At 41.0% G+C, this 72,089-nt stretch overlaps 1 protein-coding gene across 4 annotated transcripts; it reads right to left on the reverse strand.

Moving 5' to 3' along the window:
• Window positions 1-2,691: 2,691 nt before the first annotated feature.
• Window positions 2,692-48,127, reverse strand: LRIG3 (leucine rich repeats and immunoglobulin like domains 3). Of its 4 annotated transcripts, XM_070270305.1 has the most exons (20): window positions 47,928-48,127; window positions 47,596-47,756; window positions 41,747-41,818; window positions 41,469-41,543; window positions 21,630-21,761; window positions 20,951-21,094; window positions 19,785-19,928; window positions 19,322-19,465; window positions 18,776-18,919; window positions 17,753-17,833; window positions 16,825-16,896; window positions 14,257-14,328; window positions 13,591-13,754; window positions 11,324-11,644; window positions 9,892-10,173; window positions 8,224-8,676; window positions 7,288-7,446; window positions 5,507-5,650; window positions 5,138-5,413; window positions 2,692-3,953 (listed from the first exon to the last, which is right to left on the reverse strand). In XM_070270305.1, exons 3-20 carry the CDS (start codon window positions 41,773-41,775, stop codon window positions 3,709-3,711), a joined length of 3,081 nt encoding a protein of 1,026 aa, XP_070126406.1. In that variant the 5' UTR covers window positions 41,776-41,818; window positions 47,596-47,756; window positions 47,928-48,127; the 3' UTR covers window positions 2,692-3,708. The 4 variants fall into 4 exon arrangements, with proteins under 4 accessions (XP_070126406.1, XP_070126405.1, XP_023499672.2 ...); XM_070270304.1 differs by having other exon boundaries at window positions 11,363-11,644; window positions 47,596-47,953; XM_023643904.2 differs by having other exon boundaries at window positions 47,596-47,951.
• Between the last annotated feature and the right edge of the window lie 23,962 nt (window positions 48,128-72,089).

A 72,089-nucleotide genomic window follows, 5' to 3' on the forward strand; every position in this document is an offset into this window, starting at 1 on the left:
GAGTGCCAGCTGCAGGGGCCCTACTAAGCTATGGCATTGAACACATCCTGTTAAGTATCCCCTTATGAATCTTCTGCCTGTCCCTCTGATAATCAGGACCAGGATCATTGTATTCATTTTCACATCACCTATGCAAAATACACAACTAAGTATTTAAAAAATGTTTGACAACCGACAGGGTGTTGTTACTAAATTTCTACTCTGAGCTGTAGGATAGTCAACATAAAGCCATATGCAGAAACATAAAACAACTATCAAAACGAGGACAAGATTCTCATAGAGATATTAGGTGTTACGTTCAAACTTGATTTAAGAAAAAAAAGTTAAAATTGTTAAAAGCCAAAACCAACCATGGAACCCAGCAAAGATGTATGAAAGAGAAAATAATTGTAGAAGAAATCTGAGAATGAATTCTAACAGTTGTGAATTGCTTCGCCTTATTCTTTAAAATGTATTCTCAAAAATTCTATAATTAAAAAAAAGCAATTCTAATAAGCTGCATGTAACATGGGTTATATTTTCTTGTGTTCATGAATATCAATCATCATATGGGAGGATACAGAATTCAGAATATAGAATTCAGATCCCTGACATTAAACAGAATAGGAGTGGAAAATGAACTTGCAATTCTGCAATAGTAAGACTGTATTTGATAAGCTGTCTATATTTCAATCTATAACTTTGATTTTCTTGTATGTTTTATCTTGATAACATACCTCAAGTAACATGAAACATCTTTATTAAAAGACACTCCACCCTTATCAGATTTCTTTAAAAAAAACCCACAAATGTACAAAAATATTGAGATAATTCAGTAAATACAATATGTGGGCAAACCCTCTTTTCTATTAAAAGAAAATACCAACTAAAGTACCTCTGTGCCATTTTAGGTCAAATCTGAAACCTCTTAAGATTGTTTCAGTCTCTTATTATCCATTAGTTTAAGAAATGCCTCATGGAAAAGATAAATTCTGGTAACTGGATATTTCTGGAATATTGAAATTATTCAATTCATGGAGAAACTGTACACCTCTTTGAAGACTAATGGTTTTTTTGGCAGGACATCGTATTATTCAATGTGTTAATTGAACAGCATCTTAAAAAATAGTGAGTTCTAAATTATCCTATTACACAAGTCCAATTACTGCAGATTCCAAGAGTGGGAGGGAAAGAGAAGGCATTTTGCAATGACATTTGCTTCTCATTCTCTCTGAAAAACACCAGTGCCACACATCTACTGTAATGCTGGTTATAAATTACTTCCTATCACACCAAATCTAAATGACTAAAACCCCTCAAATGTGTACAAGTATCAAATCACTTCTTTTTTCTATCAATCTTTAAAAAACAGTGCCATTGCCTTTATTCTGAGAAATGACTCTTGCTTTCTTTCTACAGGGACACTGTGAAAATAAATCATAAATGTTCCACAGATATTTAACTTTTATAAAATGTTACCATAATTAAGGACTACTTCTTTCTCGATATCTTAAAAAACAGATTATATATACACAGTAACTATCTTATCATTAGTGTCAATAGTGGAATTAAGAAAAAAGATACAAAAGTTGCATGAACATCTATTAAGATACGTTGTACATGAATTGGTCTTGCATCAGAAAGCAAAGGAAGATTAAATTGAAATTTTTAAGCATTTCTCCTCATAAATAAGCCAAGCGATTTGACATTTATCCACATTTTTTTCTAGGCTATTTTAGGATATCTTAATACTTACTAGATTTATTTTGCTAATTCAATATGGAGTCACAAAGTCTATATACTCTTTTCATGCAAACGTCAAAGAGCAACTGAGCTCTTTCTCTAGACAGCTGAGATCATAAGCAACCCACAAGCTTCAGCATGTAAGCAGGGAAAAGGGGGAAAATCACGTTGACGTACAGTGAGTCTAAGTTTTGAATTTCAGGCATAAATGATTTAAACCTTTGTACTTAAATCTGGAAAAATTAAATCCTTCACAAGAAGTTCATAACCATTGAATGGGCCTCTATCGAGGCTTGCATCACATCTGGCAATCATGAAGACAAATTAACAATAAGATTTTGAAAATCTGGCGCTTTGATAAAGCCAAAGCATATGAAATCATTTCTTGGCACTTCGTCACTGGTGGTCCAAGGACGGATCAACTTCCTGTCTCGGACTCTGCTGTCTCAACTGGAGGAAAATCTTACTGCAATCTGGGTTCCAGGCTCCTGGCTCACAAAAAACAAAGCTGTAAACTCAAGAAGTGGAACCTTCCCCCAGCATATTGAATCCTCTGAGAAGGGTCTGATTCTCTAAGAGCTGCTTTGAATTTAGTTCAAAGACCTGATCATGGCATAAATTCCCACCTTCACCAGGTTAGGAGATTTTAAAGTTTAATGTGCTGTCTTAACTCCTTTTATGCCAATTTATCTCGGGCAAGAGAGTTTTTCTTTAAAGTACACATGTGAACAGGATTTACTAAAGAAAAAAGTCCAGTTTCATCATCTGAATTATTAAGCTTAAGTTTGCTTCATTTTATTACTTCACACTGTCACTTAGTTTTGAAAATATGATGATATTCATTTTTGTGTATGTATGTCAGCCATGTAATGGCATTTTCACCTAAATACTATTTAAAGCAAATATTTTAAATAGTTTTGTGTTTGAGTAACAGATTTGATACTCAGTTTTAAAGAAGTAGAACTATGATGACCAAATTGGAAAAATATTTTAATTCTTAATGAATGTTTCAGAACAGTTTAGAAGCTTCTTTTCTGAAAGAACTGCTCATCGGCAGAAAATCAAGGACAGTCTATCAGCATCCCATTACACCTGAAGAACGGAGGAAAATTCACCTCTGCTGCAGCCATTCTAACTACAGAAATGGGCAATAAAACACTTTTGTTATAATTAAAGGGGTGGTGAAAGGGAAACGATTTGGAAAAAGCACAATGCATGAGACCACGAGGTGTTATTGTAATTAAGGGAACATGGCTTGAGCAGTGACGTAAGCAATGGAGTTGTACCATATTACACCAGACGACAACAACAAATCTTTTTTTGTTCGTAGAGTTAGAAATAAATTAACGTATCTTAAATCTCTGTAGCTCCTTCTCGATTACTATGTGCTTTCAGACACTATCTGATTTGAATCTGCATTACGACAACCCTGGGAGGTAGGCGGAATGCTCCTGTTTTTACATATATTTTAATGCACTGAGTATAATTTTGATCAATTGAGACGTGATAATATGAAATGAACCTAGAATGTGTTGAAAACAATAAAAATTGTTATTGTATAGATGGGGCTTGGGGTCAAAATGACATATTTTATTAAATGTAATGTGCAAAATAAAATGAAGTGATCTCTATTCAAAAAAGGTACAAGACAGGTATTATTTAAAATGCTTTAGTACTCGTTTTCAATAAAAAGAAATCTGGCATTATAAAAATACATAAAATAGTCATGAATTTATACTATTAATTTACATAAGATTTTTTTTTGCATAAAACAAAGTTATAAAATAGTTTAAAAAGGTATTCTTATATGAAAGTTACTCCCAGTATAAAATTTTTTATAACTTTTTGTAATTTTGGTCCATCTGTATAAATAAGACATTTCCTCCTTTTAAAATTCATAACTCCATTTAAAAACATAGGATTCTCTCTTTTAAATATAAGTCCACTTGAGGTAGCATGTTAGAACTCTCTTTGGTCCCATTCAGTCTATGTGTCTAAGTCGTAAGACTGAAAATTTGGAGTCCTGTGGTGTTCTAAGGTCTGTTTATAGGTACACGTGTGATTTTCTTGCTGAAAATCTGTCCTTTCTTTCCCATCTTTCTCTGACTCAGAGTCCAAGTCCAGGGAAGAACGAGCTTTCAAGTGAAAGGCTCTCGGCTGACAATCCGATAGGTGACCAACACTTGAAAAGGCATCCAGGTGAGGTCTCCCCAGAGGCTTTCCAAATGTTCCTGAAAGAAAGAAACCCCTTGAGCAGACGGGTCCTTTTGCTGGCATGTAAACCAATCAAACACATTTCAAACGAAGGAGCATCTTACCCCATGAACATGAATCAGCATTTTCTACAAGTGCACACTACGGTACTCAGGTATATGTATAACTGTGTTATGGAGAGAGTACTCACAGAAAGGAGCTGAAGATATTTGCACCCCTCTTATTTGTTACCTACTGAATACAAGCTCCATTCTTTATCACTTCTCATGACCTAAAATAATATTAATCATTGAGCAACGACGTCCCCCAATATAAGCTCTCCCAAATCCTGGCTTTAGTATTTGAGATCCCTCAGTGCTCCATGAAGGGCGTTTGGATAGTAACGTATGAGTAACTTGTGCTGGAATACAGAAAGTTTCCGCCCAAATATCCTTATGTCTTGCCCTTTCTTTAGTAGCAAAATATTCAATTGACTCAAATTCTTGCCTCAGTTATATAAAAGGTATTTCCACTTTTCAAGAAGGAATAACAGTAATTATACTACGACAAAACATAAAATTTCTTAAAAGCTGAGTAAAATATTTTAAAATTCTATTTTTTTATAAAAGCAAGACCAGTTGTGGTTCATTTTCTCATATCTTAAAGGATCTCCACCCCACTGTCCTCACGCGCTAGACTAAAAAACCCATGAAGGAATCTTAGTGCCAGCGAGTGTCTTCCACTGACGGTGTCCTTTCCAAACGAGGTTCAGCCTGGCTAATGAGCAGCGCTGGCCAGGTAGGACACCGTCCAGCCTCTGACGGCAGGTTCAGTTATGAGCCACCAGACATCCTAAACCACAATTACACAGTGCACACAACTCCAGCCCAAAGCCTGTTCTAGCCCCAAACCACTTTTTCCACACAGCTCGCAGACTGAGCTTCTAAGTCACCCCGAAACTCTCCTGGGTGATGCCACACACAGGGGTACCCAGAAAGCTCCCGAGGCTTATATGGATTAAATCCATAAGCCAGTAGAATCCCCCATGTCTGACTCTGCTTTTAGAAACATGTGTACAAACTAAGAGGATGTCATGACAGCATCATTCAAAACTAATGAACAAAAAACATTTTTTACCAGTTTGGTATTCCAAGCTCTCATCGCTCTCCCACAAGCAACTCAGAATACGAGTCCTGAGTATCTAATAATTTCCTAAACTTACCCAGGAAAGAATTACTCGAAGTAAGTGATGCTGGCTCTGGACCTGGACTGAAATCTACAGAGGACTTGTTCAGACGCACGTTTCTCACTCCGGGTCCTTCACCTTGAGAGCAGGTGGAGCTGACGAACTTCCTCACGTGGAAAGGCCATCCTGCGTCACCGACACCCTGCTCGCAGGACTCTTCTGACGGATGAGGACATGGGTAGCACTCCTTTTTCTTTATGTAACTGGGCTCATAGTGGTCCATTAAAGCTGTTCTCAGGTCAGCACCACAACCTTTTACATTTGGGGACAGCATCAGAAAGAGAGAGAGTTAGAGCTTCTAGGAGTCTGTCCAGGAAACAGAACTCAGAGAAGAGAGCCACATACCTGTAGGATAGGCTTCAAAAGGACCTGAGCCGTGTCCGCTCCCCTTCAAATACACAGGGCCCGAGGATCCCAGAAAGGGACACAGGAACGGGTCCGTGGCAACCTCCACATCAGCTTCACTGCTGTTGTCAACATGGCATGTCCCTTTAAAACAGACACCTCAGTCACTGAGCCCATTTTATTCAAGTACCATTCCATGTTCTCTCCACTTTTGGTATTTTCCATATTTACAGATGAAAATTTTGGATAGAATAACACATAAAAGAAAAAACTGCAGAAATTTATATTAGGGTTTTAAAAAAAATTGTTGAGGCCTATAGATTAGTAATTGAAGAAATTCGAGACCTCTAATAGACTTGAATAACCATTGTACTGGATGTGTGAACCCGGCTGCCGGCCCAAACTGGTTTCCAAGAGAAAATGATCTGTGTGCAAATACTACAGACAAAGCAGCCATGGTTTAAACCACATGATGCCATCAGCACTGCTCCCTTCCTCCACAATGTCACAGATGACCAGGACCAGGGATTGGCACTTAACCAAAAACCTCCTAATGCTCAGCTCATAGAGAAGCTCAGCCAAAAGAAAAACGTCCTATTGTGAGTATCCGAGCTGAACAACCGAGAAATGATAGGCCAGTTAGCAGTGGACACAGCAGGTGAAAGACAAGAGATACTGTAAGGGTTAGAGATGCCATGAGGAGCCATGTGCCTCGCAAGCAGAAATTGGGCAGTCGAGGGGGTGGGGGGGGGTCTCCGAGGGAAAGAAAGGTCCCAAATGAGACTTAGAGTGCTGCAGTCTCTAGAGCTGCTCCAAATGCTGACCATCTCCAGCCCAGCATCCGGGCGACACGGCGCTATTATACTCCTGCTCTGTCCCTTTAGACTTTTGTAAAGGTCTTTTCAGTAAACCCTGCTACATCTGAACGAGCCTGGTTCTCTGCTCTTTGCAACCTAATGAATCTAACCGGAAGACCCACTTTTATGCTCAGATCTTCCCTTCTATCTCCACACCCCCCATCACTGCCTTACTAAGCACTTTGTAATCATTTGTTGAAATTTTTTGTCTCACCACTGATGAAACTGTGAAACAGAAAACAAATATTCTTCCCGCCCAACTGTGGAGTCTGCCACACAGCAGACACTCAAGACATGCTTGTGGGAAAAGATGGCAACATGTTTGAAAATAACGTCAATAGCTTCCACCTGTTGAGCCCGCAATGCGTGCCAAACACCAGGTAGTTCTCCATTATCATTTTATTTTTTACAACACCTAATAGGGAAGGACTGCAATTGCCCGAGGATGTGCAGGGAGTGAGTGTCAGAAGTGGTCTTGAACCAGGCCTGTGCTCCTGAATTGTGTCGCCTCTATTATTACTATTCTTAAAACCATACAGTTCTGAAAGCAAGAGTCAGAATTAGATTTCTCTAATAGAATGGTTTTAAATTACTTGACTTCTAAGACTATGCATGAAACCAGTTAATGTCCTTTAAGTAGAGATTGTTCAGGGACAAAGAACATTCACAGGGTAATGGAAATACTACATTGCATGGAGGAATTAAATTTTACTTAACCTACTTGTCTTCTTTTAGTGTCAGAAACAAAGATTTTTCTAGTATTTAAGAGACGTGCAAAAAACTATTTAATTTCAGCTTGGCTACTGATCTTGGGCCAGGTCCTATATATCAGTGTATCAATTTCTTGTGAAAACTAATATTATATTTGAGCCTCCCCTCGGATTATTTCAAAACAATACACCCATCTTCATTTTAAACACTTACCATTACTGTCATGTTGTGGCAAGAAAAATCCGCCTCCTGAAGAAGTGACGAACTGGTGGTGGCTTCCACTTTCGGAGGAGACGTACCCATCCTGTCTGTCAGCTAATGTCCCCTGCGATGATAAATAACTGGGGATATCTGCCGGCAAGTTGGTCTCATCTATAATCAAACAACAGCATTCTGTTAACAAGAAGGATCGTCAACGCCCCACAGCTTCCCTGATGAACGGTATATACTGTTTTGGTTTCCATATAAATCAAATAAATCCATTCCTGCAAAGCCAACTTGATGGGGCAGGATGCAGGTAAGGTGAACCAGGGCTCTGCTGCTCTGGGAAGCATGAGCTGGTTTTCTATTTTATTGCCTGTGAGATGCTCCTCCCGAATTTCAAAAATAACAAATGTTTAAAAAGATAAAGGCTTAGGAATTTTCCTGGCATAGTATATAAGCTCTTGACTTAAGCTTGATTTCGGCCCTGTGCCGACTTAGCATCATTCATCGATATAGGTGTTTGCACATATTAGTCAAGCCATAGCCCCTCTCCCACTAATACTAGCATCCTCTCTACATGCCTGCACACATCTATGCACACACAACAAAACAAAAACTATGGCAGAGGGTGCATCTCATGCCTGAGGGATGGCTCCTGGCTCTCCATCACCATCCTGTGAAGGAGTGTTTTACTCTGATTTGGACTATATCTTACAGCCAACAGGATACTCTCATGAGGTTTTAACAAAAAGTATTAACTTTTAAACGTTAGCTTTATTCTGGGCTGGGCTGTTATTTTTAGCTAACCATATTTCTGCAGCTTGAAACAAATGAGTCACGCTTCTGACATGGCCTCAGACTGTGAGACACACATTCTAGAAGAAAATTACCACGAGACCACAAACACACGACTAGCGCACTCGTGCCAAGCTTCTGTTGACACACCTGTGTTGGTAATGCTGCAATCCTCGTTCCTCCGCCTAGTGTGGTAGATGATGACCACCCACACAAGCGAGGTGCCCACCACACAGCAAACCACCGCTATGATCACCACGCCCACAGTGGCCCATCCGTCATCATCTAACGCCGAGGCGGTCATCGGAGGGGAGTCGCAGGTGGGGGTGGGGATCACACTGAGGCGCACGCTGCCTCTCTCGGTGCCGAGCGTATTAGACATTTCACACGTGTATTTCCCAGCATCACTGACATCAGAGTCCACAATGATCAGCAGCTGATTGCCTGCTGCAAAAAAGTGCCTTTCAGTGACCACCAAAGGGCTGTCATCCTTGGTCCAGTTCAGTCTGGGAGGAGGGCTACCCCCCGCGATGCACTGCAGGACAGCCGTTTCTCCCTTGGTTACGGTGCGGTCTAGGAGGGGCCGCAAAAACGAAGGTGTTTCTGAAACGACAAGTTACATTTTGTCTTTTTTTGAGAAGATTAGCCCTGAGCTAACATCTGCTGCCAATCCTCCTCTTTTTGCTGAGGAAGACTGGCCCTGAACTAACATCCATGCCCATCTTGCTCTACTTGATATGTGGGATGCCCGACACAGCATGGCTTACCAAGCAGTGCCATGTCCACAGCTGGGATTCGAACCAGTGAACCCCAGGCCGCCGAAGTGGAACGTGCGAACTTAACTGCTGTGCCAGCAGGCCGGCCCACGACAAATTACATTTTTAATCTCCTAAATGAAATTAGGTTTTGCATATCACCAAATCTAGCCCCTGACCTTATTCAAACTGGAACTTAAAATTGTATTCTCCCACAATTTATGCACAGGCTTCTTTAAGAGCCTAAACAGGTACTCAACATTTGGGATTTCATTTCATTACCTGGCTGTCATTTACTTATAGTGCCCCTTAAGGATAATATTTACTATTTTTTATCTCAGTCTCCCTCACTCTTGACAAGGCTGGGGGTATGGAGGAAGGATGGCAAAGCAAAACATTTCAATTTTTAGAAATAGAAAATGCACAAAAATAATTTCAAGCACAAAGGTGGGTTGATGGATGAAAAAAAATCAGAACGTCTAAATTTTCAAGGGGAAACTTTCTAGTGTTAGATGACCAGGCCTATATTAAAACCCTGAAAATAATTCACTTTTATTATTTGGTATTCATAGGTTACTCTGATTAACTCTTTCAAAGATACATGTCTGATTAACACGTTCATGTTTTTTAAAAGCATCTGTTTAGGTAAAAGATAAAAGACGAACTCTGATTTTCAGAGTGGCATGGTAGACAAAAAAAGAGAGCAGCTCCCTCCTGCTTTGTTCATATGCTTATTTTCTTCCATATTCTTTATAGTGTCAGGACTATGGGGTAGAGACTGCACAAGGGGAAACACAGAGGACAGTGATTCCCGCAAAGGGAACCCTCAGAGCATCACCTCCCCTCTCTGCCGATGGGGCAGAGCAGAGTCATCTGACTGGACACAGGAAGATGTAATGCCCTCCCGACTCAAAGCTTCTGAGAAGCCATTTGTTTTCTCCAGGAAACGGCAGTGTCCTACGAATCATCTCTCCCCATCACAGGGTGTGAAACTTAGGGTTCTCGGGTGAGCTAGGATCTTTAAGACAGATTTAGATCACCGAATCTGAAATTATCCACGTACCCAGGACAGTCAGGGTTGCATTTGCAGAAATGCTTCCCGCGCTATTTTGAGCTGTGCAGCTATACACCCCGATGTCCTCTATCTTCACATCCACGATGAAGAACACGTCATCCTCAGGCATAACGTGCATGCGTCTCTCGCGAGCCGCAGGGAAGTCTGTGCCCCCGTCCTTCTGCCAGGCTATCTGTGGGGCTGGGTGTCCCAGGGCAGCGCACTCCAAGCGTGCCATGGCCCCCGCACGGATGGTAAGGTCCATGGGGGTCTTGGTGAACGAAGGCAGCACTGAAATCCGAAAACAATGTGGGTGTCAGCTATGGAGTTTCGGAGGTTCATTTTCATTCCTCTTTTTGATACTTACAAATGTCGCCGACACAGGTAAGGCAGGGGTCATTTCCGATCCCAAGACAAGGAATCTCACGTTGAGATGGAGAGATCAAGTGACTCCCTCAAGGTTACCCAGGTCCAGAAACGATGGAGTCGGGATGAAACCCAGGTCACCGGATCTGCAGACTGATGGGCTCTCTGCTATTTTCCAGCCACTTTTTAGCTTCCTCGATAATTATCTCTTAGACCCTGGGCAAATCAATTCATCTCTTTGCACCTTGACCATTCACTCCATCTTTTCTGTTTTAAAGTCCCTCCTGGCTCTATCATTCTGTGACTTTAGATATGGGTGCTGTCCTACAATTTTAAATTCAAAATTGTTCTCAGTGTCAGGCCTCAGCATCATTTGCTGAATGAATGCACCAACGAATCACATACAAAATCCTCCACCATGGAAGACACAAATGATTAAGCGATAAAGCGGCAAGGATCCTACTGTGTGGCCTACCTGCCACACAAAGCAAACGATGACATACTTTTATTAACAGTAGCTAACACTTAATGCATTTACTGAGCACTTACTATATGCCAGGCGAATGCCTGAATTCTGCTAAGTCCTTTACACAATTTATTTTACTTAATTATTATCGTACTTTTATACGGTAGGTGCTACTATTCCTAATCCTAACTGAATGTTGTGGAAATGGAGGCACAGAGAGGTTAAGTAACTTGCTGAGAGTCACAGAGCCTTGAGTGGAGTGGCAGAATTCAAACCCAGATGTCTGCATGGAGGCGGTGTGCTTTTGACACCATACTTCATGGCTTCCCACATCAGACCAGTACAGTGTGAACTCCCAGAGCTGAAAATATCTGGTTCATCTCTGGTTACGCACCACACTATCGATGGTGTCTTCAACACAGTAACTGCTTGCTTAGACACAAACAACCAAGAATCTTCATTTTGTGGAGTGTGAGGTAGGGAAAGGAAAGGTTAGGTAGAGAATGATGAGAGCAGAGGACGGGGTGAGGAGGAAGAGGAAGAGAGGAAACCAGCCTTCTGTTTCCTAAAGGTGTCTTTAAATGCAAAAGGAGAAGTCAGACCACGTACTATTTACTGTAAGCTTGGCTTTGACAGAGTAGGACGAACCGAAGTGATTGGAGATGACACACTGGTATTTCCCTTCACTGGTGAATTCCACGTTGCGTAGCCGCAGAATGGTGGTGTACTCCATCACCTCGCCGCCTTGGGCCCGGAGGTGTGCGTAGTTCTCCATTTCAGCATCATGCAGGAGCTCATTGTCTTTTTTCCAAGCAAACGTCATCGGGGAGTCACTGCTGCTGGCAGCCGAGCAGATAAAACTCAAGTTGGAACCTTTTATTGCCGACTGTGTTTCTGGCTGAACCGTGATCTGGGGTTTAGGAAAATCATCTGTTCAAAATGGAGAGGAGGAAAGAAAACGACTTGAAGTCTTGAAAGTCCAAATGCTGCCCAGATTTGAACACCAAGAAACTCCAAACAAACAGCGGCTCAGGGTTTACCCTTGGGTATGTTTCACAGATGGGCCCACGGTCCCAACATTGAGATGATGGCCCCAGAGAGTGTTTATAAAGTAATCCATTCATTTCAAATAGACTGAGACCTACTTATCAATCGTTACCTGAGAGGGGACTATTGTTTTGGAATATAGTTTATTCCAGACCCCTTGTGCTTTTTTTTATATAAATACATGAGAAACCAGAAATTTCCACAAATAAGGAGCAGCAAAATTAAGAAAGAAACATCAGTAATGATAATCAATTATCATTAGGACAGCAATGAACACCCCCATTTCCCAAAAGCAGAAGCCATATTAAAGAGCAGTAATTTTTAGGTAGAGCAAAAAAAATAACCCTGTAGTGAAAGAAAAACCATCTCCGAAACTCACAGTGAGCCCCTGGCTTCAGCCCGGAATTCAGAGCGGACAATCAATCAGGCCGCTGGGCTGCACTGTCAGAGCTGCAGTGTAATTAGAGCTTAGCAACTCTTTCATTCCAAACAGTTATTTTTGGTTCTCTGTTACTTTTTGGAAAAGTTACCTTTTTGAACTTCAGTTTCTCAGAGATGATCTAAAACCAGAAGGAAACATCGCAGATCTACAGCAGTGTACCACTTGGGTGCTCTGAAAAAGTGACGTGTGTGTGAACGGGCGTGGCGGATGCTCTGATAACTGCGACGCCAAGCCTGCATGTTACCAGCAACACAGCTGCTGCTTCTGTACGATTATTCTAAAATTCTCACCTGGTAAATCGACGTTCAGATTCACAACGGAGGGACTGAAAAGTCTATAGGTACTATACAAATGTCTCAAAGTTATAGAGTTCATATTTTGGGACCAGAAAACTAAAAGAAGGACCCTGGGAAAGACACAGCTCAGGCCCTTATAGATGGATGCCAAAAGCTTATTTAGATCCAAAAGCTACACCAGATGTTTTGTTTCCAGAAACCGTTGGCACTGTTTAATACTGCAATCTAAAAAAATATATTTTTCTTGTACTTACCAATTGTAGGCAAAACAGACAAACAAATTTTTTAAAGGCCAATGTAAAATTAGGTTCTGTAATATTTTAACACATATGCTTAAATTCAAGCATATTTTGATTTCACGTCCTAGATGCACATTTGTTTGTACAGCCGTCTCCACGGCAGTGACCAGGAAGCAGCAGGGTATGTACGAGACAGGAGGCTGCACCGGGAGGTGAGCGCTGGGGTTCAGTCCATGTCTGTTCACCAGCTGGGTGCAGGCTGGGTGAGCAGGTCTGAAATGCTGAGAGGCTTGGATGCTAAGATGATGGACCTTATATATATTTATAATAAACTCAAACTCTTTATTACTTGTAATGCTTTACCCACCCATAGTAAAATTTTTAGCAGCCTATAAATCACCGGCTAGTAATTGTCTCTTTCTACTCCACATAAACAGCATGTGCACAGGGCTTTGTGAGGTCTCTTCACTGAGCTCACACGAGTCTCTCAACAACCTTCGGAGCTGGGAAGAGTGGAGAGCAGAGCTCCCATTTCACAGGAGCAGAGGCGGAGATTTCAGGGATTTAAGTAGAAGGGCTGGACTGTCCTTCAATCCTCCCAAGACCCAAAATCATTCTCTTTCCAGCAAACCACCCTGATGCCAGAACAAAGACGAAAAACTCTTAGAAAACTCTCTTTCTCATCTGTAAAATTAAAACAGTCAGCCAACTACAGATCCATTTTCATCTACCTCTGCAGAAATAAAAGCTTTATTAAGAGAATATAAATTTATTCAAAACCATTATTTGTACAAATGGGAGAAAAAAAAAAAAGAGGCCTTAATAAAAGGCAAAGGCAATAGTTATACTTACCACACACAAAGCCATCTGGGCTAACGGCAAAAATACTCCTTCCCTTCAGCAGCTGAGGATGGGCACAACTGGCACTCACAAAGCTCTGAAAGTTGTTTTCCGCCACCCACTGTGGGAGCCATTTTAGTTGGCAGTCGCACAAAAGGCTTGATGTATTTAAATGCCTGGGGAGAGTAATTACATTCAATTTGTTTTGTATGAAATGCAGATTTCTACAAGTAAACTAAAGTCAAGTAAATATTAACAAAGCAATGAATGTGGAAACCAAATACATACATCCCATGTAATAAATACGCTAGAGTCCATCTTAAAATGCAAGAAATGCAACTCGCACGGCTTGTTGCTGTGGTTCTTACCGACCTACTGAGCTGGAAGTGCTGACATAGCAAAAATACCTGTCTACTGAAAACGCGTCGCTAGGATTAGGCACCGCGCTATACTAGGTCCCACAAATTCAAATTGCAAATTCATAACAGAAAGAAAAAGGAACTCCTCTTTTCAGCAAAGAGAGCAAATAACCAACTCCTTTTGCTTTCTGGCATAAAGATTAAGTAATGTTAAGAATATGTTAGACCCTTGTCGTAGATAATCTAGGATGACACACCCCATGATGGTTTCCCCCTCCATGCTTTATTTCAAACTCTTGGAAGGAAAAAAAGAGCTTACAATTGTTGAAGTTTCTTCATTTGTGAAAATGCATTGCCTTGTAATGACATGATTGCATTGTCACTCAGGTCTCTGAAAAACAACCAAATCAAATACATTAGAGCAAATTATGGTCATTGCGTGCCTTCAGGCAAAGCCTGGGCCCACACTGCCAAACCCATTCACCAAATACTCCATGTGCTGAAACACACAAATGGTGTGACTCTGCAAGAACCCATAAGGAAGCCTGGATTGACTGAAGAACAAGGATATCTGTACCCGAGGCTGGCTCTGCTACAGTGAGATGGATTCCCTTCTCATCACCATGGACAGGTTATTTGATGCATAAGGGCCTAAGGTGTTCTGCTGTATTATTTTATTGTATTTCTCATTATTCAAAATAGTAACCATTACTAACTTCTAAATATGCAAATAAAATTCCTCGTAATTATGCTTTTAAAAAACCATCATGTATAAATACCTTTTATGATATGCACTATGCTAAGTGATTCATATTTACATACATATTATTAAATTTAGTCCTCACAGCAACCCAAAAGAAGATGGTATTACTACCTTGCTTGACATGAAAGGAGCAACTAAGATTTGAACTCAATTACTTTCAATTTCAAAACTCATGGGGCCAGCCCAATGGCGTGGCGGTTAAGTTAGCACATTCCACTTTGGTGGCCGGCCTGGGGTTCGCCAGTTCGGATCCCGGGTGCAGACATGGCACCACTTGTCAAGCCATGCTGTGGCAGGCGTCCCACATATAAAGTAGAGGAAGATGGGCATGGATGTTAGCTCAGGGCCAGTCTTCCTCAGCAAAAAGAGGAGGATGGGCAGCAGATATTAGCTCAAGGCTAATCTTCCTCAAAAAAAAAAAAAAGAAAACCAAAAAACATGCCCTCAGTCACTACTCTATTCTGCCACACACAGGAGAGGCAGTAAGGTGTTCAGACAAGATGTACTTGTTAAAACAAACAAACACTTCAGGCAGGACATTTATAAAATGAGAGAATACTCTGGGCCAATTTTATTTTTAACTAGGAGTTACAAGCAGTGTGAATGAAAGGACTCTCCACATGATTCCTGCTCTGCTCTTCCTTACCGGGGTCAGAGCACAGAAAGGGATTTTGAGTGAGACAAGTAGCAGAAGACAGAATGAGGTACCAAACGTGGGCAGGGAAAGAGGCTGCCAGAGTCGAGAAGGTTTAGAAAATTGAAGCAGAGGTTAATTCTCCACTGATACACTAATTCCACTTTCCCAGAAATGGAATGGGTCAGATGACAAACCCTTTTGGCTCGTTTCCCTTTGAAAATAATTTGTTTCAGAAAGTCCAGCAATACAGGTCCGCCCTGCCAGTTGCCGCTTTGCAGAGTCATCTCCCCAGCACCTGAACGGCGCACTGTCCGTATGTCTACAATCCCAGCCTCCCTCACACTGACAGGCACGGCAGAACACGACACAAGGGAGCCACAGCTCAGGAGACAACAGCTCAGGCCAGGGTACAAACCAAATACGTATTTTACATGAGACCTTCTTTCATCCAAGTTAATGGATATTAAAATCTCTGGCTGCAAGCGTGCCTTAATACAGAGGGCCTATGTTTTACATCACTCTGCACCTTCACTGTACAAGTGTAACACACATGCCCAGGGTTCTGAGCAGCTGGCTGGCTCGGTGCTCATGCAGGACTGACTCCTACCGAGGGCGGCTAGCTTGCTCTGCTAGGGGCTGAAAATATTTGAGCCCCTAAATGTCATTTCAAAAATGTGTGCCAGAGTTACCGAGGGGAGCAGGTAGGGCCTGTGAGACCTGAGCTCGCGTGAAGCAGGGACACTGTGAAAGCAGAGGCAGCCCTGGCTTCAGGCTGATCCGGCCAGTTGCTAACCAATGGGTTATCAGCAAAGAGAACAAGAAGAAGAACAAAGGGGTGAGGTTGGTTGCCTGTTTTATAAACAACAGCAACAAAGAACGAACAACAGTTCTCCAGGTAGTGTTAGTACCCTCCTAATGTCACAGTCAAGGACTGTGGGAATTGCCTTTTTTTGATCTTTAAAATCTAAGTCTCCTTAAGTGTCCAATGGAATCAACGAACCCTCAGAACGACCACTTCTTAACTTAAAATAAAGGTAATAATAGCTGTTGAATAGTTTTCTCATGAGGATTAAATGAGACAATACATATAAATACCTGGCATAATGCCTGACATGTGGTAGATGCACAGTAACTGACAGGGTTCTTTCTCAATATATCACTACTTGAGAAAAATAACTAAGGAAAACCCAATAATGCAAGGTAGCGATGTCCTTAAATGCAAAGGAAAATATGTAGCTGCATCCTTCCATACAGATGTGGATAGATGGATGGATGGATAGATGGATGGATAGGTAGGTAGATGGATAGATGGATGGATGGGTAGGTAGGTAGGTAGGGAGCTAAGTAGGTAGAGGACAGGTAGACGTGTAAATATAATTTATGGTACTGAGAGGATACCAATAAAACTACATTCTAGTTTATCTTTTATCACACGAGTCGATAACAATCTCTAATAACGTTTAGGGTGACTAAATTCAGCTACTCACAGATGTTCCAATGCATCCAAACCAGTGAAGGCTTTTTTGGTAATAGATCGAATCCGGTTTCCCTGGAGGATTCTAGAAAAAAAAGAAAATTACATTGGAACAGTTAAAAAGCCATCCTGAGGTGGAATTCTCATGAAAAGCACTGCTTTTTAAATCCTTTGTGAATCATTTTATTTCCTTCAATTAAACGATACATCCTGTAAAAACATACCCATGCCGTCCATTTCAGTCATACAGTGCAGCATGGTTTTCAAAGCATTCAACAGAGAACACAGCAAAAATAGGTATTCGATAAATTCCTCTGATGGCTAAACTAAGGCACTGATCTTCAGTCTTTTTAGGGGGAGGAAGAAACTTTATTCCAAGAAAGCTGTCTCAGAACTCTAAGAAACAGGCAGATCATGGTGGAGACTCTCTCCTTGCCCTCCCTCCCCTCCACAGGAGTTTAGGGCCATGTGTAAGTCAATTGGAAGACCAGAATCCAGTCATCTACGAGGCCATTTTATGGCTAATATAAGCATATTTTTACCTTATATTGCTTGAACCCTACTGCAGTATTATCAGCGGACACTGGATCACCTCATTTAATAATTCCTCTGAGCAGAAGGCAACATCGAAAGTTTCAGAATGTTGAACTTAGTAGGTACACTAACTTTACAAAATGATAATCCCAACAGTCTAAGCACTCAGAACAATTTAAAATTCTCTCGCTATTAAAATAAGCTTAACCTAACCAAAGTGTTGCAGAAAACCACTGTACCCCAGGGAGAAAAGCCATCCTCCTAGACAACAGCTCTCATTTGGGGAAATGACAAAGGGTAGCACCCAGATTAAGCACCTATTTCTAAACTCTTCAAGACATCAACTTGTGGGACTGACTCCAATGACAAAACAAAACGTTTAGGTCAGGGAGTGAGGCCATACTCACAGCCGCCTCAGTTTGTCGAGCCCAGAGAAAGCACCGTTCATGTCTTCAATAGTCCAGGAGATTTCATTGTTCTTCAGGTCCCTAATTAAGAAGAGGAATGTTACTGAAACTAGTACCAGGTACCGAACACAAGACACAAGCCTTCTCTTTAGAGATACGCTCAGAAGTCTAAGATCACCACCCAGGTGGCATATAATTTGTAATAAATTCCTCCTAATTCCCCACATCGTCTCCACCCCTTTCAAAAGAATAGAAAACTCTTTCTCTCTCCAACATACCTCTTACACCCTTGCCCTCCTCCCCCCATAACATTTCAAGGTTTTACCCCAAATCAGGACAGTTGACTCTGGCCCTATTAATTCCTCTATCAACATGACTAAATTCTGAAAGACTTGAATAGTCTGAAAAGTACGTTAAACTTTAAAACCACTGCTCCAACCACACAAGCAGGAGTTGGCCAAAGCATACAGCATGTCCTTCAATTATGTAATGCTTCAAATAGGGAACGGAGCAAAAGTTTCTGACAGTGCAGAAATCAAGGGCCCACTGCACAATATTAAAACGAACATTGGAGAGATTTCTCCAAGGTCAATTAATCCAATTCCCTCTTCTTTCTCAGGACAGAGATCAAGTCTGGATATAACCAGTACGATCAACGGCCATCTTCCTCTGCTGCCCTTTGTATATCATTTCACTTGGGGTAATTTTTAATCTGCATTTTAGAAAGAAAAATTAGTGGATTTGAAACTGCTTCCCTCTTGAGCAGTTACCAACTTCCTGGAGATCCTGAGAAGGCCAACTGTAATCACCCAAACAATCTGATCACTGTCCTTTGTAATCCCTTTAAGAAACACATATGGATGAAATGGACGGATTTTAATCAAACTGATCTGGGAAAGATTAAGACACTACTTCTGAGGCTGCACACATTTCCTTCACAACAAAGGAAATCTGCTGGGAGAAAAGTGGGCACATTTAGGAACCAATTAGGTTCATGGATGGGGAGAAAAATGTGTAACTTACAAAGTCTTTAAACTGGAAAGGCCCCGGAAGGCACAATCAGCGATGTAGCTCACTTTGTTGTTTCCGATGTGCAGTGTATTTAGTAAGCTCAGGCCCAGGAAGCTAGAATCATCCAACCTCGACAAGTGATTGAAAGTTAGGTCCCTGTAAAGAAAAAAGGAACAAAAAACAAATAACAGCTTTTATTTTACAGTGCAACATACTAGTTTGTTTTCCAAAAAACAGATAATATATGTAAACCACAATAATCCTTATTTTAAGACTGCCTTCTTAATAACACACAGGTAAACATTACTAATCCTGGTAATTAAATAAAAAACATTCTCTTTCTTTGAAAATAACCGTCATTGCTTTAGCCCATGTGCCACAGACCTGAAACAGCAGAGCTGGCTTCAACTTATCACAATAAAAATATGACTGGGTTGCATGTGAAAAGAGCTGTCACCTTGGAAACTTTGTTATGAAAATTTCACAGATCAGTGGCAAGAAGCTCATGCTCTGGCATGATCGCAGCTCTCAAACCTGAAGAGAAGAAAGGCAACTCACAGCTCACTGAGTTTCTGGCAGAACTCCCAGGCATCGGGGCTGATCCTGCTGATGGCATTTTGGCTGAGATGAAGCTCCTGCAGCATCAGCAGGCCGTAAAGCCAGCCCTTGGTAACCTCCGTCAGGTTGTTATGGTCCAGCTGCCTACATTTACCATAAGAAATAAAAGCAGGATCAAAAGTTCACTATCCCTTCTCTTCAAAGGGGACACCTGATTACAACCTACTCCATGTTCCCATTGTGACTGCTTAGCTTTTGTTACAGAAAGACATCAGCAAAAAAATACCAGGTGCTTATAAATTCTCAGTCACATTAAATAATGAAATAAAACTAAATATTAAATTATAAATAAGATGGTAAATGATGCGATTTTAACATAGAATTTCAAATAAAAGCTATTGAATGTTCACTGAGCCATCTACGATCATACGACCTGAGCAGGAACTGGGAGAACCCAACTTACAAGATTTCCATGTTGCTCAGCCCCCAAAAAGCACCATCCATCAGCTTTGTCACTCCATTTCTTTGCATTTTCAGAGACTTCAGAGCACCAAGCCCTTGGAACGTGAGTCCATCTATATTTTTAATCTTGTTTCGGTTCAGCTCCCTGCATTGAAAATTACAGTTAAACGGTCAGCTTATATGACAAATTCTGGAGGTGGTAATAAAATGTGACATTACTATAATATAGTTAAACCAGCCAGTGTTAAATTACACAGAATGTTTTGAATTTCTAAACTTTTTTACTGAGAAGCATTTCGATTTATTAGCAGTGTAAATTTCCTTCTGCAAAGTGTGACGTATTTTTGGAATAATAAAATATTGAAACCACACTTTAATTTCTAAACTGGTGTCCATCAGTATAGAAGCAAATGAATTAATATTTGTTTTTAAATTATCCAGCATGAGAATAGTGAAAGTCCTGTTAAAACATGAGGTCTATTTAAGAGTAGGGCTGTCAAGTTTATCCTGTTCCAGCTGCTTACAAAAGGTGGTTCCTCCTTTTCACAATCTTATGTTTAATACTTTCTCTTTAAGGCAGTCGTTCTCAACCTTGGTTGCACACTGGAATCACCTGGGGCATTTTAAAAATTACTGAAGCCTGGCTCTTACCCCCAGAAGGTCTAATATAATTGCTCTAGGGTGTGGCCTGGGCACTGGGATTTTTGAAAGCTCCCCAAGTGTCTGTAATGTGCAGCTGAGGTTGAAAACCACCATACTGCAGGAGCCTGTTCACAGATCATTCTACCATTATTAACGAGACAGTTCTTTACAGCCACTTAAGCTATCAGAGCCTCCTGGAGTTGTCAGTATTATTCTCATAAACCACAGCTGTTGAGAGTCCCCATAATTTCTTCAGTGCCACAATGACGCCTTTGTACGGAGACCGTTCAATGATTACACTGTTGACTCTTTCAGTAACAATCCAACGTGCCTCGTCAGGCAGGAGCCTGCACTAGGTGACTTTCAAAGCTCGTTCTGATTCGGAGATTCCACAACTCCAGCTCTCAAAGGGAAGCCGGCCACGTCCTTGCTTCTAAACTCCTTTTGCCACACTGTAGGTTTTTGGGGACAGACTCCAAATGTTTAGAGGAGGTGAGGAAACATCTAAGAGGGCATTTTACTCACAGGTGCTGCAGCTGGGGCAGTCTAAACATCTTGGGTGGGATGGCTGCGATTCGGTTCCTGTTCAGCTTCAACACCAGGAGCGTGTTGGCCAAATTATCAAAATACCCAGGTTCCATGGACGTGACTCGGTTGCTGTTGATATACCTGTTGGAAGTTTAAAGATGAGCGTCTCTTTCTGGTTTCCTTGGAAGTGGAAGCGCGTGCATTTTCTGTATTATAAAGAATCTCCAGAGAACCTATCATTTGTAACGATGGACACCTAAAATAATTACTCTTTAGATCCTTGTGGACCAATACTGTATGATCCACACATACCGGAATATTTGAAGGTGACAAACATTTGTTAGAGATACGTATCCACTTTTTATGAAATTCATTTATTAATGAAACACAACTGGCTTAATTTTGATTACTTTTCAAGAAGATGCACTTTTCACCCTATAGTTTTTCTACCAAAGGATGTCTAATTTTTTTTAATTCAAAAGTGTAAGAATAAAATGAAGACTGTAGTTATTCAGGCTTACAGCAAATTACAAGTCAGTAAGATAAGAAAGTCACATTTTTGATCCATCAGCAGTAAAACAGGCAGAGTTTGATATATCTTAAAGTTGATTTTTCTTATTATAACATGGTATTTTCAGCATAGGTGAAAATTTTTGTTAAAGAAAACCTGACTTACAGATATTTGAGTTGTAAAGGTGGAAACGCAGTTTTAAGCTCTGAAATATTATTGCTGCTCAGGTCCAAAGTTTCGAGGGATTGAAATTGTTTCAGATGTTCAGGTAATATTTCGACAATCCTGTTTCCAGCTCTGGAATTGAAGGATAGCACAGGTCACAACAGGGTTCATGGTACAACAATCCAAAACATGAAAAATATTTTCTATTCCTCACTTGTTCTTCAGAAATACGGAAAACTGATTGCTCTAAACAGTACTTTTAAAAGTTAAATAGCAACTCTTTACTCACTTTGATTTTGCATTAAATAGTAAATAATTAGAATATGTGAAAAATATTCCTACATAAATATGGGTGTGTTGAACAGCTGTGGTTATTATAAACACTATGCACTTAAACGGTTTGATTTTTCTTTCTGTGATTTTGTTAACAGTCCCTCTTCTTTATCATTTTATTGAATAGTATGTGAAATGCCTAGTGCCAAGTTGGCATTCCAGGCACTGATGTGTAACTTCCCTATTCCTTCTTCTTGATTCCTAATCTATTTCTAATTCTTCTCTTGAAAAGTAACCACACTACAGGTGCCAATGAACTCAACATACTCATCAGATCGGGGCTTTTTTAAAGTAATGCTTTTTCTTTAAGAAATACACAAATATTTCTTTCAGAAACAGAAAGTGCCAATGCATCGCCATAGTCTTCAAAACCAGTGGATACTCTCCAGGGCTCTGAACGTTATAAAAGTATTACATAAGAGCAGCCCAGTCTAAATAACCCCAGGGGAAACCAGATTTTAATAATTTTGACATTAACAGTCAAACACCAGACCATGATGTCCAACATTGTAGCCACATGTGGCTCTTTAAATTTAAATTAATTAAAATTAAGTTCCCGAGTCACAGTAGCTATATTTCAGGTTCTTAATAGCCACATACGCCTCATGGCTGTCAAACGGGACAGTGCACATACAGAACATGTCCGCCATTGTGGAAGTCCTATTGGTGAGCACTCCACTAGACCACAAAGGAAAAAACAAAAAAGGGGCCATGTCAAGGTCCTTAAAAGGTCATCAATACAACAGCTTCCAAGGGGAAATTCAGCATTAAATGAGCATCTTGCTAGCAAACAGGAATTAAACTGATATTAGTTTAATGTAGCTAACCTTCATTTAATGAGAAAACTTAGAAAATAAATATATCTCCTACGTGTTTCCTTCCCTACCAATGTGGATTTCTATGGTGCGTTGAGTTTCTCCAGCTCGTCTGCCTTATGATAACTCTCAGGCCTCTCACCATCTCAGAGGTTCCTGAGTTAGGTACACTCTTAGGCTTTTCACAAAATCCTGTGCTGCATCCTGACACAGCACCCACCCTGGCAGTCTTCCCGCCACACTGGGAGCCCCTTCCAAGCAGGGAGAGGTCTCCGCCCCTCTGGCTCAGAATCTGTGTGGAATCTAATCAAGTTGAGGACAGATTAGACCCCAAGCCCTGTGCCCAGCATTTTTCCTAGATTATGCCATTTACTCAAGGACACTTCTCTGGTGTAGATAGTACAAAACACCAGGAAACTAGGGCTTCTAACCAAATGAGTCCAAGCATTCCCAAGCCACCTCGCAGAGTACCCATTTGGTCCCAAAGCAATCCATGAAGGCTGTTTCACAGCATTCCGTTTCAAACATACTTTGGAAATTAAGTTCTTCCGTGGAGATGCACCTCCAGAAAGGCCTGCCACCTCCCGCTCTTGCAAGAACGCTGACCTTCTGGTTTCACACCAGCGTGGGAATACACAGTGGCTCACTGAGCCGTCAATATGCCAACACTAAGGGCGCCCTGGAAACAGGGTCCCCCAGTCTGTGCTCACACCCCAGGTAGATAAGAGGGACCCTTAGGGCTTTGCACGTGTTTGGGATCCACCAGAGTAGAAGACTGACTTCCTAAACGTGTGCAAACGTCAGGCGCTGCTTTCCCCACAAGAACGAACAATGAGTGGAGAAAACAGGCTGTACGTTTTCTATTGAAACAACAACAAACTAACACAACTTCTCAAAATATTAAAAGCCTCCACAGGTTACTTTTAAGGACCATGGGGAATCATCTTTTTTGATGCAAATCATCCAAGAACCTTAACCCCATTTTTTGAAGTAATCCTACACAAGGTAACAAGCATAGGCAATATATATCTTAAGAGGCAAATTTGTCTGTGATAATAGTAAGGCTAAAAAAACAAAAAAGGGTTAGCAATCCTATGTGCAAGTCACAAATATCAAGCCCCTCAGATTCCCATAAAGCCTTACAGACTTTGTTTAGAGTCAAGTCAGCCATGACCTCTGATTGTGACCATTTCCCACATCTGGATCCGCCAGTGTCTAAACTCCTTGATCTAGCTGTGAGGTACAGGGTAATGCAAGTGAGACAATTAGTCAATTTCTAGGTCCCGGAGATGGATTTAGTCCCAGAGACAAGCCACAAGGCCTTAGGGTCAGGGTGTGTGGGTTAAACAAAACCACACTCTCGGGGACAAAAATGTTCTCTTAACTACATAACCCAAATGTGTGCATTACCAGGATGTCCTCCCACAGACAGCAGAGTAACCCTGAAGTACCCCCCTCTCCAGCCCCCGCCCCCCGGCCCTAGCCACTACCTCCCATCAAACTCGGCATCTGGTTTGGGCCCCAAGGCTGTCTGGGGCGAGTACAGCTACACTTACATTTAACAACAACAAAAGAAAACGCTCAGCTATAGGTTTTGCAATAAATGGAGCAAATTGGTTTTTTGTGAGAGGGAGCCGGAGACCCACAGGTGTCTATCACGTTGGTCAAATAAGGCTACGAGTTAGATTACAGGCCATACAATCTTTGGTTTATATATTCGTTTGTTTATAAGGTAATTATGAACAAGGTATTAAAACTGCCAATTACTTGAGTGACGAATAAAATTTTCCTTGCAGTTAAAGTACGCTCCAGCCAAAGCCAGCAATTTCCTGAACTGCACACCTCCTAAATTGCAGTGTGAAAGTGCTCAGTTAGCGATGGAGCGTGGACACTGCCGTCTTTGTGAGCAATGTTTCCCAGCACAAAAATCCCTTACAACTGCCAGGAGAACAGTCCCTGTATCACAAAATGGTAACTCTGTCCTAATGGAAGTGAATTAAACCCAATACCAGTCTCATATTAGCTCTCAGACTAAACTAGCAGATAACCACCTGATACATACCAGTTTAAAAAAATTTGCTTTATATCAAAAGCAAACCCTTTAAAGAAGGGTTAAAAATAAAAGGATACAACTACATTAATAATTAGATAAAACAATCTTTTTAATCACCTAAAACCCTCAAAATAAACATATTTCATAACAGAATGGGTCATAAATAGCTACTTCTAGGAGACAAAGGTTCAATTCAACTCTAGCTTTCATTTTTCTCCAAATATGGATAAATGCCAAAATTGATGAATACATTAAAAGTATTGCACTTAATTAATGGTTTTGGCAGGAAATGTGCAATGCTTTAAAAAACAAAACTGTGTGAATACTTTTTTCCGTTAAACTTAAGTTAATGTGGAAAGGCCATCTTTCCATTGTTCAAACATCACAATATGGTACTGTATGTACTGGAAGGCGTTTCAGCCTTGTGCAAATCAATCTTAAGGACTACGAATATTTTGGTCATCTATGTTTGTTGACAGTACAAGGTGTTCCACGGTCAAATCATTGCTGAGGTCAAGCATAATTAGTCCCTTGTGGACTTGTCCCCAGGAGCTTGGTCAGTAGGAATGAAGATGGTTGCCCCAGGTTTCTATGAGGCCACAGAAAAAACAGGATTCCCAGGTATTTCAGCTTTGGCTTCTCAGGCCCAACAATAATGGTTTCACTTGGTTGCCAACTTCACTCTTCAGCCTTCTTTGCCAAATACCTTTAAAATGCAGCAGCAAACATGACTTGCCATTTCCGTACAACAATATTTGCTCTTTAGAGTGCTGAAGATCTAACAATGAACAAGAAGGATGTGGTCCCTGACCTCACAGAGCTTAAATTCTAGTGGAGGAGAACCAGCCGGCAAATGGGAGCGGTCCCCAGAGTGTGAAGATAGCGTAGAGCTGGGAGGAGATGAGAGCAGGTCAAGTGGGGCCCTGTAAACCACGTTAGGCATCTGGGCTTTATCTCAAGATTAAGTAAGGGGAGGAGGATGGAGGATTTCAAATGGTGGGGTGACTGTAGAGATGTGCATCTTAGAAAGGCTGCGGCAGTGAGGGGAAAGACTGGGAAGGGGGCAGGCAAGACCAGGTGCAGGAGCATCTGGGAGGCACAGAGGACAGACGATGGTGCGTCGGGGTAATGGTGACCATCTGCCTAGATGCCCACTTTGGGGTGAAGCACCACTCTTCTTCTGGTTTCCCAGGGCGCACACTGTGCTCTTCTCCTCCCAATATACAAGCTCAGTTTCCAGCTCTGCAGCCTCTGGGGACCCAGTTCAGCACTACTGGAGTCCCATTCCCTCTGTCACCACTGTGCTGTGTGTCGCTGGTACAGGAGGCCTTCCAAAGCGCGGAGCGCACACTAGGGTTCCCTCTTGCTCAGGAGTGAGATGGCTCCTGAGAACAGCTCAGTACTGACGATTTCATGTGTCTGTAACCAGCAGGAAAATGGACAAATGTGTTATTCCCATATACAAGAAATGTGCTTGTTTGTTCTGATACTCTGAACACCTGCACTAAATGTAAACCTGGGCTAAATTAATAATTTATGAGGTTAGTGACAGGACTGCTTGCTATGACAACGAGCGGTTCCACTTTTTGACTCACTGTGATCTCCAGAAAGCCTGAGAGTCTCAAAAGAACTTCATGCACTCTTAAGTGGATATATAAATGGTCTTAGTTTATTTCCAGAGTCTGGAAGGAGAGTCACAGAGTGAAATATTCTTTGTTAGTGAGGAACCAGAATATCAGGTTTTTTCACACTGGAATTCCTGAACCAATTAAACTGCAGCTTCTTGAAGAATAAGAAATACCTGTCAATAGTTTGCACTGTCTTCTACTTGTTGCACAAGATAACAGGTAGCTTAAGGCTTTGCAGCTGTGATGTGTAAAGACATGCAATCTTGGCTACTTAGAGAAGGAATGTGCATGTGGCATTTTCCGTGTAGAGATGGTGTGTGCAGTGAAATTTAATTTGAAACCATTTTTTTAAATGTTGCAATGCCCTCTTTTCTCAGAATGCATTACTGTAACCACATCCCCTAAGTCAATTCAGCTGTTGCAGCTAACAAATTGCTGAATCCGTGGTCATTCCATACAACCCAAGAGCCGGCATATTAACCGTATTGACTGGGACCGTCGGCCGGGCCCCAAGGGAATACTGATTTCTAGATATAACTTGCAAGCAACCAGTTGAGCACCACTTATAAAGGAATTAGAAGTTGTTAAAGAAAACACTGCATTTTGCAAACATGTTAAAGGTCGCTTACATTTCCAACAATAACCCACTCCCCCAAAAAAGCTTCCCTGAAAACCACCTTGGCTGGAATAACTAACACCCCATAATACTAGGCTTCTTTTAAGAGAGACTTGGCAAGCACAGAACCTCTCCCAAGCAGATAAAAATAAACTGTCTCTGCTCATCTTTTTTCTAAAAAGATAATTAAGAAGTTTCATTAAACGAACACATGTTTAGACTGGTCCACTGCTACTGTGGCATCAAAGAATAAAGCCAATTGGGGAATCTGTTGCAAGGAGAAAGATTCTTGATTAAGAATTAATGATACTAACTAAGCAGCAAATGAGCCACTGGAAGGGGCAATGAGTCAGTTCTTCTGGTAAAAGCCAGGTCAACATAAAATATGATGATCTTTTAGGATCAGAATCATGATAAAAATGGCCACAACGATTTAATACAGAGGTCCTACAAGAATCAGTCCCTATTTATGTGCCAATTATAACACGTTAAAAACACAAAAAGAAATATGGGCTAAAAATCCATTCATACCACATACAAAACAACCCTTTTTGATCCCCAAGTGTAAATTCAATTTAGTCCTTTATGTAAAGAGAAATTTATGTGGAAGTCCCTTAATTTAGGACGCTAAAGAAGATCCTTACTGAACAATCCTTTTAATCTGAAATAAATTAATTATTTACAAAAACTAACTCTACTCTAATTTAGTAAGATTTAAACATGTTCCCTGCCTCTCCTTCGAGGGAGAGCCTTCCAGGGCCGTTTTCACATGCCAGACAGCTGCTGTGGTGAAGCTGTGGGTTTGATTGTCCCCACTAGCTTGTGATTTACTGCGAGTGGAGAGAACTTCTAATTCACCTTAGGTCCCCCAGAACTCAGGATTCAATGAATGGGCTCAAGAGCCTCAAGTGACTAAGGAATCCTGATTAGTCCCGGAACTCCAGGTCAAGCTTCAGATTGGCTCGTAAGGAGTTATCTGAACCGTGGCTCAAGACACACAGGTACATCAGAAAATGCTATGGTCATTAGAGCCGCCATCCAGAAAAGGCTACAAAAAACTGTGATTCCATTAATCTACTCGTTAAAAGTAGGATCCCTTTGAAGCAGCAATTCAAACCACAGCTCCCCAGCAAGGAGACTGTGATTCTGTTCCTGGTTCTCTGTCTTGATCTACCACACTTGGTGAATCTTGATTTTCTCATCTGTCAATGGGAGGAAATGGAATGGAATGATTTCTCAGCTCTAAGGAGTTGTGATTCTGGAACTGGATGACAAACACTGCGAGTGACCAGATTTGCTCCAGAGGCTTCATACAACCATCATGTAAAAACTACAGCCTCTTCCAGAACCTGGCCTCACTTTGGGAGGGATTTCACCTCTTTCTTCTGTTGGAGTCCCACTGCCTGGCTGCTCAGTCTTCCTCTTCCTTGGTTTACTCTCTCATTTCCCTGGAGCGTATCCTCCATTAGCTTTCCAAGAAACCAAGCGTGGAAGTGGGTTTTTTTTTTTTCATGTTTGGAAATGTCTTTATAGGATTGACAGTTTGCGTGCATACAGAGTTTAGAAATGATTTTCCCCTGTGGTTCGCAGACATTGTTTCACTCTGTCACAGCACTCACAGGTGTAAGTTTGAGGAGGCAGAGGCCGTTCTGATTCTCCATTCCAGTGTTTCTCAAACTTCAGCTGGCATCAGAATTGAAGGGCAGGGGCTTCCTGAAGCACAGACTGTTAAGCCCCACCCTCAGGGTTCCTCGGTCAGCAGGTCTGGGTGGGACCTGAGAATCTGCATTTCTACCAGGTTCCCAGGTGATGCTGACACTGCTGGGGGCACACCTGGAGAAGCATGTCAATCTTTCCAGGGGACCTGCTTTGTGTTTTAATTTTTTCCTCCTCTCAGAGCTTCTCTTCGCTCCTGCTATTCTGAAGTTGCACAGTAGTCTGTCTTATCTTTTTTCATTTGCAGGCACTCCCTAGGGCCTTTCAACCTAGAAACGTGAGTTTCTTGGCTCTGGGAAATTTTTTGGTATCTTTGATAATTTCCTCCCTCTTAGTTCCACAGGTGTCTTTGTGGAATTCCAATTAGATGGCGCTAGACTTCCCACCTGATCGTCCTCTTTTCTCATTTTTTTCCTCTCTGGTTTTCCATCACTTTGTCTTCTGGTTCTTCTTTTGAGAGTTTTTCAACTTTCTTCCAACACTTCTTCTATGACCTTCTTGAAGTGTCTGTTGCTATATTTTTAACTTCCAAGAGTTCCTCCTTATTTTCTGAATATTCCTTTTTATCATTATTTTTCACCTTCCTTTTCTTATTTTGTAGCTACAACATCTCTCTTCTCTCTCCAGAGATATTAGGTGGTTCTGAAGTTCCCTCTCCTTCCGTTGGCTCTGGTTCCCTTTGCTCATGTTTCAGACTCTGACTTCGCTGTTAGAAACTTCTTTAAAAGTCTGGCGATCACTGGCTATTTGTTCACAGTTAACAAAAAGCAGCCCTCAATAGCTGACTGAGGGCTGTGCATGGAACGGACGTGTTGCCTGGTGATTCTCATCCCAGGTGGTGAGCGGGGACCTGTTTCATGATGGGCTCTCTACATCTTCTCAGTCAAACCCTCCAATGTCCTGTCTAGCAGGGTCAGCGTAACTGCCGGTGTCTGGGAGGGCCAACGGGAAAATCAGCTGGGGGCAGGGGTGGCCCTCAGTATTCAGACCTGACTTAATTTCCCTGATGGCAGAATATGTTGCCCTCAATCCCTACCCCTTACCCAGCTGGGCCTGTGGCCCAAATTCCAGGGGTTTTCCGTTTCAGCTCTCCAGGGAGTGACTCTCCAGTCTTCTGCCCGCCTCGGGGGGGCAGTCACTGGGCTCGGAGCTGTGGAGGAGGAACCCGGTGGAGGAAGCTGGAGGTCTGACTGATCGTGCTGAAAGAGTTTGAACCCAGCCCCCATTTCCAGTCCTCCTCTGCTCCGTCACCCTTACAGGCCGTGAAGTCCCAAACTAGCCCGAGCGTCTGCAGCAAAACGCTGTTTGCTTCCGCTTCAATCCACTTCACTTTCCTCTCCTTCAAGTCAGTCACAATTTATCCGTTTGCTTGCAAAATTTTTACGACATCTTTCGTTTGGACTGTCTCCTCTCCTATTTCCTTTGTTCCTGTCAGTGTGCATTTTTTTGTTCCTTTACTTGTATTTTAAGGGGTTTTAGGGAGGAACAGAGTCAAATGAGTGCATTCAGTTCACCATGCTTAATAAGAAGTCTTCAACAGAAATCGAATCAATGAATAAAATCAATTTTTCTCCAAAATCCATAATAAACTGCAAAACCTTCCCTCAAAAAAGTTACTGTAATTTTTTTAATTGAAAAATCATCCAACTTAGATTTGTATATGAGATTTTAACCGCAAATTAGCTTCCATAAAGAATTTTCACTTAAGGTGATAGTTTGAATCAGAAAACATGACATCATTATTCTGAACTTCAAATTAATAAATAGTAATCATACAGAGAATTACTTCTGTGCGAACACATCAGGCCAAATTAATGCCATTTTATTCTCCGATATGGTTCACAGACCAATGGGCTAAGAACCTCACAGACAGAGAATGTCTTGATTTCATCAAGTATTTAACTTCTCCTTGGGAATAAGACATAGAAAAGGTGGTGGTGATGGTCATACAGGCAAGTTGAGTTCACATCCCTAGTCTTTATTCACAGCCTGGCACGGAACTTCAGGGAAGAAGCTGCTGCTGGGTCTGCCTGCGGCCCTGGGCTGTCAACATTTGCAGGAATATGGAGAGAGACACGAATAACCAAGTGCAGATGCCACAGAACTATAACTCATCCGTTAGATGAATCATGATCCCAACCCTCTCAACGTAAAATGATAGTCTAGAAGCAATCAGAAAAATTAAGCTGGAATAAGGCAGTGTTTTCAATTTTCAATCAATCATTTTAAAAGGCCTATTTGAAAGTAATTCTTATGAAAACGACAATAGACTTACAGATTTCAGCTGACCACAACTCAATATGAACCAGTAATACAACAGGGTCCTCAAAATGCTAATATAATCTTAAACTTCATTAATGTCCAAGCTTCTGGTCAAGAGAGATGATGCCTTCATATTCCGTATTAGACCACATCTCAAATATCTTGCTCTGGGCCCCATATTTTACACTGTCACGTTAGGCGAGGCGTGTGAGGGGAAGACTGAGGATCTAGACCTCGCAGGGTCCAGGACAACAGCCACCAGGGGCATGTGGCTATTTACATTAAGTTAAAATTCAATTCCTCAGTCACACCAGCCACATTTCAAGGGTTCCCTTTCCATGTGTCTAGTGGCTACTATAGTGGACAGCACAGATACAGAACATTTCCATCATCGCAGAAAGTACTGCTGGACTGCACTGGTCTAGACCCCATGTCACGTAAGAAATGGGATACGGAATTTGAGCCAGGAGAAGAGAAGGCTTTAAGAAAACCTTATATTTTAAGACTTGTAAGTATTATTATGCAGAAAATAGAAGGCACTGTTCTCCCCAGCACACAGATCTAGGACAACAGGGAGAAGATGCAGAAGGGCAGAGCTCAGGTTAACAGATTAAAAATCCCAGCAATTAGAACTCCTCACAGTGGAATGGCTCCTCCCCAAGAAGTGAGCTTCTGTCCCTGTAAGTGCTCAGGGGAGGCTGGATAACCTCTCTTCCAGAGATTTCTCCACAGAGAGAAACATCTCTTCTGATTCTAAGTTACTAGGCTTGCATGCAGACAGTCAAAACTAACCAAAAGATGGGTTATGACCAGTTATATAATACAGCAAGCTGTTTCTAATTCCCCTCACCTTTTTCTTGATACTTACATGGGGATGGTGGTGAGGAAGAGAAAGCAAGAAAGACAGGAGGAGGAGAAGAGGAGAAAGAGGGGTTGACCAATCAATCAGCTACCCTCTCGATTCTCTGAAGATCCATTCACCTTTAAGGAAGACAGCTCTCTACTCCTAGCCGATGCTGCACGCAGGACCACATGGCAAACAGTGACTAACCTCAACAAGTACCTTATTTTTCCTAAAAAATTATGCTCATTTTGACTCTACTCCATATGTTCATTTTATCATAAAAACATTTAAAACTGCTCATGTAGAGTAAAACTGACAGTCGAATGATATGCTTATCCTGCGCTGTACGGTACTTGCAGCATGCACATTACCTTACTATTTCATTGCGCCTTCAACCTCACTCCGGAGACTGCTCTGTCCACTGGCCAAAGCATCGCAGAGAGGGAGGGAGGCCGCCAGGCAGGTGACGTGAAGTGTTAGAAAGGAGGTGCTTGTATTTATAATTGCCTATCCTTTCATGGTTTGAATTTAGTACCTAAGCAATTTTCAGCCAGAGAAAGAAGGGGTGGTACTGGTTAGAGGCCTGTTTCCTTGTTTTTTGGTCTCTCTACCCAACTAGAGCCCTGAACCTCTGGTCTATGCAAGATAGGAGAGATACTCAAACAAGGAAGAGAAGGAGGACAAGTAAGTAGGCCAGGACAGAGACACATGTTGAATCTTGCCACCCGGATCATGAAAAGCAACTGGCTGTAACTTTATTGCTTTGTCTGTCTTGGCAGCAGAAGCTTCACTTTGCACAGAGAAGTCTCTGGCAGAAGTTGTACCTGATACTTCAAAGGCTAGAACAAAGTTAAGGGAAAGGCTGAAAGATGGGGTCGGTTCAGAATAAACATTGGTAATGCAGGAGTTTCTGTGACAAGCGATCCTGCAAGTTCAAGTTCAAGGGATGAGGGTCAACTTTATGGGCTCCAAGAACCACCATGAAAAAAGCTGCCCAGTGCTCACTGAGCCAAATCTAAGAATGCTGTTACCTTGGAAAAAGCAAGTTTTATTAATGAAAATTTTAAGTGTGCCAGAAGGGGCAGGAGCAGAAAGGTTAGCTGAACAGTTTTTCCTACAATTAGGTAAATACACTAATTTGGACTGGGCTATCCATGCGGTCATTCACCTAACAAACACGTATCCTGTGTCCACGATGTGCCAGGCTCTGTGCCACTGCTGGGGTTACAATGGGATAAAAACAGCCATGATGTCAGCTTTTATGAAGTTTCATTGCAGAGGGGAAAATGGACATTAAAGAATCACAAATATGCCACTGAAAAATGTGACTGCGTGTATGATAATAAGTAGATGACATAAATAAAGGACACATGAAAGTGTCTGGGGGGAAAGCTAAGTTTGACTTAACAAAAGTTGGGGGAGTGAGAATTCCAGGCAAAGGGAAAAGCCTGCGCAAACAGACCCGAGGCAGGAACAAGCTGGCACATTCCTACCAGTGAGGACTGAGTCTGGAGAAGGCTCCACAGGAAAGGAAGACTCAGATCACGCAGGGCATCACGTCTCGAGAAGGATTCTGTTCCTGATCTAACAGCAGTGGGAAATTCCTGACGGGTTCAAAGAGCTGTGACATGATCACAAATCTGGGTTTCGAATACAGTCATTATGAATGGAGAATTCAAAAGCCTCGCAAACTTGTATTCTGGGGACCGGTTTATGATTAAATGCGAAAATAAACTTAAGACAGTTTGTTTGTCACAAATACAGCTCTGTGTACAGTAAACTCTCTTTTATGTGCAAATCATATATAAACATTTTAAAATCCAACACAAGACGATAACTTATCATAGTAAGATGTTTACGAGTTTATTTTGTAAGACTCGCGCTTCACGAGAGTATTTCATTAAACAGAATAACATCTGGCTTGTTTGCACTGGTTAAGGCTGTAGCCCCTAATGCAACGTCCTTTGCGTCTGAAGACACTAGTGCATTTATCCATATCAGTTGAACATACATTCTGGGACAATTTTTTCAGTAAGGTGGTCAAGTTCCATGGGCACATCTATACCCAGATGTGGGTAAAGATGGGATATGGTCTGTGTCCACTTAATCAGAACAAAGCTCGCTGATTCCCCAGAAACGTTAGTTCCAATTTTGGAGAAAGCTTCTTCCCAACTTCCTTAATTAATATGACAAGCTGGTGACCTCCTTTCAAATACTGACTTATATATGCTGTGGTTTAAAAAAAGCAACTAACTGAGCTTTACTGCTTGGTTATGAAATTACTTGGCTACATCATCACTTGAAAACCTATGTAACATTTGCCTTCCCTATGTGCAACTTTGTCTCCGAGCTGTGACCTATTAAAATATCAGTATGTTTTAAAAGTTATAAATTGAGTTTGATGAGTTATTTAAATAAACTCTATGCCATGCAACAAGCAACAGTCTCTGAAATCACTATCTCCCAAACTTATTTTTTTAATAGTCTGATTTTTGGAATGTAATGAGAAATGTATGCTTAAGAATGCAATTCCCACTTAATAAGGTGCTGTGTTCAGTATCTAGGTAACAGAATACTGCAGATCCAATTTCTAACCACTAATTCAACCCCACTCTTTTCATTATACCGAAGTCAACGCTCAGAGGACTACCACCCCACGGCCAGTTTCCTTTTGTGGAAAAAAGAGACGTGGCACTAATATACAGCAGGGCTCAGAGCACAGAACAGTTCTAAGGACGGATGGATAGCAGGTATGTGGCAAGCCAATAACTGTTAATTACCAAAATTACATTTTCTGTTTGTCTTTATGGCACTTGATTTGGAAAATGAACATTGTTTAATGACTACTTGAAAAAAGGACAGAAGCTGATGCTGTGCTTAATTGAAATGTAGTCATTTCATTCTCCTGCTTAAAGAAAAAGTCCTTTACTTCCCCAAACATGTAAACCACCTAAGCTGATCCCTAGCAGCTTACCCAAGCCTCCTTCCTTCTCTTCACTCTCACACTCTACACACACTGAAACCACACCCATCCTCTGCACAGGACAGCCCCAGGCATCTCACTAGCATCCAGAGCGTCATCCCACTGGGAGCATCTCTCCATGGCCTGTTTTCCCCTGTTATTCTTTACTCAAAGCCCCTTGAGGGCAGAGGCCAAGTCCTATTTTAATCTGCTCCCCAGCACTTAACATAGTAGGTGGTCCATTGGGCACTGTGAGCAGCTCAGAATCCACTGTATAGGGTACACAAGCCCTCAGGCTAGAAAGGTTGTTCAGTTATTAATTATAAATGAGTGCTCACCAATCTTTTTGAACTATTTGCAGAGAGCAAAAGTCTTCCTAAAAATTCACCCCAACTGCAAAGTTCTCCTCCGTCCCTCATCTACTGCCGCCAGGATAATGTATCTGATTCCTGCAACCCTCCTGTTCAAGAATCCTCCTTGGCCCACTGCCTCCAGTCCTGGCTCCTCTGCTAAGCCCACGGCAAGTGTAACAGGAGCAGCTGCTGCTGCTCACACTTTTCAGAGCCCTTTCATGTACCTTATGCCATTTGATCCTTCACCGGAACCAGAGGAGATAGCCGGGCAGACATCTTACACTGTTTTTACAGATAAACAAAGGAGAGCTAATTAACTCTGCCTGAGGTCAGACAGGTCATTAGAGTGAGACAAGACACATCCCCAGCCCAGATCTCTCCACTAGCGCCCAAGGGCCCATGATCTCTCGTCCACTCAGATATTTAATGAGCACCTCCTATGTGCCAGAGACTGGCTGGGCTGCTGGGGGACCAAAAGCTCAGTAAGACATGAGTCCTATCCTGGAACGAGACTTGTGACAAATGCCATGGGAGAAGTATACACACTGTACTTGTGGGAGTTTCAAAACCGAAGAAAGGAAAAGTCACCACCCTTCTCAGAATTTTACACTATTGTTCATGCCACATGAATTGCCTACCACCCAGGACAGTTCTCAGGAGCATACAAACCTCTGAGGGAAGAGCGTGACTCTCATACTTTCCTGCACCCCCAAAGCATCTCCAGTACAGGAGGGCACATGGTATCACAGAACCACATCCCACACGGCATTAGGTTCCAAAGCCAGTGGATGGGGGAAAACCACCTATCATGAACACACCCTGGAAGAGCCATTAACACACTGGCAACATACTGTTATATGGACATACTCTCTCACCCCATCTCCTCCCCTCCCTCCCTCCCTCTCCCCTCTTCTCAATGAGTTCTATAGGGCCAGTTTTTCCTTCAGTGTTTTGTTGATGTTCTTGCTGTTTCGTATTTTGAATTTTTAGCTCAGGACCTGATGAAGTAGTTCACATGTGTGCTGGGCACAAGGGTTATGAAAATCCTGTCTCCCTGAAGACCAAAGTCATCCTTGGTGGGCCGAGACATTCACGCTTAGAAAGGCAAATAGAAAAGGGGGCTTTTATTCCCCACACACTTTCATTTCCCACACACTCCGGGGCATGTGCTCGCTGGCTAGAGTGGAGAGCTGAATCCTGACGCTACTTAAACTACTTCTCTTGGTCTTTTTTCTTTCTTTTAATTATTATTATTGCTATTGTTATAATTAATTATTATTTTTTTTACCAAGCACACACAGTTGAACACAAGTAAAACGTAAGTATGCTTTGTCCCCACTGTAAATCTTTAGCCATTAGTTTAGACTCAGTTTATAGGCTGAATTATGCTAAGTGCACGTGGCTGTTCCATAAATATTCTTTAATGCGTTCACTAATTACACACCAACTGTATGCCATATACCTGCATTAAATGCCGGGGAGAAGAGGGCTCAGCCACAGAGGTCTCTAGTCTAGTTCGGAAGAAAAATACAAACAAAATCATTTCATGACCGTGTAACAGCTACGTGTACAAGGTAAGACGGGCCTGGACAGGGCTGGCGAGGCTTAAGGGGATGACCCCCTCCCCCACATCAGGCCCTGATTCAAGTGTCGCCTTCCTAGTGCGTCCGTCCCTTGGCACATTCCCACTGAAAACTGTGAACCGTCTCCCACCACACACAGCACTCTCTGCTTTCCTTTCCTCCCAGCACTTATCCCTCTGACCACAGCCCTCGTTTTACTTTTATCTCTCTCCTTGCACAAGAGTGTCAGCACCACAAGGGCAGGGATTTCTGTCTGTTTCGTTGAACCTCGACTCTAAAACAGTACCCAGCACATGGCAGGATTTGCGAAATATTCAAAAAGCCTTTCCTGACAGCATCCAAGGCCCCCGTCAGACTGCTCTACCCCTCTGTCCATCCTTCTTCCCAGCATTTATCAACAAGCTCAAGTCTTCTCTCCTTTCCAAGTGTTTGCTCATTTGTCTTTCTCGTCCCTCAATGGAATGGAAGCTTCATGACAAGAGGGAGTTTGCCTGCTCTGTTCACTGCTGCGTTCCCAGCACTAAAGCAGAGCTGGCCCTGTTCATTTATTCCTTAAGTTTTAGCTGAATGAATGATCGTCACCACCACGACCACGGCTCAGGGTCACCCAGTACTCAGTGTATCCCGGATGGTTTTACGTGTATTCTCTCTCCAGAGCCTCACAAGGACCCTATGAGTTGCTGCTACTATTATTCTCATTTTATAGGTGAGGAAACACAGACAGACAAACAGAAACTTGCCCAAGGTCACAAACCTAGCAAAAGGAAGAGCCAGCAATTGATTGCAAGCCATCTGACTTGAGTTTTGCTTCTGATCACCGTTGAGTAACATGACAGAGCTGCACTGAGGCGGGACAGTGCTGTCATCACTTCTGGTCTCCTCTTCATCTCCCCCCACAAACCGCCCTCCTGACACCTCCAAGCCATTCTCCACACAAAAGCCAGAGTGACACTTTCAAACAGCAAATCTGACCCCCTCGCTGTGCTTTAAATTTCTTCAATGGCTTTCCATAGAGAGAACACACGTCAGTGCTTGGTCCCTCCAGCAAAGGTGACCAATATTTATAATAACTTCTTTAGAAGAATGATGATGTCATCTCTGGGAAAATGACAGCTTATGAAGAAAATGATGGACTTGAGAGAAATGCTATCCCTTTGAGATAAGAAATGAGAAAAGGCTTATTTGATTATGATAAACTGGATCCTATCAGTAATTCCAGAAATATTTATACAATCTGATCAGAATCAGCAGGGTAGATGTATTAAAATGGATATTCCTAGGCCCCACTCAAACCCATTAATTCAGAATCCCTAGGGATGGGTCAGGCAATCTACATTTTTAACAAGTACCCCTTTGACATTCACTGACCCAAACCTTCTCAACTCTAAGACACCAGGCAAGTATCTGCATGTTGGCAATACTGTATAAACCAGCAGTGTCAAGACTCAGACCCAGCTACCTCTGTTTAATGACCACTAATGGCTCTTGTTCAATAATAATGTTCTAGAACTCACAGATTCAAACCTGCCCAAACCCAGGTCATAGGTTTCAAAAAAAACCCCAATGCTTGGGCAGCTCATGCCAATCCCAGGAAGCCAGAACTACCACATCTGGTAAAATCAACTGAGTTAACGCCAGGTCAACAGTTTTACTACAAGACATGTTCATTCCAAAGATTATTCCATTTCTTCCCTTAAAATACACCTCCTGCCACAGCTAGGAAATTGTGAGAGAAAAATAAACAAAAAACACAAACCATGTCTCGCCCTTAGCATGCCAGTTGACTGCTCAGCTAGTGTTGCGTGGGATTCAAAGAAAAGCAAGTCTACGCAGGTCTTCTACATTCTGAAAGATCCTGAAAAACGCTAGAGAGGAGCCTTATTCCCAAGCAAGTCCAACACCCACCCAGCCATCAACCCAAGATACTGGCATTTTGCCAAGCTTCCCTGACATTATCAGGATGGGTGCCTAAATGAATTCATTTCTGGACATGAGGTGCCTTCTGACCCAATATTAGCTCTGGGCTCCTGCAGCTGCGGGAAGAGGAAGGTCTTACCAGATATTGTCTTCTCTGCGTCCAGCTCCTCCAGCTGGGAGTCCCTACTATAAAGAGCAGCAACAATATGGAGCACTGACATCAAATCTTATGCTCAAGACTCCAACTATTTCTTTTTTTTTTTTTTGCTGAGGAAGATTGGCCTGAGCTAACATCCACTGCCAATCTTTCTCTTTTTTCGCTTGAGGAAGATTAGCCCTGTGCTAACATCTGTGCCAGTCTTCCTCTATTTTGTATGTGGGTCACCACCACAGCATGGCTGATAAGTGGTGTAGGTCCACACCCAGGATCCAAACCTGCAAACCCAGACCGCCAAAATGGAGCACATGGCACTTTAACCACTAGGCCACGGGGCTGGCCCTAATTTCTCCTTTTCTTTAACATGTTTTCAAGTTATTTAATTTATGCAAATTACTCATAAAAATGTTTTCCTCCACAAAATGTAAAAAAAAAAAAAAAAAAAAAAAAAGGTCTTGATAGAATAAAAGTCAATCAGTCCTGAAAACTCCTTTGAAAGATACAAGACTTACTTGTGGTGCTACAGCACGCTTCTAATCCGAATCATATTATACCATTTAACAAATTTTTTTGAAATTTCAGAAATGTATTTAAGTACTGACTTTTAGCTCTGACGATTTTCAAGCACTTCTGTATAAAAGAAAATGTTCTACCCTACACAGCACAAGACAGAAATTAACAATGCTTTGGAAACAATAACTGTGTATTGCAATATCCAAAGAAGTCTACAGAAGAAAACAAAATGAGTAGAAGAAAACAGCCAGAGAGTGAATTTTTCAAGACATTTCATAGGCATGCAAGCAATTTTTCACTATCCAGATTTAAGCAGGCCCATCACATAAATGACCCTTCCCAGATTCTATGTAAGGTGGTAATAAATAAATAGCATCTATTGTTACATAAGATGAACAAAGCAATCCCTGGTTAGACGCACTGAAAGAAATTAAGGGGAAAGAAAGTGAGATGATTCAAGTTCGGTAAAGATAATTCAGCACTCGCTAGAGTGAAATACAGAAATATGGAGAAGAGTTCAAATTTCAAAGGTTTCTAACTTTCCAGATTTCATTTCAGTTTTCTAAGGACAAATTATAGCTTTAAAGTATAAAATAGCAAGGTCATTTATTTCCAACAGAGCTTGCTAATTTCCTTACAAGTTCCCATGCTTCCAACTCTATACCATGCCAAAGAGAAGACTGCTCTCCCCACCCACTCAGATTCCCCAACGCCACTGCAGACCCTCTCAGCCGGGAAGCATGCAAGGACCCTCAAGGCTCTCTTGAACACGCTGACAGAATCTGCCAATACACAACGCAAGGACGGAAGGGTGAGGTAGTATTCCCCGGGGTGTAAAAAGGCCCCACTGGTCAAATTAGAACAGCTAAAGATGTTTAAGACACCAAAACCAGTACTCCATCTAGACTCCAAAATTTTAAGCAATTGTCAAAGACAAAGAAAACAGGTATTAATGCTAGAATAAAACTGTTTTTTACATTCAGTGTTTATTTGTCAAACACCAACTGCTTTTTCTTTCATTCCTTTCTGTTTCTGATCTTTGCAAAAACCACATCAGTATCAAATGTCACTTAGTTCTTATTCAAACAGAGGAGAGCAGACACAGCGGCTGCACCCATGACTTAGCTGACCTGGGCCCTCAGTAAAAACAAACCTCTATAAATCACCAGATGTAAGCAATTGGGTAGTGATCACTTTAATTAATTGAACAGCTTTCCTGAAATTTACTGTATAATTTCAACCCTCCCAACGCCTTCCCAGAAGCAACTAACAATGGTGGGTTTTTCCTTAAGTTGTTTACAAGATAAAAACATTTTTAACTTTAGTGGCTTAAACATACTTTTTAAGTATTCAAGATTAAGGTAAGCTACTTAATTTTAGAAATTAAAAACATGCACATTCTAAATACTACCTTTAAATGCTGGAAGTCAAAATTATTCCAAAACATCTCCAATGCATGAATAGAAACATGTTATCTGCCCTAAAAATACAGAAAACTTAACACAATTTTAATTTTATTTGAAAGCTCCTATTTGCAAAATGCCATCAACGGTATTTCAAACTTCAATCACAAAATGTAATTTTAGCTGTATAAAGCTGCTATTTTGACTTGATCTTTCTGCACCTTGGCTTCCACTGCGGGCACCGCACTTAAGAGGATACTCCCAAGTCTTATTAGCAGCTCCCATTTCTCCTACAAAACAACTCCGCTCATTCTCCAGTAGGAACTCTGTCCTACCTAATCCACGGGTTGCAGGCCAACCATTGAGTAACCCCAGAATTAAAGTCCTAGTCGACAGAATATAACCAAATACACATCTCTAATGGGCAAGGGCGGCTTCTCTGAATCTTGGAGACCAGTTGGGCAATGATGGCAAAGTGTGAAAGCAGGCTGTTACAACGATACTTAAAATTGAGGAGAAAGAGAGAGCTGGAAAACAAGTCCACCCATTTAAAGAATGCTTCTCCGTTATCCACTGAAGGAAGCATTCATATTTTGCTCATAAGATCTTTGCTCTAGACCAGATGGAACTGCTACCCGCAGTCCTTGCAAACACACGTGAGAAACCCTGCCAACATTCACTTACAAGGAGAGAAGTGTAATATTTGCCGAGACTGGTCCTAGATTTGGAATGGTCTCCAATTCATTGTTGTTCAGTTTCCTATAAACGCCAAAAAAGGGAAAAAAAGCTGATTAGGTAATCTGTAATTCATAGAGGTGAAAAATTTATAAAATTATTTAAAGATACCTCCCAAGTTAAAAATTTTAAATAATTTATTACAATGCAAATGTTCTTTACAGTTAAACAGTGTGATGGGTTGTATATTTTATTCAAACCTCAAAGAGAAAATCACTAAGACTCACACTTCTCGAAGGCTCTGAAGGTGGCTCATGGAACTGGCCTTGATGGAAGACAATCTGTTGTGACTTAAATCCCTGTGAGAAAACAAAAATAAAATTATAAGCAGTTTCCAAAAATCATTAATAGTCCCTAATGATGCGCAGGACAGAGTGGGTTTACGAAACATCTCTATCAACACTAGTGACAACATAAGAAATAACCGGTCTATCCTGTTCCATAAACTTGATGGCAACCCAAACACCAAACTCAAAAATACAAACTCTGAGGACAAAATTAGTTTAGGAGGCTGGCAGATTCAAATGCTTTCAGCCCACAAACGTTTTCGGAGATGTGTTTTGGCACAGGGTGAACAGATCTTTTGTGAACTGGCTGTTTCGCTTCACCCTCCCATCCCCTACCATCCCCTCACCCCCAACGTGATATGATGAAGTCATGGCTTACAAAAAGTGGCTAATTAGGCAGGCTGCTGAAACTAAAACCTCTAAAGAAACCTTTTCATTATCATGAAATTAAGCACCAGTGTCCTTATTACAGTCAAACAAAATAGAAATTGCTTTTCACAGATATTTATTTCCCTGGGTTAAGGCACCAAATTATTCAAAGTATCATTGTGCGTGCATGTGTGTGTATGTATGTATGTATGTGTGCATGTGTGCATGTGTGCGTGTGTGTGTGTGTGTGTGTGTGTGTGTTGAGAGCGTTGAAAATAACCTGAACCCTCTGCTTTCCTGACTTTCCCAAATCTCACTATCTGGCAATGTAATGTATAATTTAAACCACATCAACCACCTAACAAAGTTAAGCAGAGTGTACAGAAACCTGTGATCAGATTTCTTTTCAATCATTAAAATAAATCTGCTTCTTACTCAAAGACTCAATCTAACTTAGTAACAATTTCCACAGGACATCATTTAAAACAGAAAAAGCAAAACAAAACTCCTACATGTGAAATAATCTAGGCTAGGAAAGTCATCTCATTCAGCATTTAAGATTCAAAATATGAAACAAAACCCAGCAAATATTTTGTTATATTCCTTATGTGTCAGTCTACATACTGAATATGTACCTTCAAAATGGTGAATGAAATGAAATGGTTGAACAGCTACTGAAAAACAGGCCAACACACAGTATGTCTTAAAGCTCTCCTACTGAAAGAGATTAACTAACCCTTACTAATTTAAGTCTTTCAGTGTTTAGAAATGAAGATTTTTAAATAACCAAACTGGATTGGAGAAAAGCACGAACCATTTGTTATACACATAAGTATGCCCAAAAAAGAAGAGAGAAAGGCAGGGAAATCACATCCAGAGAGGCAGTATGCCTTAGTGCATGTCCATTAGTTAACAATTAGAAATAAGAGATCTTTCATCTTTGAATTTTTGTTTTGAGAATAAACCTGGATTTCTCTATTTCACCTAAAAAAAAATCTGCAAAGGTTTTATTTGAAACATGTTTGCCTAAAGACCTACCAGACAGTAACAGACATGAGTAGATTTGTTCTGGTAGAGTTATAACACGAAAAAAAATCTGGCACAGTCTTTAAACTATAAAAATCCTGCAATTACAACCACTGCTGTGCATACTCACCACGCTGGAGCCAGACACTTTCCCTCACAGCCCAGCTCACGTCCATCTGGAGTTCATCAAGGAAGCCGTGAGCCCAACAACTCACGTTAGGATTCAAACAAAACCTGTGTGCTTTCTGCACCACAGACAGTCACAGATTTCCCACAGGGTTTAAAAAACAACCGAGGCAAAGAGTCCTTCACCTGGGAGGTGGCCTGAATCAACAGAAAGGCTCACTTGGACCCATTCAACTAAAGCACACTGAACCAACATGCCACGGCATCTCCCATTGTTTCAAGTTTTAAAAGGAAAGGGGGAGCCGATCTGGCATTTACATTTAATACAGGTGATTTTCTTTTTAATTAGAAAAACTAAGACGGCACTCTCCACTTCATTTTAAGGATTATTTCACAGGGCAAGCCTGTGAGAAAAGAGATTTGAGTGCTTAACTGTTTTTTCAAACAGTAATGGGATGAGAGCTCCAACAAAAGGCCTTTAAAATGAGAAACCGCCTTGAGAGAACAGTGCACGTGCTGGGGGCCACTTATTTCGGATGCAGAAGCAGGAGCTGGCAACCTTAAATATTTCAGTTATTGCAACACACTTCCATTCCTGAGTTTTGTGTACTATTAAAACCACATTATATGTGGGAGAAAAAAAAAATCACCCCTTAAGTGACTTTTACTGCTAAATACTTAAAGCCATGAAACTTTTAATGCACCTAAATTTAGATTTAATACAGTTTACGTTTCAGAAACGATTACTCTCCAGTTAAAGGATGTCACATTTTCCTAAATCTTCCTTATATTGTTTTTACGGCTAGACCATTAAAAACAAACTCAAGTTGGACAATATCGATGCTTTCTTAAACCCATAAGAACAGTCAATCAGGAAGGCAGAGTCTTCACTTTTAAATGTCCAACACTGACTATCTTCTCCAGAAAACCTTTTGAGAAAGTTTTCTGAAGTGAGCTTCATAAATGGGAAAGGAGGTGACGGAGGGAGGTGTTAACTGTTTACCCAGAACTCAGCTGGCCAAATACTTGAAAATCAAACTCTATGTGGGAGACAGCAGTCTCTCTTCCTGCATATTAGCAAGAGAACAAATATCTATGAAAATAATTCATTTACAACATTCGGTTCCAGCTCTCATTTTCTTCCTTTTAGCATTTGGAAATCTGACTTCCAAGTCCAATTGTAAAATGCAAATCCAGCCCAGCTTCTTAATCAATCCCAGTGGGGCCTGAGGAGCTGCTAATTCAGCAGAAATCTGGAAAGCTGAAAAACAAGACGGCAGGCTGTAGCTGTTTTAAGACATGGATCCAAAGTGACTCATAAATCAGCCTGCTATGTTCAAGTTTTAGTCTGGAAAATATAGAAAAGCAGCTGTGAAAACCATAAGGACTATTCCCCACCCCAGCCCCAGTTGGGGGACTGAACAGAGGATTTATAACATGCAGACACCAAAGAGCCACACCAGCAGTGTGTACCTTCCGCACTCTCGCCTGAGCTCAGCTCACTCAAACATTTCTATGTGATAAGATAAAGAATCCTGAAATTTCAGTGAGATTTTAATAATACTGAAATTCTCATTGGCAACTGAGTAACTTTTCCCTCTTTTGGCGAAGTCCCACATTCTCAGGACCACTAGATTCAGACCTCTTGGGAAGCACAAGCCATAACTCTAAACGTAAACTCAAGTCTGCCTTTAAAGGCAGTTGTAAGCAACACTTCACATAGTTGCTGTTTTAAGAGCCACTTTCCTTAAAGTACTAGAAGTTACTCTGAAGGGAGAACTAACTACAATGTTATTATTTTACAGCTCAAACTATTCAACTTTTCACACATGGGATTCCTATGGCAATAAACGACAACTGAATAAAGTGAAAGACACATACACACATGTATCATAGGTAGAGACACCGATTTTTTAACTTGCAAGTTCAACAAATAGAACAAAAGATACACTTCTGTTTGTCTTTGGTAGCACAAAAGGTCTACCAAGCTTTTTCTGAACAGTGCTCTCGTAAACTAATCGTAAGGCAAACTTTCACTATCTTCATTACCTAAGGAAAAGGAAGTTGAGATACGGCGAAGAACAATATGCATTTTTCTACTTATTTCTGAACTCGGAAACAGTCGACTTAAAAGCCTTTCTAACTATGCAAAATTAAGCAGCAGCTTTCTTATGTCTCCCGTTCCAGACACCAAGGAATAGAGAAGTTAAAGGTCAATTCCAGGTGTTTCACTTCTTCCCAAGGTGGAGAGACTAGACATCTAGAACTTTAGGCACAAACAGAAAAAACACTTACGATAAAGAATTTAGCCACATGGCTTGGTGACAACTACAAAGTTGGTTAAAAGTCACACAAGCACAAGACTGACAGAGCTGTCCGATGAGTGATCACAGTGGGGCTTCTGACAACAAACCTAGAGCTTATTTATACAAGTGGAACTTATTTTCACATACATTCAAGGAATGTGGCCTTGTATCAAGACAATTTACTGCTAGCGGAAATGTAATTAAAGATTGTGCTAACCAAATAAACTGTAATTTGTTTTTAGTGTGCCACCAAATTATCTGCAAAACAAAATCCTAATTAGGCCAGCTACTTTTAAGACAATGTTGAAATAGGTATCAAACCCCTTTTGGTTTAACTCAACTTCCAATCAAGAGCAATACAGTTATTTTTTAAAAACATCCAAATTCACAAAAAAAGCATACTGCATGCTGGCAGGATCCAGTATGCCACCTGATACTGAGAAACTACTGAATATAGGTAGATTTGCTGAATGATCCAGCATTTCTAAACACACCCCAGGAAGCACTAGATTCATTTTCTTCTTCTCATCCCTCTATTACTCATAGGTGTTCACCTCCAATCATTCAAACGTTCAGTCCCATATGTTGTCAATAGAGCCATTCACATTTCATGAATAAGGCAGCATGACCTCCACTAGAGGCAGTTGAACAGAATTAGCCACAACTAATTGAAAGTCTTCCTGCTTTAGGTTAAAGCTCTTATCTCTTTCTTCAATTGTAATAAAAACTACTAAATGAGACATTCCATGATCGGAGATTAAACACCACTCTAAAACTCTCTAATTCTACCTTTCGATTAAACTAAAGTTTATTAACACGAAGAACACGCTTTTGGTGGCCAACAATCCTACAATTCACAAATAAAGATTCTGATTAGCACAACGATTTAAGAACACAGTTTCTTAAACTACTGACCAAACTTTCTATCCCTCTTATGAGGGCGTTAGGATAGTTGACCAGAATTGTTTGAAGAACTTAGAATTTCCATTGCGATTCCGCCAGGCCCAAATCTAAGGATTAAAGATGGACTGCACTTTTATTGCTTTTAAACAGGGTAACTATTTAAAAAAAAAAAAAGAAAAGAAAAAAAGAAACACAAGTTTACACGAGTCCTCTAATTTTAACAAAACTAACTCTGGAAGAGAATAAGGAGACGATACTCGGAGAGAATCAGCCTTTTCAACTAAACTACACTTTCCTCCTTGTTCTTCCACGCAGTTGGCAGAGATCTCAGGTTTTCAGACTTCACAGTTGGCGTCCAAAAACTTGCATAACAGCACCCAGCGCTCTCTCCTAAACCGTCTGGGCGCGCTGAGAAGCTACAGAAATCACGCCCCTGGTTCGGAAAACTCCAACTCCTTCCCTTCCACACCTACTGATCAGTCCTCCCAACTCCTTACCAGAACGAGGAGGTGTCACAAAACGGTCGAGGAGGGGGGTTTATGGAGTTTTCTAATGCGAAATGAAGCACACGGAAGGGAACAACAAAAGATGTCGACCATAGTTTGGAGAGTGACCGAACTCTGTTGAGGGGCCTTCCCAGAGCAAAGGAGAGCGTTTAATGACTAGCTCGGAGCAGGAAAGGGCCCTGAACCACTCAGGAAGTCTAGGGGAGCCAGCGGATCACCCTCAGAGGCAGAACTGCCAACGCCCGGAGTCCGCCGGCGACCACCTCTCCCGCCGCATCTAAACCCCCGGGGCGCGCTCCAGTCGCAGGAGGTCGCCTCTCCGCTGGAGTTGTCAGGGGCTCCCTCCCCTCGCCCACCTGCGGCAAGGCGGGGCGCGCCAAGCGCCCACCTGCGCGGCCCGCAGGCCCCGGGGGAGGGAGCCTGGGGCCCCGACGGCTCCTTCTCCAGCCCCACGGAGCGCCGCTCGAGGCCTGGGCCCGGACGAGGAGCTGCCCCGGAAAAAGCTGCCGCGCGCCCCGGCCCCTCGCCCCCCGCCCGCACCAGGAATACTTACAGCCGAGCGACCCAGGGCGGGAGCGGCTCGGGCAGGCGCGCCAGCCCCCGGCGGCTGCAGTCCAGCAGGTCCCCGAGGCAGCGGCAGGGAGCGGGGCACGGGCGCTCGGCCGCCCCGCCGGGAGGCTTCCCCAGCGGCCCGCGCCCGCCCCGACGGCCGCCCTCGGCCGGGCCCGCGCGCCCCAGCGCCGCGCACAGCAGCAGCCCCAGCGCCGCCGCGGGCGCGCGGAGCCTCGGCGCGCCCATCGCGCTCCTGCGGCCTCGCGCTCGGCCCGGCGCTGCGCACTCGGGTCCCCAAGTCCCGCCGAGGGCGGCCGCCTCGCTCCGGGCCGCGTGCGCGCGCACTCCCAAGGCAGCTCCTGTCCCTCACTCCGAGCCGCGGGGCCCTTGCATGCCCCGGAGCAGCGAGACGGAAGCCAAAAGGATCGGCCGGCCGCGGCGGAGCTGCAGGGCGAGCGGCGCCGACGCGCAGCCCCCTCCGGCCCGCAAAAGAAACTTTGTCGCCTCCTCCCCGCCGCGGAGCGCGCAGTCCCGGCGCGGCGAGGCTCGGGGCGGGGCGGCGAGGCCCGGCGCGCGCCCATTGGCCGCCAGCGTCCACCCGGGCCACGTGACAATAACAAAGCTCCAGCCCCTGGGCGGGAGCGCGGGAGAAAGTGGAGCTGAGATTGTAGGAAATTCGGAGTTACATTTTCCAGCTTCTCTGGCCAGAAGTCTCCGCTACGTCCTGGGAAACATACATCAAATGGAGTTGAAGAGGAAAAGGGAGTGAAGAAACAAATGAGCAAATATTAGGCCAGCTCTCGGAGTTGGAGGTATTTAGGGGAACTTTAGGGGAGTCAAGTTAAATTAGCTCTGTGATCAGCAAACCTTTCAATTCCAAGTTTTAAAAATGTACGTTATCCTGCCACCCACAGATGAAACAATGGTTTCAATGAAAATATAGTTTTCTTTACATTAATGCTCATCATTTTTTCCCATATGTGTGCTCCATAATTAAAAACAATATTAAAATGTAAAAGTTACGGTATTGGAAATGGTATATTGAGTTACAAATGGCCAGCCGTAGTGCATTGATAGAGCTGGGGGGAAATTATGGGAAATGACCTTCTAATAAACCAGAATGGCAATCTAGATTGTATTCAATAGCTAGGGATAAAAGTAGTCACACTAGTATTTCAGAGCAAATGAAAACCAGGACCATGGAGGGAAAAATGAATATATGCACATGGTCCACCTGGGCTTTGAGTGATGACAGATGTTGATTGAGAATGCTACAGGCTACAAGTACTCGTCTGCCTCCTCAGGCGGTGGTGGATTCAGGCTTACAGGACTTCCCAGCGCAGTCTGTGCCTTGGCTTACTCCTGCGGGTGATTGCGGCCACAGGATTTTGGAACTGATGGAAACCTCAGGTGATCTGCGAACGTCCCCGTCCTCTGGATGAGGAAACAGACCCAGAGAGGGTAACTCATTTGTATGTGGCAAAAACTGGAAGCTTATTTTAAACTTCCAGTTTTACAGTCATTGTTGCATGCTATGTGCCAGAACATTCCTTGGGGCTGCTTCAACTGCTCGTGATTGAGAAAAGGTGAAGGCTTGTAGAGTGGAGACTCTAACTCCGACTCTAATGCCCGTTGAATTCCACCATAGCAAATCACCCGTGTAAGCACGCCAATTCATGGGGGAGGGAAAAGATCACTTTGAAGTTGAAGCACGTTGCTTTAGATATGATATTCCAGCCTCTTCTTTCCAGCTAGCATTAGCTTCAACCCCGCCAGCTGTTTTGATGATGTGCAATTAGAAAATGTTTATGATGATGGTACCTCGGTTTTGAGTGATCAATTTGCTTGCTTAGAAGTGGTCAAGACATGCCACAGTCATGCTATGCATTTTCCAGCTCAGTCTCCCTCATCTATTTCATATAAGGAAAACCAGGCAATGCATTAGAGTTTCTAAAAAGAAGAACTATGCCATTATACTCCTGTCACATGACAGAGATAGTTAGACATTGGCTACCATTTTGGGGAGATTTGGCTCATTTTCTTTCCCCATTTTATACTCTCCTTATATTATTTCATCTTCTGTGAATTCTATTTACACCCATATGTTGATATTTACCACATCCATATTTCTAGCCCAATCTTTCTCCTAAATTCTAGACCCATGTGTTCAACCACTCATAGGCCATCTCCAATTGGATGTTCAAATGTCACATGTCTAGAATTGGATTTCTTCATCCCTGAGGCTTGCTGCTCTACCTCCTGAGTTCACTCTCTCGGAGAGTGATACCTCCGCCTGTCCAGATGACCCCTGCCCCGGAAGCCTGATTCACCCTTGCGATTTCCTCATTCTCACCACCACCTCTGCATTCAGTCAGTTAGCAAGTCCTGTGGAAGCTCCAGCAACTAAATGCATCTCCTTTCTCTCTCCGTGGACATTATGCAAACTCAGACCACCATCAGCTCTGCTTGGATTACTGCCACAGCCTCTTTCCTATCTGACATTCCAGTCCTTTCTCCACAATGAAGTCAAGTGATAGCTCGAAAGCTCACATCTGAGCCTGTAATTCAACACGCTCCTTCTTTGCAAGGGCTTCTGTTGTCCTCAAACCAAAATTTAATTTCTGTAGGGTGACATATGCAACCTGTTATGTGTTTGGCCTCTACTTATCTCTTTAGTTCATTTTGTCTAATTATCTCCCTTTTACTCTAGGAACTACTTGCAATTTGCATCCCATGCTATGCTCTTTACCTTTGGTCTTCCTCCTTCACATGCTGGTCCCTCTGTCCACATCATACTCTGCCCCTCTTATGCCTGGTTGATCTGTGCTTCATGTTAAGCATCCCCTTTTTGGAGAAGGCTTCCCTGAGTCTTGCTTTAGCTATCCCTCCAGGGCACTCCCGGCACACCCAATATTCACTGGAATATAATTGGCCATTTTTACTCTACTGCTGCCTAGATGATGCTTAGAATTTGCACATAATCATGTATCCTTTAGGAGTTTTAGTGGCAATGTGATAGGTTACTTAAAATTTCAGTACCTCAATTTCTCCATCTGTAAATTGGGAATACAATAAAGACTTTCTTGTCTGATTTCCATTTATTAGTTCACTAGGTTAGCTGTCACTCTCTGTTCCCTCTGTAAGATTTATTGACTAATGCCCATGACTAGCTGAAATCTAGAGGCTACCAGCCCCTCCCTAGTACACCCTTTGCATGTTTGCTCCCAGCAGTCAGATGTGGATCCATAGTAGTTCCAAGTTCATATCTATAATTACACAATTAAGTTAAATATTGTGTAAATCAAATAAATACAAGCGCACCCAGAAAGTACTTCATTTCTGTAATAATGAATTTGAAGCTTGGGAAAGATTCTTTAATGCAATCACTAAAACACAATGCTACCAGATTAGATATGGGCAAGAGAATTGTAAAAACTGGGGAGAAATTATAAATTTAGGGGATTTCTTCACACAGAGTGCTTTGCAAGCGTCTTTCAGTTCTTGTTCCACCTAAAGTAATCGTGATTGGGAATCAATCAGCAGAGGATGTTTTATGGTGTGGCTTATGCTTACTCAGAACTTCACGTGGTCATTGAGAGAGCAAACTAGGATGATGTGGAAAGGATGTAGCACACGTTAAATATGGCTATTCTCCATCTCAATATGTTCTCAGCCAAGCAGTCCAGACAAAGAGGATCTAGTCTCACGTGGGGACTTTAACTCAGTGTAATATTTTCACAGACTTCTCAAACCCTTCATGAACCACAGGGCAGAACTTTCACTGGGTATTCACCTGAGCTGGCAGGGGTGGAAAGTCTTTGAGGTCCCTCAAAGCCCTGTGCAGCTTCTTTTGTAGTATGTAGACAGTAGGAAAGAAGGCAGAGTGCCAGGGAAGAGGGTCTGGACTGGAGGGAAAAAAGGAACATGAAATTCTGTTTCACTCTCCCCAAATTTGTCAGAGAACAGCAGTGACCCAGAAATAGTGTTGATGTGTCCCTGAATTCTCTGATCCTCTCATAATGTAGTTTTTCTGTGCGCACCCACAAACACACACACACACACACACACACACACACACAGAGTTCAGTAGTATCAAATGTTGATTCTTAGTTCTTGTGGCTAATCTCTCATAAATAAGGATTTAGTGCTAGGCAGTCAGATTCATTTTGACTGGAGGTCTTTTAACATTTGAATTAAAATGAAAGTGTTGAATTTCTCTCCTCCTCCAGAGGTTTACACTGGTTAACCAGGTAGTTGAAAATTGACTCTCCCTTGGAAATCACCTACAGCACAGCAGACAGTTTCTCATTTATAACTTTGTCCCGGTGAATAGCAAGGCCTATCCATTTTCAAAACAGCGTCCTACCGTCCATTTTGTGGTTAGTATAACCTAGCCTAGTGCTCTTTTCAGTTTTCCTGGTTTCAGTTTTTTCTCCCTCTGGCAAGTGTGAGACTCTCTTATCTTGAGTGCTGGCAAGGGCAATGACTCACCGATAAAAAGTAATCGAGGTGCTAAGCTGTCAGTTTTAACATCCAAGGACAAGAATGAAAGCTAAACACTCAGGCCTTGCTTTATCATTACAATGAATGACACAGTTTGTGTAAGTGTGAACTGTGAAAAGGGAAAAGAGATAAGGCAAAGGAGGAAAAAAAGCACAAAAATCCCCAGATAATGATGCCAAAAGCAAATGTTGCTGTGCTCTGTAAGCTAACCGTATCTTTGCCCATTCATTAAGGCATTTTAGAAGAAAGAGATAACCCCCTTTTCTCACAAAAAATGCAATGCTTCACTTAGACAGCAAGAGGGTAGAAACTTACTTTACAAAACCCCTGCTATGAACGTGTCTTAACGCTTTAGAAAATATTTAGAAAAATGAAGATAGCCACCCATCTGTTTCTCTCAAGTTGGCCAACTGTGCGATATTCCTTGAATTGAAAACAAACAGCCTTATCTGAACATTCACTTAACCACAAATTAAACATATGTTGTCTTTTATTTTACTCATTTCTCAAGTCAGTCTCTAAGGAATCATGTAGGCTCTGAGGAAAACTTGTATTGTGGATAAACGTGGGTCCTCCGGAAATCACCTGGGTGTGGCCTGGAGCTTCTGGGAGCTGGGAGCCCCCAGGTGGGGGTGGGGAATGGGTGAAGGCTCTGGGGCTCTGACCGCCACCAGATTCTTCTGAGTGGTGAGTTTCCTTCCCCAGCAACAGATCTTTTCAGCGATTTCCAGTTTCTCCACTCTTTCTCCTCTTATTCCAATCCCTGCTCAATTTTTTCTCTAGCCAGAAGCAATACTAAGACTCCACTGGGAATTTCGACACACAAAAAATAGCCTACGTGTCAGAAATGCGGACGTCCAAATGATTGAGAATTTGTTATAGAGGACGCCCGGTGGTCAGAAGTCTGACAGTGGGGTCATGAGCCCTGTAACTTTGGCTCACGGAACGACTCTGTACTACATTTTCCTTACCTGTAAAATGGGGTGAAGAATGATACATGGCTGCACAGTGGTATTGTGTCACTCTAAAGTCCCATATAGATTCTAGTTCCTGTTACTTACGTCTCAGATTGCTGTTTTCTTTTCATTATTCTGGGAGATAAAGTGAGTTAACTACAGAAACATTCTGCTGCTGGGATTATTGACCAATGGAATGTTGGAATTAAGTAAACACTCAACTATCAGTCCTGAATGAAATGAGGACAATAATACTTTATTTTAAAATAGAAAACAAAAAAAAACATTTTACAGCCTTAATATAAGACCTTTGAGCTCTGCGTGATGACAGCATCCTATACACATCCTGAGATTTTTAGTAGGAATTTTATTATGCCGTCTCAAAAAGTTACTGCATAACTCAATTTGTTATGATTTATGCCACGAGGTCAAAAAGAATCATTAGGCATGTTTTCTAAAAGGACTCGTGTATTCCTCCTGGGAACTTTTCTGCAGAATATTTTTCTCCTACTTCTTGGATGAACAGTTGGCCTATACACTATTTTAAGAATTAATTTGCATTTCCAAACCATAAGAGTGCTCATGAATGAGTTGTTCATTACTTTTATTTATAGTTTCATCCTCTTACACATTTGATATTTACCCAGGCCTGACTATCAAATTATTAAGGTGGTTTTGTCATGAATATTCTCAAAATCAAGTTCCCTGCATTAAAAACTCTGCTTCTGTTCCTAAGTATGAGGGTCACTGTCAAGCTACAGTGTTCACAACATCGTTCTGGGTAAGTATTTTCAAATAGAGAATCAAGAAGAATTTTGGTTATGTGGGATCAGTTTCAACATGACACTGTGCTCCTGTCTTAGTGAAGACGAAACAAATACTTTCCTGCTAAAATCTAAGTTTTTAGCCCAAAGCTTTTCACACTTCTATTATGTTCATACATTCATACAAAAAGATTTCCATGGAAATAATGACACAGAGCATGAAGGAGCTTCCAAGGGCACCTTGCTCATCCACTTGCCCCAGGCACAACCGTGTCTGCAGCAGCAGCCTCCACCACTCCCACGGCAGTTATCTCAGACGTGGACAAGTTTTCAGTGAGAGCATTCGCCTCTACAGCCCACATAAATAAGTTCCTCTTGCTCTTGCTGCCAATTGAGCTTTTCTGCTTTTTCTGGACAAAATAGAAGCTATTCCCAAAAATATTCCTTAGCTTTTCTCGTTGCAAAGTAAATGAATGCAATTCTTTTAACACTTTTTCACCAGCAGTCCTCTTTCCCTATCTAACACCCTCATGAGGATCAGGAATGTCTCTTGTCTGCTTATTTGCCTTGTGCAGATGAGTATGGTAAAGTGGAAGTGAGAGACTCTTGCAACTCCACAAATGATGCTATTCAACTTTGTCATGCTCTTACTATTCTCTGAATGTTTGATACGTATTAACTCATTGATTTCTCATGAGCACCCTGTAAAGTATCATCCCCAGGTTACCAGATAAGGAAACTGAGGTATGGAGATGCTAAAGAAGTTGCCTATGGTGAAGTTGGGATTCAAACCCAGTTAATCTGACTCTACAGCGCCCCCTCTTAGCCACTATGCTGCACTGCTTTCCAGTAGAGTCAGAAGAAGCAAGGTTTCTGAAGTCTTCCTTCATGCTCAAGAGAAGGGATTTCCGGTCACTAGATTGGATCAATGAGGAATGCGTGGCACTTGCCTGGTAATTCTTGATGGTGGTGATTGCAGTCGCTCCTTCTCCGTTCCTTCCCTCCTTTTCCCCTTCTCTCTTCATTGATCCAAGTTTAGGGAAAAAGATTTGTCTTATGTGGATGTATGAACCAGTCCCTTTTTGCTTCTGATTTGTAACGTTGACATCCTTGCCTAGGTATCAGAGCGGTGCTTGAAATCTAACCATTAGAAATTACCTGTATGTGCTCAGGCATGACTGTCTCCCTAACGTTCTCTTCTGCAAAGTCGATATATCCCTCTCTCCAGGAGCATTGCATAAGGTGTCACTGGCATGTTAGGGTTGGTGTTCTATAAAACTATATACAGCTTGCAGGAGAACCTAGGTGGTTGATAATCAGAAGAGGAAAAAGATGCAGAAAGGGATACAGGCTTTGCTTTCATTACAATTTTGTCTAGGGCTGCACCTGATTAGGGGAGCCACGAATGGGATACATGTGAGCCAAGAAGCCCAGAGAAATGGAATACTAATACTAGAGATTATATTTCAACTGTTGAGATACTTTCTATGTGGTAGCAGAATTTTCTTTTAGCTTTTGGTTTATTACCTAATGCTAATTTTTGTGCTTTTCTAACGCTTGTAGAGTTTAAGGAGAAAATTTTTTTAAAGTGTCCCAAATTGTCTAGTTTTAAATTCTAGCTTCCCAGTCAGCTTTTTTTTAAGGCTACCCTCAAGTTTTTTGCCCCAGGAACATCTCTGAGGCTTCTCCTCTTTAGGGGACTCTACCCAAGTCCTCTCAATGATGCTGGAGGTTGAGTCTTTCTCACATTCAAAGACCCAACTCAAGTTAGAAGAGAGTAACTTTCATTATCTTAATTTATACTTATTAAGCCATTCATCATTATGACAAATAATTTCTATTATGAATAATATAGCAGACATCATGAAAGTGAACTTACTAGAATTCTGATAAAAATCTAGACTTTCTAATATTATAAAAGAAAGTGCTAGAGACACAAGCTCCCCTGTGTTAAAAGTTGTAAATTCATTTTTGAGTTTTTATTATCATCCAATATTAAGAGCTCTCATCTATGATTTTATGAGTCTGTACACAAAAATAATTCATATAAAAGTATTGATTTTTTCAGATATTTCTTAACTATCTTACTAAAAATAAAGCTTATTTGAACAGTTTGTCCTAGAACATTAAATTATTTAATGTAGTGGTAAAACTTTTAAAAGCCCAGGAATATCTTAAAAACAAGAATTTGGACCAAACTTTTATTTCACCTAATGGGAGCATACCACAGGAAGTTAATAGAAACATGAATAATTAATTATGTTAAATGTTGATGGGTCTGTCCCAAAAGGATTCTATAGCATTAGAAGTTGATGAGCGTTTTCCTGAAGTTTGTGATTATTCACTGAAATTGATATGCTTATAAAGGGAACAATGAAATGTACTATAGTTTTTCCCTTGTAACTTTGGATATTTTCCTACAGTGTTAATGAGAGTACATGCTAACTGTCTGAAGGTGAGGGTAGAATTCTCCATCTTGTTAGTAATTATGCTTGACTTCTTGTGATCCAAGACGAGAATGTTGGAAACAAAATTATGCATAATTTGAACATACTGATTGCAGTCACAAAAGCTCTTTCTAAAAGTTTTGCCCTGGGCAAAAAAAGAAAATTTTTAATCAGCTTTTATGAAATCACTCCAATGTAGCATGCTTGCCTCCATTAAAAATAACTAAAATATCCTAAGGCAATCCATATTTGGTAACTATAGCTACTTCCTTAAGATGTGTTTTATATGTGACTAGATCTGAAATTAAGAGCAATCAGCTTCTTAAAATTCTGATGTTTAAAAGACTAAAAGGAGGTTTAAGTCAGAGAATCTTTAAAATATCTCTCATCTTTCATCATCTTAGTTCTAAAACTTTATACTGAATGTGATTCCTCTGTCTACTGTTTAGAAGGCACAGGATAAAGTGAAACAACTGAGAGATGATAGTGTTTCTCCAAGGGCGGTCAGTATAATTCTAGCGTCAGACACCGGGGAGGATTAATACATAAAAAAACTATTTGGCCCCTTTCCCAACTTACTGAATCAAGAATCCTACAGATGGGTGAGACGGAGGGTCTACAATTATCACACCCTCCAAACTTTGAGAATCTCCAAGTTGCTACTCTGGAACTGTAAGGGACTAATTTTCCTGTTACCATGTAGCCTTCCTTGTGGTTTCTTTCCATGGGTAATGAAAACCTCACATGAAACTCCTCTCTTTCCCCCTTGCTCTGTCAAATACAGACAAATCTTACGGAGTACAGAAAAAGACACTATGATTCTATCTTGAGTAATCACGGTTGCCTGGGTCCAGTGTGGAAATTTAGAATAAAGAGGAACACTCTCCCATATATTTACATCGACAAGGAGAATACATTCTGTGGTGAGAAGCAATAGACAGTTATAGGATATGCAACAATAAAGAATATGCTGCTGTACAAACAAATTTGTGCAATCAGCCAGCGCTGAAACACCAGACATCTCAACAGGCCACACTATTCAGTTGTCTATTTATGCTAAAGGCAAAAGAAGAAGCACTTAGATAAAAGTTAAGGAAAATCTAGAGATTAGGAAATTCCTGAGTGTATTTCTATTACAACACTTGTCAGGAGTGTGTGTGTATGTGTGTGTGTGAGTGAGTGTGTGTTGGCTTCTTCCCCATGATGTGAGCTCCTTGACTCTTTGAGGCCAGGGACTGTCTTAGTGATCTGTGAATACCCGGCTCTCTAATGGCAGCATCTTTCACCTAGTCACTTACTCCACCTCCTAGACGTTATCCCTTACTCTTCTCTTTCCCTCACAGTTTACAAAATCCGCCTTCCACATCAGCAAGTCCCGTCAGCTCTATTTTCAAAATATATCTGATTCTCACCAGTCTCAGCATTTCCGCTCCCACCGCCCTACTCCAGCTTCCATAATCTTTCACCTGGATTGATGGAAAAGCTAGTGACCCAATCTCTGACGCTTGTCTTGAACTCTTCTAATCGCTTCTCCACAAAGCAGCCCAAGTCTTCTTTTTAAACATAAACCAGATTCCTCTACTCTCCTGCTCAAAATCTTCCCGTGGTTTCTCTCACTGTTGCAATAAAATCCAAAGTTGTCACCGTGGTCTACTTGGCCCTCAGTGTCCACTGACTTGCCCAACCTTGTCTCCCCTACTCTGCTCCCTCCCGTACCGCTCTCCTTCTGGCTGGCAGCACCACACTTGCTCCCTTCCATTTAATTTCTGGAGCTTCCCAAGGTTATTCCCACCTGAGACAGTTTCCGTTGCTGTTCATCTGGCCGGGGTTCTGGAACGAGCTTTCCTGATCACCCCGTAGCTCATCCTTGCCTCATTAAGGTCTCTGTTTCCATTTCACCTCCTAGAGAAACTTTCCTCACCACAGCTTCAAAATATCCTCCCTCTCCCCTCCCTGCTTCCTGCTCCCTGCTCCCTGCAGGTCTCCGGTCTCTGGCCCTTACCTTACTCGTTTTTCTTCTTTGTAGTATCACTACCGGAAATCACATTATATAAGTATTTTTAAAAATTCTTATGATTGCTATGTCCTCCAGGAGAAGGTAAGCCCCCCGGCAGACTGTGAACTTGGTCCTGTTCCACTGAAACTTCATGCCTAGAACCGTGGCGTAGGAATCATGAAAGTTCACTAATTGTCTGAATCCCCAGAGCTGTCAAGTAATCAGAGGTTGTCCGAGTGGGCTGGAGTTCTAAATGAGCGCCTGTTGGGAGCTTTGTGTTTCTAGTTGCAAATATTCCCCTTGAGCAGAGTGTGCCCCTTGCAAACGTGCACTCTTTCCTAGCACTCCCCTTCCCTCTGCCTCCTTGATCATATTCTCCCACCGGAACAGATTTATGTTCTCCTATTTGGATGAAAGAAGTCAAGGAGAAGCCCAGTTCTTGTTAACTAAAAAGTAATTTGGGGCTTATTTCATTCTGTAAAATAATCAGAAAATTAATTTTGCCCAACCGAAGGCTATAGGGTGACATTCAAGTTATCAGGAAGCAAGTCAGTATCAGAGATAAGACAACAGAGACTTGGTAATGGGCCTTTTCCACTTGTTTCTTCCTTTCTGTGTACCTTTGAGAACCTAAATACCCCATAATAATCCACCTGTTCCTCGTATTCTTCCCATTACAATTTCAGAATCTTCATCAGATTCTCAGAGGACACCAATTTAGGTTTCAGGCACTCGCTGCCCCACTGTCACATATCTAAACAGAAAGGCTTTATGGAACAAGCACTTCAGAACATGCGTGGTTGAAAAGCTGAGGCATCTCGGGCAGCACAGTGGTCTTACAGAAAGGTGTTTTCCTACTAATATCTTAAGAAGTATCTGAAAAATATCATCTGCTGTCATAGGAGGAGAAGTTATGGCTTCTGACAGTATTATACAAAATGTTTGGAAAATGACATTCGTGGTAAATACAAACAGAATCATAAAATTGCTGTATGTTACAGACCCCCTCCCCTCATTAGAGTCAGTCTGAGGATAATTTCGTATTGGTAGACAACTGCTTCCCACATGTGAATTATAGTTAAATTATACCAGTGATGTCATTGACGTGGAATAAAAAGTGCTGCGATTTTTAGTGACGGCTATTTCACCGCAGCTGTGAGCAATGTGTTCCATAAAGACTGGCCTAATTCTCCCAGGAGCCATGTTAAAACCTCACTCTTGCAACTCTTTAGCAACATAATAATGAGTAAAAATGGATGCAAGAGACGTTTACCCACAAGGTCAGTATTTGATGTATTTACTAGTTAATAAGTAAAAAAAAAAGAAAAAGGTTCTGATATTATTATACACATGATAAATTAGGCTAAAGTCCAGCCCATGCTTTATTATGAAGCGAATCTGCAAATTAAAGTAAAGGAGTGATCAGACACAATGAGGGCGATTTTCTGGTTTGATATAAAAGCACAAGCACGCAGTGCCTTTGAACTTCAAATATTTGAAGAAAAATAGCCGGGGTCAAAGGTAGAACTAGATTTCTTTTTCTTTAAAAGCTTTAAGATTGCCTGCTCTTATTTTGGTTGGATTAAAGCAAATCGTTAGCATTACTGTAACCTGGGTCAGAGCCGGCCTGGGGGGGATGGCTGTGTGCCCAGCAGACCCAGTCTGCGGGAACTGCCATGGTGGCCCTCTCCCCAGGTGTCCTCCACGGAGAACAACTCTCTGCTTGTGGGGTCTCGATGATTCACCCTTGAATTTTCATTGAAGAGAGTTTCCCAAAATGGAAAAAAAAAACAACACCCAGCCACTAAAAATAAGCAGCTATCTTTAGCATAGAGGAAGTGAAGTCATTCCTTATATTCTGAGTCCTTCACCTGTGTGCCCAGATCTGATGGGATGTGACTCCGAGCAGATTGTGGCCTTTGCCCAAGACATCTGTCTGGGTCTTCTTTGGACACATTTTGCAGAAGGACTGTTTATTCAAGTCATTGCAAAAATAAAGCCTCCTGGGTTAGGGCTGGATGGGGAAGGATGGTCATCCAGGATGGCTGACGGCTCAAGAGTGAATGTGGATAAAGCCTTTGCCGTCTGTGTTCTGAGGTCATGGATTCGTGAGCTCTAAGAACGCATAAATTATTTCTAAATTAATTATCACAATGTCTGCTGAACCTAGCCAAGTGCCGGGCACCTTCCACATTCTACGTGCTCAAAAGGGTTGTGTGTGTATTGAAATGAATAAAAGGACAAGGAAGAGACAAAGTGGGAAATGAAAATGATGCTGAGTATCAGGACTGAAAAGCCGTATGTGGCCCTTTTCAGAGAACGATACAGATCCCTGAACTGGAAGGACTAGGCGGTTGAACTCAGGACAGATCCGTGTGGGTGCTCAGGACTAAGATGGTGAACTCCACAAGGTAAGGACATTGGATGTCTTTCTAAAAGCTCCTCACAGTGTGGAAACAAGGCTAGCCTGACGGTTTACAGAAACTGTTCAGGACATGGACAAACCCCCAATGGCCACGTCTCCTCCCGTGGTAACACCTGCCCCACGGCCTAGTGCCTTCTTTGCTTGATGTATCCCCTCCACATTCCCTACTACATAAATCTTAAGAGCACTGTGGATAGGCCTCTAGGCCTGGAAGATACAGAATGGTTTCCAAAGACACTTAATTTGTAATCAGGAAGTAGCTCAGACATCAAGCTATTTTGGCTTAATTAAGAAAAAAGATCTTTGACAGCTACAAGTGGAAAGTTCTCAGGATGGGACAAACTTAAATAGCCACAGACTTGGCAACCTTCAAACGAAATGCTGCCAATTTTTAATTTTAAAACTAAGGCTATATTTATGCAACATTTAAACAATGGGTTAATTCAGTGAAACGATCACCTCAATTTAATTTGATGACATGTAGATGAACAGACCTTTGATTAACTAATTCACCTTTCAATCACTTGTCAAGATGTTGAGGAAGTGGGCTGATTTCTATTTCACACAACTGAGATTTATGATATCATTAAAGAGCTAAGGTCCAATGACTTTAAACTGAGCTTGAATCATGACTTAAAACAATGTCTCACATTAATAATGGTGGGGATGTGAAGATTTGCTTTCCAACTTAGTGTGACTCTTTTGGCTTTTCTTTTGGTGACATATTTATCAAGGACAAGTATATACTGAGTGTTCAAATACACATTTAACCATGCGTTTATCTTATCCTCTGAAAACCACAGCAACCTCTGTATTTTGCATTTTCTGGTGCTAATCTCGTTCCTCCAGTCTATCCTATATTGTTAAGGCAATCTCCTTAAATATTATTTTATAGTATAATTTTTATTCTCAAAAATCTTCAACACTATGTATGTGTACAAATCTCATTATACCCAATCTAATTGAATATATGAAAAATAATAAAAAATATGGACAAGTATACACAAAAGTAATGAATATGGAAAGTTTGATTGTATTGGAAAAATTCTTGTTCCTTATCTGTGTTTTCTTATTTTCTACAATGAGTATAGTTTGCCTGTGTAAAAAATTTTTAAATTTCTTTCTATTTTTTAAAGTTTCAATAATGCCCATTTCCCTGACTAAGAAAAAGAAATAGGAAAAGTAGAAATCCCATATAAAGAGTATAATAATCATCCAAATATGTTAGTATTCACAATCAATGTAAATCAACGGAACTCTCCAGTTAAAAACAATGTCAGATTGGATTTTAAAACAAATACAAAAGTCCAGCTATATTCTGTTCACAGGACATATGCTTAAAACTTTTGGGTAAAGATTTAGAGTCAAAGGACAAAATAAATTTGTTTATCCTTCAGTGGTAAATAAAACAAAGTTAGTGTAGTTATTTTATTATCAGAAAAAGTAAACTTTGTCAGGAGGCATTCTTAGAGATGAAGGATTCAAGTCACCCCTAAGATATAACAGATCTAGTGTTATATGTACCTAATAGTGCAGTCTCACATTTCAGTAGGAGATCTTCTAATACCTCTCTCAGGAGCTGCGAGGTCAAGCAGACAAAGGCATCACCAAGGCTATAGAAAATTTGAACAGTACAATTAACAAGTTTGATCTGTTTAACGTTCAGAGAATACTACACTCCACAATTGGAAAATAGTCTTTTCAAACACACAGGGAACATTATGAAAACTGACTACATTTGAGGGCATAAAGATACCCTCCACAAATTTCAAAAGATTGATATCATACAGCTCGTATATCTTAAACACAATTGAGTGAAGTTAGAAATTGAAAACAAGTATGAATCTAGGAGGATGAAACACTTAAAAATTCATTTTCAAAGAACTCATAGATTTAAAAAAAAAATCGTAATTGAAATGGTAAGTAGAGCTAAATGGTAACAAAAATGTTACATAACAAAACTTGTGGGGCCAACCCCATTGTCGAGTGGTTAAGGTCTCTCGCTACGCTTCGGTGGCCCAGGGTTTCACTGGTTTGGATCGTGGGCGTGGACACGGCACAGCTCATCAGGCCATGCTGAGGTGGCGTCCCACACAACACAACCAAAGGCACTCACAACTACAGTATACAACTATATACTGGGGGGCTTTGAAGAGAAGCAGAAAGAAAAACAAAAAAAGATTGGCAACAGATGTTAGCTCAGGTGCCAAGCTTTAAAAAACAAAAACAAAAACAAAAAACAAAACTTGTGCATAGAAACTAAAGCAAACTTTGGGATGAATTTTGTAACCTTAGATGCTTTCATCAGAATAGGCTCAAAATCAATAAACTAGATTGTTTATCCTAGAAACACAAGGTGGTTTAATACTAGAAAATCAATTAGTATAATTTATTACACTAACAGATTAAAAGAGAAAAAAGTTTAATTATATTAATAAATACAGTACAAAACGCTTGACAAAATTCAACATTCATTCATGATAAACGGTTTTAGCAAGCCAGGAATAAAATGGAATTTCTTGAATCTGAAAAAAGTCATACGGAGAAGTGAACAGTTAAGGTGATACCCAGTGTGAAATGTAAGAAGTATTTTTTTATAATCCAGAAAAAGCCAAAGATGCCCACTATCATTGCTTCTAACCAATGTTACATCAATAAGAGAGTTTTATAAGTTTGACGCCAAAATCAAAATATAAAACTCAATTCTATATTCATATTCCTGTAAAATCAGCAAATGTAATTAAAATAAAACATAAAAAGGCATTCTTTCTAGTATCTCCAAAGTCAACAATAACAATAACCACCACCAACAAAGAAAACCTATCAAAATACACATGCCTTTTATGAAAATTATAACATCTTATTGTAAAATATTAAATGAGACCTAAATAGAGACACATATGCCATGTGCTCAGGCCCTATATTACGAAGAAGTGAATTCTCTCAAATTTTACATAAAAATTCTAAGTAATTCCAACTTAGTAGGTCACGGACTTAAATAAACTAATTCTAAAATATATGTATATGGAAGAGCATAGATGATCATTGGGGTGTTACTTGCCCCACCAGATGTTCTGACAGTGTGTGTTGTCATAGAGAAAGACAATTAGACCAACAGGACCAAATAAAGAACCTAGACACAGATCCTGTCTGAGTTGGAATTTGACTTTTGGAAGAACAGGCATTGTAAATCAATGGGAGAAGAAAGAACAATGTAATAACTGTTGCTGGGAAAAGTGATAATCTCTGTGGAAAAAGTGAAGTTGGAGCCCTGTGTCATCTCATACATAAAAATTCATTCTAGATGGATTAAAGACTTAAATGTGAAATGCAATATTTAAAACAAATACTTTGAGAAGACAATATAACAGAATATCTTTATATTCTGGTGTTGGGGTATGGAAGCGTCTCTTAAGATATTTAATATGCATCTAAGTTAAGTACTTCTGTTTAGCAAAAGACACATAAATAAAAAGAGTAAAATCTAAGCCAGGAACCGGGACAAAATATTTCCAACATGGGTCACTGAAAAATGATTGCTAACTACTATATGCATAAAGAACTATGGCTGAAAAAGGCAGGAGGAAAACCCAACAAAAGCTAATAGAAAAATTGGCAAAAGGCATGAATAAACATTTCACAGAAGAGGAAACAGGAAGAGCTCCTAAGCATATGAAAAGATGGTAAACATCATTAGTAATTAAATCAAACTCAATTTAGTGTATTTACATGTTAGACCACAACAAGACCATTTCATATGCACCAAATTGGCAAAGATTTTAAAAGTCAGAAAATACCAAGTGTTTACAAGGATATAGAATAGAGACTGTCAAACCTTTTCTGTAAAGGGCCAGGTAGTAAATATTTTAGGCTTTGCAGGCCATAGGTCTCTTGTAACAACTCAGCTCCGCCCTTTTATCACAAAAGCAGCTGCAGACAATGTGCATCCAATTGGTGGCTGTGCTCCAGTAACCCTTTATTTACAAAAACAGGCAGCAGGCTTCCTTTGGCCAATGGGCTGTACTTTGCTGACCCCTGATGCAGTGGAAAGAGAAATCACGTGGGAGCATAAGTTGATATAAACCTTTGGGAATTATCTCCTAGAACAGTCCTTGCACAATCCGTGCTTTCACATGTAGAACTCCAGCACGTGTACCCCTGCCTGTGTACACGTGCCTGTGTGAGAATTTTCCTAATAGGAAAATACTAGAATCATCTCAAATGTATATCATCAATAACACGCATGTTTCTTTTGAAGTATTCATACAAAGAAATACTAGACAATAGAGAATATGGATGCACAGCTAGAGGCAGTCGCATGGAGGCATCTCAAAAACATAGTGTTCAGAAAAAGGAGCGGCTACCGAGGAATACATAGAGTATGAACCCCTTTGAATAAACTTCAAAAGAGGCAACACTAAAACAATATTGTTTTTAGAATCACATACAGGTGACAAAACTAGATTGAGAAGCAATAGAATGATTGATACAAAATACAGGACAATGTTCACCGCTTGGGGGACGGACAGAATGTGATCCGGGAAGGCCACACAAGGGCGTCCAAGGTAGTGAAGCTCTTCTCCTCCTTAACCCAATTGATGGATCCTCGGGTGTTGGTTTTGCTTTATTCTTTAAATGCTAACTATGTATTTTATAGACCTTTGTCCATGTGATATTTGTAATAAAATATCAATTCAACTACAGTGTGTGATTAAGTAAAGTAATTGGGAAGATTACTCTGGTATGGGTATGCGGGACTAAGCAGAGAGGAGGAGAGAAGCATCAGGCAGACTAGTTAGGAGACCATTAGCGTAGTCCAAGCACAAGGAGCATGGGTCATGTGATTCGAGAGAAAAGAGTGAACTTGAGAGACTTTTTGAGGTACAGATGTGAAGGTGTTGGGTAGAGGTGATGGGAAGGATGGATGAGCCTAGCGAATACCTTTGGTGTTGATGTTGTTGACAATTTGAGCCTCTTTTTTATTTTCTAAGCACTTGGTGAAAATAAGAAAGTGAGGAAAAAACTACTGAAGAACTTTTGAGTGATCTAATCATGCAATTTTGCCCCCAGAAGAGCCTAAATGAAGTGTTTACTGGAACAAACACAAAATAGAAAAAACCCAAAAATTTGTTGTAAAAATTCCCAAGGAAAGTTGAGCAACATTCATTTTGACATAAAATAATGAAAGAATAGATCACGTTAGCATTATTTAATGAATAATGACCAAATGCCTGGCACCATGCAAAGAGCTGCTTAGAATATGAAAAGGTAGGGAGGAATGTGATCCACTTACCACGGTGGTTAAGATCGTGAGTTCAAATCCTGAGTGATGGTTGGCAATCGTTTTAATATTTCTACGGCTCAGTTTCTGATCTGTGAAGTGGGTATAATGATTTCTATTTCAGATAGTTTTTGTGGGAATTAAACAGTGTTTTTAATGTGGTGACTGCATTGCATAGCACGCAATAAAAACTTGGTAAATGACAGACAGGTAGAATATAATGATATAAAATATAATTAGGAACAATTGTGTCTTTTTAAGAAATAACTAAGGTTTTTTTTTCTAATTATCTTGATCTATTTACGCTTATGTTTTTACAAGTAGGACTATCAACGCCTGGCTTTGCTCTTTGCTGTTTTCCTCCATCGCTTTAAAGAAACATTGACTGATACAATTGGTTAGTTTAGCTCATACTTTGATACATTTGCTTTTCTCTCAATGACTTTGGAAAAGGCAAATTCACTGAGTAAGGCTAGTTATGCTCTCATAGAGCTTATCTCACTTTTCCGTAATTTGGGGTGTGTCCTTAGAGAAAAAAATTGAACATACCTACCTCACCCCTAACCAATTGCAAGAGCTAAATGCGTAAAAGCTGGGCTTACGTGCATTTAAATTCTGAGTTCTGAGCTTCCCTTTCCTGTGGGGAGCTCAGTTACAATAAACGATAGAGGGAGTAAATGGAAAGAAAGTGAGAGCCCTTATGAAGGAAAGAAGACTTGCTGTTTGGAGTAAACAATTTAAATCGTTTGCCTGTAATTGATTGATAATTGCCTATCGGTTCAACTCAAATTGAACCGATAATAGTTGAATTTCTTCCTTCATTTTTTATTGGGTACATTAAACCCTTAATGGTTCAAAAATCCCCCTCCTCCCCCCCGATTAATAGTAAGAACAATAGTCATGTCTTAACTACATGAATGGATTTTAAAAATACTCCTTGCCTTGGGAGACATACAGCCTTCAAGGTGAAACCTGAAATATTGCCTTTAAATTATTAATTATATTTTATGGAGATACTATTTCAATCTTACTTGACTTTTGAATTAGATTGTTTAACGCTTGGGGCTATACACAGCTACTATAAGAAATTAACTTCGGAAAGAATTTAAAATAAAGACAAAGAGAGCAGAAACTTTGCTTCTTTATGAAAACCTGAAAAGTTTCTCTAGTAATTTTCTCAAACTGATCGAACAGGGGATCTGTTAATGTCATATTTGTAATATTTTAATAGTAAGTCACTAATCACCAAACTAGCATATATACAGGGCTTTGTTTGTAGGTGTATGTTTTACATAAGAGGAAAGACTAGGTTTTCCTAAAGATGTAGCTCGTCTTTGCAATTTGGGGGGCTTGGTTGGTGTAGGGGGATAAGTTGATCCCTTCTAACTATAATTGTTTACACTCACTCTCTCTTCTTATGTAGGTTTTCATATGTCCATCTGAGTAAATAATGAGAAAAGGAAAAGATCAAACAAATACACATGGAACATCAGAGATATTCTTGCCAAGGAACTCATTCACTGGAAAAATTTAACAACAATATTTCATGACTTCCTTCAAAACTAGGAGAAAATAGGTGGCAACCAAAGCAATGTTTATCTAGATTAAAGGCATGGGTACGTTCAATCATCGCAATTGAAAAATTGTTTCAGTTTGGTAAAATCTAGTCAAAGTAACTTCTTAGGCAAAATAAATCACATGAAAGCATGTTTTGCTTTCTGAGAGTTGTGTAGCAAGAAGTCAACCTTAATGTCGGTTTGGGAGGATAGTTACCCATCATGGTAAAAATATATCAAGTGGTTGCAATGCCCGCAGCTCTCTCTGAGGGTGGCACAAGATATGGAAGCCATGGACTGAGTTGGAATCCCTGTTCGCTACAACCGTTTACTGTCTCTCAGTGATGAAGGAAGGAGGAATATGATAGACAGGTAAACCCAAGAGAGTGTAGTGAATGAAGTGACAAATGAGAAGTAGGCTCAGGATTATTAACTCCGTAGCAATAAGAACATAACTGACAGAGTCTGATCTTCACTCCACAAGACTGAGAAATGATTATAATGGTCAATACTTTTTAGTGCTTGTGATCCACTAGACACTTGACTAAGAACTTCCTGTCTCTTATACTATCTCTTGATCCTCCTGACCACACTGTATACAACTTACCATTATTATCACCATGATATAGAGGAGGAAACTGAGGCCAAGAGAAGCTGAATAAATCAGATTGAGGTCACAAGCTAAGTAAATGAATGAGTGAGGTTTTGAATTTAAGTCTCTGATTCCGAAGCTCATGTTTTAAACCCTTTACTATGGTTCTGGGGTAAGGAAGACTAAGCAACTCCCAGTGTAGGAGATTCTGCTGGGATAACAAGAATAAGTGTTTGTTTATGTTATGATAGTAATATTTGCAATCAGTTTGATTTAAAAATATAGTGCCAATACCTATGCTGTGTGGATGGGTGACCAGTGGTAAATATGAAAGATCTGATAAGAAATAAGGCCTTATCTGTCAAATTTCTAACTGCCTATAGAAGTCCAGCAAGGATACCAGAATAAAGAGGTCCCCAAAGAGTTCATTTTAGGGAAGCTGTGAAATAAATGTGGGAATATGCACTAGGTTAGTTATCACAGCCATTTAAGATGATAACACAAGTCTGTGTAGTATCATGAAGAAAAACGATGAAAACACTAATTGGCATATGTGCAATGTAAGTTGCATATATGTTATAATTCTGTCTGCAAAAAAGAAAAACAAGAAGTACACTAAATGCTAACAAGCGATTGTGTCAAGTTGATGGGATGTTTTCTTTCTCTTCTTATGAGTTTTAAGTAATGTAGTTAAGTTACTTTTATAATAGAAAAGAATGATAAGTAGAAAACTGAAACTGAGAAGCAAGAATGTATTTGAAAGAGACGTTTAAGGCTTGGAATCAACATAGTTTCTTGACCTGTAGGTATGGCTGATGATCAGGAAGGAGGAGCTGAAGAAGATTCTCAGTTTTTCTGAAGAGTGCCACACATTCTCCAAGATGAGAGGAGGAGCGATTTGGGGAGGAAGATAATTGAGTTCAGTTTAGATGTTGTTGAGTGTTGCAATTAGCCCAAATACTGAATGCAGGAGAAAGAGGAGGAGATTTTTGGAGAAGAAAACCTGTTAAATTTTTGTTGTCAGGTTAGTTATATGCTGAATATCCACCAGACAACTGATAATTTTATACTGGTGTTTGGAATACAAGTTAAGGGGAGTGATGATCACAGGGGAGCTACCTGTCTGATGCATAATGACTGCAACCCTGAGAGGTGTGAGATGGCCTGGGAAAAGATTCCAGAGAGAAAACAGAGCCAAGGACAGAACCCTGAGAAACTCAGAGGAAGGAATGGATTTGAGCGGGTGAGACTAGGGGCATGGAGTCAGTTTCAGAGGCTAGCACTGCATTTCTTCTGTGAGTTATTGAGGACATTGGGAATGGAGTTACACACTGAAAGTAAAAACTATTGACGTGTAAAACTGAGTTAGAGAGGTGATGAAGAAGGGAAATGAGGATAACTCCCAGGTAACTACTGGTTTGAGTGAAGGAATGAATGGTGTTGTCACCAACTGATTAATGGAATAAAGATGAGCAGATTTAGTGAAAATTCATGGATCTAGATTTTGAGTCTCAAATGTCTACAGTACATCCAGGGAGAAATAGCCAGTCAGCAGGTAGATCTGATTGGAGCTCATTAGAGAGGTTAGGGCCAGTGGTAAAGACCAATGTGGAGGTGGTGGTGAAAAGGATGGCAATGGGTGCCATATCCCAGAAGAGTAGGTCAAACAGCATCAAATGCTACAGAGAGGGCCAGGACAAGGACTGAGAGGTGGCCGCTGATTTGGCAGTAGGGACAGTCATTGGTACTTCGGTCAGGGTACAGGATCAAAAGTCCAATTGCAGTGAGTTGAGTAGTGAATGGGGGTGAGGGAGTGGCGACAGCAAAGACAGACCACTCTCTTAAGAATGTTGGTAGATAGGAGGTGTTGAGTGTTTTAGACTGGGGGAAAGAAGCATGGCATGTTTTTAGGATGTAGAAAATGAGACAGAGAAGAAAGAATGGTTGAAAATACTTCAATATGGAGATAATGGGTGTTAGGGAGTGAAGTGGGAGAGGATTGGCCGTAGAAAGAAGAGAGGGGTACATCCTCCTCTCAGACGACCACCCTGAAGTGCTTTGCAAACTCACGTGAAAGCCACGGTTCTCTCCCTCTCTTTCTCTATGCCAACTGAAATCGATGTTACAACTGGACTCGCACTGTTGAGAAAAATAATTAGCAATCTTTAAATTAATAAGTTCCTACCACTCTTCACCCTTGAGCTAGATCTTGAAATTACCTGGGTCAGGAGCGGCTCCATTACTAATCAACCCCTGAAATTTGGATTTTCTGCCCTTTTGACTGGAATGGTCCATTTTGTCTCAGTCCTTGGGCAGTGGAGACTGTCTTACTCTTGAGATGCCACTAGGCCTCCAAAGTGAATATTCCATGGAGCTTATATCTTAAGTCAGATCATCCCAAAAGGTTCTCCGAATGTGGTAAAAATCCACCTGGCTGGTTTTTGTTTTAATTCATGAGGCAGCCCTAGAGAAAAAGCTAATTTCATTTACATATATTTTAAGCATATAGCACATATTTTGCATATATTGCCTCAAACCTTCATTTTCAGAATGAAGAAAAAAACTAAGATCTGGAGTAACTTGTTCCGGGTCGTAAAGCTGGTTGAGAACACAACAGAAGCTACCACTGAGATTTTCTGTCTTGAATTCTAGAGCTTCGTCGGTGGCATGCAATTAGCACTTGACATTAAACGTGGGGATGCTTTCTTTCACTGCTTTTTCTTTAAATGTATACCCATACTTTATTGTATTTGGCCTCAAACAGTAGGCTCATCCTCTTATTACTGTGGATGATCTAATGTGGGTCTGTTTGAAAGTTTTTCTCCCTCCATATGTGACAGGATCTGGCTGCCCAATAAATGAAATACTGTTTCCGCTTGCTGCCTCTACTGTGATCTTATAAACCAGCTATAATTGGTTTATTTTGCAATTCTTCTCTTTGTCAAGAGAATTGATTTAGAGGACTCCTTCAGCTTTAACATTTGCGTGGTACAATGTACCATATCCTGAATAAGGCATAAGTAATAGAAAATAAAAATAAAAACAAACGTATCCTAGAACTGATATGTTATTTGTTCCAGAATTTGGTTCGTTCTAGTTTTATAGATTTAAATATAAAACATATGAAAAGATTCTTTTGAAATTGAGCCTTTAAGGTTTTCTTAGAAGGGGAGGTTCTGCATGTGTCAATTGAATTAAACATGACGTGGGATTCCCAGAGTGGAAATTTGAGCTCTCCAGAGAGTGTTAGATGGTTGGACTGAAGGGACAAATAAATCAGAGTCTTGGAAAGCTTATAGGTCTTATCAAATCTTATTTACACTCTTGAGGATGGCAGCATGTATAACGAATTAAGATGTGTCACCGTTGGTATCTAAATTCCATGGTAGTTCTTTCCACTCTTTTCTGTGGTAATAGCCCTACTTATTTAGTTTGGGTTGATGCAATTTTGTTTCAGAATTGGAAGTTCTTTTCTATTCCGTGGATCTTGTCTTTCATTGGAATGATATTTTTTGATGATAGAGACGGAGCATAACTAAACAAAACAAACCAATACTCATTGCTGACTATGTTGTATTTAAGGGTATTCCTTCAAAGTCAAGACATAAATAAAGTATATCAATTAGGCATGGGTTGGTCTCCCTTTAACAATTATGTGGGCGGGAACAGGCTAAAATTATAGCCCAGCAGTTGGGGAAACCCTTCTTCTAAGAAGCTGAAGTCAGTAACTTAGAAATAACACTAGCGAGTTAGAAGTTTAGTGTGTGACGTGCGTTCCTCATTTGCAGTGGGAATCACATAGTGCAGACATTGTGGGATTTCAAGGTTTGAAAATTGTCAGAGCTATATTTTTTTGTGTGTTTACATTAGGTGATTTTCTTTTTCTTTGATTTTAAAAGGTTTGCATGCATCTTGTCCTAAATTTATAAAAACCAGAAAAATATGAATAGAAACTAACAGTCCCATGTTAAACCT

Source organism: Equus caballus, chromosome 6 (genome assembly GCF_041296265.1).
Source record: "Equus caballus isolate H_3958 breed thoroughbred chromosome 6, TB-T2T, whole genome shotgun sequence".
Taxonomy (NCBI): Eukaryota; Metazoa; Chordata; class Mammalia; order Perissodactyla; family Equidae; genus Equus; species Equus caballus.

Excerpts from the sequence above, each read along its gene's own strand:
- LRIG3 (XM_023643904.2), bottom strand. The coding sequence starts at position 47,840 with ATGGGCGCGCCGAGGCTCCGCGCGCCCGCGGCGGCGCTGGGGCTGCTG. Across the intron at positions 19,929-20,950 it reads CTGCCCCAGCTGCAGCACCT|GGAGCTGAACCGAAACAAGA; the intron begins GTGAGTAAAATG and ends TTTTCAATGCAG. Across the intron at positions 5,414-5,506 it reads TTTTGAAGCCTATCCTACAG|GTTGTGGTGCTGACCTGAGA; the intron begins GTATGTGGCTCT and ends CAAATGTAAAAG.